Source organism: Triturus cristatus, chromosome 9, assembly GCF_964204655.1.
Source record: "Triturus cristatus chromosome 9, aTriCri1.1, whole genome shotgun sequence".
Classification (NCBI taxonomy): domain Eukaryota; kingdom Metazoa; phylum Chordata; class Amphibia; order Caudata; family Salamandridae; genus Triturus; species Triturus cristatus.
Genome location: NC_140592.1, coordinates 813,557,667 through 813,629,755, shown reverse-complemented (window position 1 = coordinate 813,629,755; position 72,089 = coordinate 813,557,667).

Sequence of the window (72,089 nt, the reverse complement as noted above, 5' to 3'; positions counted from 1 at the left end):
GAGGGGCGCTGACCTCAAGGGGGGACACTGTGTTTACAATAACTTATGATTGGAAAGATGAGGGGCACTTATGCCAGGTGGTAGTGAGAGAATCCAAGGAGGCGGTCATGGGGTCACCAAAAATGACTGTCGCACCAGGCGCCACCAGCGCTAAAGTGGCCCTGTGTGCTTGTGTGTGTGTCTGTGTGTTAGTGTGTGTATGTCCTTCTAAGTGGATATATAAGATGTGCGCCATACTTAGCTCTTCATTTTAAAACAGAATTCCTGATTGATTCAGAAGCCACTTGGCTTAGACTGCCTCACTGGCTACTGAGAAATCCTACACCCAACAGTAGGAGCACAATGATCTGGCTAGCCATACTACAATAACACACAAGACTGGACATTATAAGTGCTTCTCACAGTCATTTCTGTTCTTGGCTAGCCTTTGCCTTTTCACACCAAGACGATAGGTTCCATGAACACTTCCATGCCTTTGATTTTGGGGCACGTCTACTCTCCCACATCTACAAAGGGCAACTGCACACCTTTTTTGGGGTAACAACAATACCAAGTTTGTTGGTGTGAAATGTTCACCCTCCTAGGTCCCTGTCTGTGTCGCAACACATGGTCGCAGAAGCCTAATAACTCTGGTTTCTGTTGTTTCCTATTGTGGTGAGGTTTGGGCAAGGCCCATCGCTTGGCTCACCCACCTGGGAGGGGGGGCCTTGGTTTTTACCTACTATAGCCTTTAAGGATCTTGGTGGATCTCCCCTTGAACTCCAATTCTGTACATTAATGAAGAGAGTGAGAAGCTAGACCATCTAGTTAATCTGCCACCAGTAATTTTTACCCTTACACTATCCAGCACTTTCCCTAGTGTTGCACTCACTGGAGTGGGAATAGTAATTTTTACCACTATACTATCCAACACTTTCCCCACTGTTGCACTCACTGGAGTGGGAATAGTATTTTGTACCCCTACACTATCCAACACTTACCCTACTGTTGCATTCACTGGAGTGGGAATAGTAATTTTTACCCTTACACTATCCAACACTTTACCTACTGTTGCACTCACAGGAGTGGGAATAGTAATTTTTACCCCCACACTATCCAACACTTACCCTACTGTTGCACTGACTGGAGTGGGAATAGTAATTTTTACCCCTACACTATCCAACACTTTACCTACTGTTGCCCTAAAAGTATTATGCATTGTAATGGTATGCGTTGTAATGGTATGCGTTGTAATGGAATGCGTTGTAATGGTAGTTTCTAAAAATGCGTTGCAATGGCATGCAATGTAAAATCCTGCGATGTAATGCTAGTTGCGAGGTAAAAACCGTGTTGTAAAAGTGTGCGTTGTAATTGTTTGCGTTGTAACGTCAGATATTCCCACATGGCACCATGCATAAGTGCTGAAGACATTTGGGCTCATACATATTTTTATACAGTTTCAAGCAGTCTTCTTGATTGGAATTTTAACATGACATTTTAATCTACAAATGTTTAGCTGCATTCAGGGGACATCAGGACAATCTATTACCAAAATAGTTGGTTTATCCAATGTGCTAGACTGTCCCAGTGCTCCTCATCGGCCATTTTTTTCATTTTTGTTGCTCAACTTTTTTAGCCTGCCGGATTTGAGCAAGGAAGTTGAAAGAATGATAAAGTGCGTTATGTGTGTGGTAATACAAAATGATGTTTTTAGCACATGTAATTCAGAGTTGCGTTTGTGGTGCAAACAAATTCGAAGTAATCACCTTCAGCAATCGCAAGATAAATAGATTGAATAAATTCAGGGCAAGAATATATCCCTTCTTCACACTCAAAGCGATATTAACCAAAATAGTGGATGCTTTATAACTGGGCAGGCAAACCCACTACAGTTCCCCTTATAAAGACACTTCAACAGACTAAATAGTAGCTGAGCTAAGCCCCTGGCATCCACATTCAACACAAGGAGCTTTTGTGTATGTTTTACAAGGCCATAGCAAGCCTTAGTGCAACACAGGAGCTTGCTTCCCAGTGACACATCTAGCTACATGGGTTAAGACCTGAAACCTGAGATTAGCAGAGATGCGTTCCTATTAGTGCGTAGGAAATTAGGCCTCTCCATCTTACAAACTGCAGAGGCAATTTAAAATCACCTTTGCAAGGATTTCTCCTGGAGCACTTAGCTTTGTCAGAGGGCTTTTGTAAACTGAAATTAATATGGAGCACTTCCTTGCTGCTGTGGCAAAACAGTACTGTGTAATAACCCGGCACAAACAGAGTCCAACTATGTAGTATTAGCTGAAAATCTAGGGGCATAATTTCAAGAGAATGGTGAAGTATGGTGTTAAGCACAAAATGCTAACTTCACACTTCGCCATTCTGAAAACGCAGGGATGCGCCGTATTTACAAAGATACCGGGCACTCTGGCGTTTTCCCTATCACTGGCGCTAAGTTAAGCTGCCTAGCGCCAATGCAGTCACCCTTGCACCATAGTGCAAGGGTGCCTACTTTGACGGCATGATTGTTTTTGTGTAGGAAGGTGTCCCTTCCTGCACATAAAGAATCACAAATGGCGATTTGTAACATCTATGTGTGCTGCACCTTCCTACACATAAACAATCATTCATGGCGTTTTGCTGTTTCTATGTGTGCTGCACATTGCTGCACACATAGAAACAGCAAAAACAAGAAGAAATAAAGCATTTCTCCTCGTTTTGCCAAGTTAAGACCAGGTTTTCCCAGGTCCTAATTGTGTCCCCACCTCTTATTTACGTCACCCTTGTAAACAGGGGGCAGCATCAAAATCAATGGGTGTTGTGGTGGAACGCCCACCGCAACACCCATTGCCCACCCCTTTCACGATAAGTATAGTCTTATTTACAAGGCGGTGTTCAGCCACTTTGAGTGGCTGAACGCCGCCTTGTAAATAAGGAGAAGTCCCTATCGCCATAGGAACGTCGTTAAAAATTACATTCCTGTTGTAATAGGGGCTTGTAAATATTCCCCTCAGAGTCAACTAGACAGAAGAACCCAGGAGTCAATGTCAGAGGTTTCAGCTCAATCTTATTTCCTGTTAGTTGATAAGTGATATGGTATGGGTCTTATTCCACATTGCTGTGTCTGCCACCAAACAGATCTTTAATATTTTTGGAGCAGATGTAATTTGAAATGGGATTTTTTTAAACTTGCGCATATTATGAGGTAATTCCATCCACAACCAACTTCTAAAATAACCTAGCATATTTGTTCGGAATAACAATTGGGGCTATTCGCAAATGTAACTTACACTTGTGAGTAAATTACATGTGTAACTTTCTCTTTCACCTAAGAGTATCTTTACTACTTTTGGCTATTCACAAAATTCAAGTGTGAAGTTAGTCAAATGTGTATACATACAAGTCTTCACCCCCTGAAAAGGTGGAGCCAAATTTACGATTGTAAGTTACTATTAACAAAAAAGAAATAGTAGTAAGTGCAGCACTGCACATAACAAACCACTGATACTTCATCGCCCTTCCTTAGAAAATAATATTTATAGGGATTAAAAAGCAATCTCATTAGGAAAATAATGGTAAATTAAATTACATTATTTAAAATAGTTACATTTATAAGCAAAATTTCATGTTAAAACAAATATCTATAAAAGTAAAATGTATTTAATTATAAAATATTTTAAATAACCTTTTTGGAATTTATAGCACAATGTTAACTTTTATTAGGATTTAATTAAATTACTTTTAATTAATTCTATACATCACTTTTAATAATTAATAGTGGCATAGTAAAAATAATGTGTAATCGTTAGGTAGAAATGTATTTATTTAAACTTTAACTTAATTAAATATATTGAAATTAATTAAATGTATTAAATTGCGTTAACATTACTATTCAAAATTAAGTTAATATCTTTTCAGCATTTTTTAATTTTGTTCTAAATTAAAAAACATTTACAATTATTTCACAATAATATTTAACTTAAACATAATTTTAATTATTTATCACAAATTTGAATAAACATTTGAGAATTTCTCTATACTTTACCATAGAAAGATTTCCACCCTGAATGTGGAGGGTCACCATGATAGATTATACAAAACAAATATGTTTATTTACCTCAAAATAATAATACATGTTTTATGATGAATATTAATGTAAACTAATTTCTTACATTTATTTTGAAATGTAGAATAAAAAATTGTATACGCTGATTAGCTTCAGTTTGAATTACAATTTTAATTATTTTAATATATTCAATTAAATAAAAATATTTTTTGTGCACTTAAATAAAAAAATAAACATATCTAAAAAATAAATATATTTAAAGTACTAAATTATTCAAAGTAATGTAAACTAATTAAACATACTGAAGAAGGTGGCAACTTCAAATGGATTAAACACTGGGCAAGCCAGCTATTGAGTGTCATCATCTTTCTTTAATACATTTTTGGAAGAATTGTTGTGTGAAAAATTGGCGTATTTTGGTACCCCTGCTGGGAGCCGGCACTGCTGGCAAGGAAGCGTTATCTATTTGGTTGTCCGCAACAACAATTTAGAATTTCATTATATTTAGATAAAAATATGCTACATTCATTTACAAATTTGTTTATAAATTAAATGCATCAATTTATAAACTCAAAAATGTTGTTAAAATATTTTATTTGTATACTGCATCCACCTTTGTGTGAAAATTATTGATTTACTCCTGGTATGCCTATAATATGTGGGCGATACACACATAGTTGCAATTTTAGTTTTGGTTCAGATGAGGGTCTTCCAGAATCAGGGAATGTGGTAAATATTTGCAATGTGTAGGCAATGTTAAGCCATAGGTCTCGGTTATATAAACTGTGTAGATGAAGCACATTAAAGAGCAGTGACTGAAATAAGAATGTTCCTGAGCCCACTTACCCTAATAAAGTGCCTTTCCAAACTGCTACTCTTTATAGTAACACAAGTTGAACCCCTGTCCTGTGATGAAGAGTCAAATGTTCATGGAGCCTTTAACTTAAATTCTGAAGCTATCCAACACCCACTATCACACGTATGCAGATGACACCCAACTGTACCTGAACGTCTCCTCCCCTGAGGACATCAGGTCCCTTAGTTCAACTCTACAGAAAACACAAAGTTGGCTGATTCTTAATCACCTGAAATTAAACGCTTTCAAAAAAGAATTCCTCCTAATTGCCCCACCCAAACAGTCTCCAGACATCGAAGAATGGATGAATCAACTAACAGCTCTCAACTGCATTCCAAACATCATTGATTCCACAAGCTCATTGGGAACAATGCTAGATAAGCGTCTGAACATGCAGAAGCACAGTAGTGCTTGACATTTTTATTGTTGCCTGAAAATTGCTGAAAGCAGGGAACGTGGCAGCCATAATCTACTTGCAAATAGGGTGCGCCCACCCGAAGTCATCACCGGGTGCGGTCGCACCGATGGCACCACTCTAGAGCCGGCCCTGATTGTTGTCATTATAGCATCTCCTCGGAGCTCATTCACAACTTCACAGTTATGCTTCAAAGGGGCCGATTCCGATCCGGGTCGGAAAGCACTTCGACCGAGCCGGATCCGGAGCGTTTTCCGACTGAGCCGTAGTCCTGCAGTCCGACTGAGCGAGTACGATGCGGCCGTATGCTGCCGGACTCAGTTCGGTCAGACTCCCATAGAAGTCAATGGGAGCCGGTCGTACGACGATTCCATGGGCTCCCATTGACTGAATGGGTACATCCCGCACAAGGGCGCCCCCTACAGTGGGTACGCATCGGTGCCATCCGCACCGTACATGCCTGTGTTGGGGGGACCCTTGGATCTCTCCCTGTGTCCGAGTCGTAGGGCTGTGGGTGACAGGGGGTCCGACGCGGACCCCCAAAGGCAACCACCCAGACGGTTTGCGAGCCGGACACTCTGGCTCGCACCGGCTGTCCGACGTGTGCATCGTATTGACTCAGTCGTAAATCGCATCCATTGAATGCCAGGGTCAGCTTACGGCCGAGACGTACGGAGCGGTTCGGACCCGGAAACGACTCGGTCCGTGAATTTCACGTAGCTCGCATCGTACTTGCTCGCTCGTACAGCTGTACGAGTCGGGTGGAAAAACACACGTACGGCTCGTAGTGTTTTCGGCCGGATCGCGTTCGGTGCCCCTTCCGACCCGGATCGGAATCGGCCCCAAAGAGGGAAAAATGTCCTGTTGTTAGGCTACCACGCATTTTTAATCTCCTGGTAAATATTTAGATTTCCTGAAACAACCAAGATCTGTACTGACTATAAAATAAATGGGAATCTCAAATCTCATATGTACGAATGACTTTCATTTCCATATTACAGTAGAATTGAGGTTTCTTTAGATGCCTGAAAAAATTTTGAATTGTAATGACTTATTACATTTTACTTGTGACTTCATAATGCCTTCCGCCAGAGCCAGCACATTACTACGCAGTCATAACTAGACATGACCATTACCATGAATCCTTTACAACGGAAATGCTTTTATCACACATATCCACAACCACAACTCCTTTACCACGATTATGCCTTTACCATGCATGCCTTTACAATGAATTTCATTTTAAAGGCATGAATGGTAAAGGCATATTCGGGGTAAAAGTTTTAAAGGTAAGTATAATACGATTACCTGAACCTGTGAGTTGAGTCGACCCTGACATACACAGAGTATAACCAGCTTCTGTGGTGCCGTCCGTCATGGAAAGCCATCCGGTTTTAATTATGCCAGACATTGTCGTTTCCTGTACCCCACTCTGTCCATTGAGCACCATGGCTCATACAGCAGGGTGACACCTGCTTGCAAGTGCTTAGGCTGCCTTCTGAGCTTTTCTACAGACCATCTTGGGACCACAAAGTGGGTGGTAAGAGTAGGGAAAGAGTCCTACTGTGAGTGGGTTGAAGCGTGGTTGTGTGTGTTCAGCTGTGAGTGATTGCTTGTGCTTATGTTAATCTTATAAGGTGTGTGGTGATGGAAATATTGTAATTAGCATAATCTGTTTGCTATTAGGCAAAGGTATGTGTGTTGACCGGCTGGGCATGTGATTTTGTGGGTTGGTGGGTGTTGTGTTGGTACAAGCATATATGCGCATAGATAGGTGTCTGTGATTTGTTAGTGTAAATAAGAATGTAAGTTAGTATGTGAAGCCGTTGGGTGAGTTTGTGGGTCCGTCTATCGGTGTAGATGTCAGCATATGCATTGTTAATTGTGTATACAAATATTAGGGGGGTATGTATGAAGCAGATATGGGATTTATACATACCTCTTACATTTTTACCACATATATGTCTTTACCAACCATGCCTTTACAGTCGACGTTTTTGTGGTAAAGAAATGTGAGGAAAAGGCATATGTGTTGTAAAACGTTTTGTTGTAAATTCATGGTAATGACGCATGTGGTGTAAATGATGCCATTTAAAAGGCATGCTTGGTAGTTGCATGCGTTGAAAGACAGGTCACAGTGCAAAATTAAACTTGCAGTTTTAAAAAGTTAATGAGAACTGGCTTTTTATTGTTCGGATATGTTTTTCTAAAATGAACAACAATCAGCAGAAAGCAGATATGTATGGAAAATTATTTAGGTTTTTCATACTGAGTCTTTACATGAAAGATAGAATTTTTCTGCATTTTGACCCACAACTTTTTGTCTATCTTAAATCAAACTGATTCTAATATATGTTTGCAGCAAATTACTGGCTGCTTTTTGGTGCATTTTCGCACCAGAGATTCTGCTTTAATTCTTCATGTCTGCAAACATACAATTTCTTTCTATGAAGGAGGAAGGCACCTAGGATTTAAGTGGTTTGTGGGACAAGTCATTGTGTGACCATGCGTTATAAGGAATAAAGTACCTTCTACCACATCTTAAAAGGATGCTGAAGTTCACCTCGGAGTTCCATGACCTAAAAAAGGAACTCAGGCTTTGGTCTCATTCCTCTAAATCATTAAAGAACTCCTGGTGAATTGCAATATCCTCATGATGTATGGAATGGTGACATTATGCAATGTATCACAGCCATACTATTGCTTGTCGGAAATGTTTCCAGGAGCTCAGGCTGCCTTTTGCTGTCCCAAAAGATTTGCAGTAATGTTAGATATTCCCCAAAATGTTTAAAATCTTGCAGTTATGGTTAGGTGTAATGTTAATGCTAGAGTTGCTGTTTGAGTAACATTTCACTGCATGCTATTTGTGGACCATTTCTTTCATTGAAAACAACTTCATTTAGCTATTTAAGTTTATAATGTCACACTTTGCACATATATGAAAGATCTTCTTGATACATAATTGAACGTATCCATTTCCCCTATTCAATTAGATTTACAACAGTAACAATGGTTCCCACTGATTATTTCAACTAAATTAAAATTGGGTGGGGAAACCAGCACAATAACATATGTCTGCATCCAGTAAGAGCATGAAACAGCAGTAGTATGTCAATACGTTTAAGGTAAAGCACAGGTAGTGGTGTTACCAAAGGGAAGTATCCGCACATTTAGTATGACATACAATTATTATTAATGTAAAGCGTGTAGTATCATTGGGTGCTCCACCCTAAAAGAGCCTACCACCAAAGGGCTCTAATAGCACGAAAAAGGAAATTTCCGAGCATCAACTTTTAATAACAATATTAGGGTTTCTATAGCACACCTTCAAATATTTAGTAGATCTATAGATATTAAAGATCGAGTTTATAGAGAATGCAGGGTACAATTTTCCCTCTCCTTTTTCATATCAAACAGAATATAGTGACGGGAATTCAAAACATGAATTCGACATGATCCAATTTTAGTGAACAAGCTGTATTTCTTTATTCTTTCTTTTATTTTTCGTTGTTTGTCATAAAATATTCTCAGCACATTATAGCCAACACGTGTTTCGTCTTGTAGTTAGACTTTCTCAAGGCCTTTGAATATGCAACAGAATGTCAGATGATAATAGTGACCCATGCCCTTTGAAATAAGATGGGCTAAGTAAAATCGACTGATGAATGGGTCTTGATGTAACCTATAGAAAACTCTCGCAAGAACCCACAATTCGTCAAAATAACGCCATTATCAAGCTTCCAACGTTTCTCAAAGTTCCAAGGTGCAGTACTCACAATAAGAAAGTCCAACATTCCAAAGATGGTCCACTCGTAGACCATATGGATCATGAACTGACGTTTTGAACACCTGATCTAAATAGCAGGGTCTTCATAGGGATGGAAAAGTTGTGAGCCACTTGAAATAGCACCTGACAAAGAACAGTCGTCATCAAATATATGTTTGATACTGTAGGCCTAAGAGAGGCAGCAGCCCTTTCTTCTTGTATCAAGACTGAAATCAAAACGTTGTCTGTAGCAAGGAGAGGTAATAAATGTTGGCTTCACATACACATTACCTTTTCTGCACATTTTCTGAACAGATGAAGACTGATGAAGACAACAATATTCATTACTTCAGCTACACTTAAAATGTACATGAATTATGTGTCCTTCAATCTGATTCACCCCTTAAGCAATTGCTTAATGTGCTGTTTTATGCTACATTTAGGGCCACTGGACTTATGCGAGGCAGCAGCCATGACGTCTTTCACATAACTACAGAATTAACCCTCTTGCTACACAATCTATCATCTGCTGTATAACTGTTAGAAATGGGGGTCTCTAATTGACAGTGGTTTTCACCCTGTTCAAGTAGGGACCCTTATTCTAGTCAGGGATGGGGATTACACAGCTAAAATAACCCCTTCTCACCCCCTTGGTAGCTTGATATGAACAGTGAGGATTATTTCAGAGGCAATGTGTAAAACATTTGTACAAAAAACACACAGTAACACAATGAAAACACTACAAATGGACACCACAACAGTTTAGAAAAATAACCAATCTTTATCTGAATAAAACAAGACCAAAATGACAAAAATCCAACATACATAAGTAAAGGTATCACTTTTAAAATGGTTAAAATGATTCAGTCCATAGGAAACTATGGATGTGTCACTTTTATCACAAAGTACCTGGGATGCATCAAAATCAAAAGATGAAAACAGGTGCAGAGGAGATGAGGCACCAGAAAAGCAAAGGAATGCGTCGATTCCTTACTCCCAGGGGAGGTGATGCGTCAGTACCTTGCTGCCAGGTGAGGTGATGCATCAATTCCTTACTGGAGTGCAAGGCAGGTGATGTGATGATTCCTTACTGTCAGGGGAGGCGGTGCATCGATCACTTACTATGAGGGTAGGTGATGGGTAGATCTTCGAACACGTGGCCTCGATTCCTTACTGCTAGGCTTCATCAATGAAGAACTTGGCGCACAGTTGCTGTGTCAGAGGTAGATCGGGTGCCTTGGATAATGGCGACTTGTTGGTAAGGACTCAGGCTGCTGCCATCTTTTTAGCTGCATGGCAGGTGCTGCGTCCATTCTTCGGCTGCACCACAGTGATGTGTTGGTTTTTGGTCAATGCATTAATTTTCGGGCTTCTTTGCGGCAGAGCCACCTCCAAGGGCCCAGAACTGGAATTGGTACCACTTGTCAGGTCAGAACTCCCAGCAGAGGAGTAAAAGGGCTGCAGGTGAAGTCTTTGATGGCTCTGAGACTTCTTAACAGGAGACAAGCACACACAAGCCCTTGGAGAACTTTGGCAGGCAGGATACAGAAAGCAAAGTCCAGTCCTTTCACTCTCAAAGACAGAAGCAGCAAGCAGCAGACCAGCCCAACACAGTAACAAGCATTGTGACAGTTCCCCTCCTACAGTTTCTCCAGCTCTTCTTCTTAGCAAAATCTCCTCTTCAGTCCAGAGGTTTTCGAATGTTTTGGTGTCACAGCTCCAGTACTTATACCAGTTTCTGTCTTTGAAGTAGGCAAACGTCAAAGGAAAGTCTTTAAAGTGCACAGGACCCTGCCTTTCCCATTTTTGGTCCCAGACACACTACAGGGAGGTGGAGACAGCTTTGTGTGAGGACAGGCACATCCCTATTCAGGTGGCAGTGACAACTCCTCCCATCACTCTACCTCAGGAAGACACTTCAGCCTGGTGATGGGCCATCAGGATATGCAGGGCATACCTCAGCTCCCTTTGTGTGACTGTCTAGAGCAGGGGTCTTCAAACTGTGGGGCGCGACCCCCAGGGGGGCCGTGGAGTGATGCAAAGGGGGTCGCGCCTTCCCAGTCACACTTCTGCCCAGGCCCAAGGGCTTCAGCCCCCCCCCCCCACACTTCCCCCGTCCTGTGTCTCAGCCCGGGCTGCTGCAGTGAAACTTGAGCTGCTGGGGGCTCAGCTGGGCAGTGTCTGGATTCCTATCTCCGGCATCCCCGTGTTTTTTCACAGGTCTTTAAAGACCATTTGCATTTTAACATGCCTTTGTAAACTGGTTACAGAGGCTTAGGTTTTTTTGCTGGTTCCAGTACCCCCTGGGTCCCCACTGTGCCTATTCCTTACATTTGGATTTTACGTTCACTGCCGTAGTGTGAGAATGCATTTCATGGAAAGGAATACAAAGTTGGCTTCCTGGGGGCGCCGTGTTTGAAAGTTTATTGTGCTTTTGAAGCACCTGCTGCAGCGTTCCCGGCAAGATAACTTGTGTGATTAATTATCTTCCTGGAGAGAGATCAGAATTTTGTATAGTTGAGGTTTTGACTTAGGTGAAGTTAGTGCAGAGGGTTAATATGCCTGCTGCAAAGAACGTGTACCAAGTAGATTACAGAGTGTGTATGATGTGAAGAGATCAGCAGGTTACTGCTTTCAAAAGAGACATCCTTTTGTTACTTGCAATTTATAACTTAAAGTCCTAATATAGAATAGTGAGCTATTAACTTTCATCCTAGAACAGCATGCACACTACAAAGAATACATTATTAGACCATTGAATAATGTTGCAAAAAGGGTTAATTTGGCTAGAAATCAATTCTTATTATTAAAGGAAACTCCCAACTATGCTGTTTCTTTTTCGACTCTGAGTTTGTGCTTCTCCACACCAAGCACTCTTGAACTATACTGCCTACCAGTATGGATGACATGTGACTCCTATACTTTTAGTCCTTTGGCTTATGTAACATTTCCTATACACTGATTTACACACTTATGATTGATTGTCTCTGTGTAATGTGTGTGTGATGCAAAGTGCTCGGACACCCTACACTGGTATGAGTGGCACTATATAACTAATTCAATGCATCTGAGAGTGTGGGGTTATGGAGACTTGGTCACTGTTAAAGGGTGCTAGTGAGAGAATCCGTGGTGGGGGTGGTCATTGGGGGGGCACCAACAAACATTGTCGCACAGGGCACCACCAGCACTAAAGCCGGCCCTGGGAAGTATGCACAGATAAGCGCTGAAAATACCGCTTTAGGTGACTGCTTTTTTTTGTACCGACTGGGCCATCAAAATAATCTGCTGGTAACCCTAACCATAGGACTGGAAGTTTGTTGCAGGATCAGCACATTATTTATTTCCTTCACCCTCGATCCCCGATTAATGCCGCAATAGTTTAACTTAGATCTTAAAGTCTATGCCCCCGTCAATAACATGCTGAGTTACTTCATGGGTCTGGGAATGCACCCTGCATTCAGACAACTCATTCCTCATTCTCGCCCTTTATTGTCACGCTCACCTTGCACTCACAGTGATCACAATGCACTCACACTGATCACCATGCACTTGCACCATTCACCCGCTCACCTTGCACTCACAGTGATCACTCTGCACTCAAAATGCATTTGTCCTGCTCACACTATACCTCAACCTGCAGTCACACGAGTACACTACTCATCCTGCACTCATGTGACACTTCACTCACCTGTCCCCCTCACTACTCAATATGCAACTCACTCAAACAAGCCCATCAGTAATCATACATTCATTCATCCCATTCTGAACTTGCATCCGCACCCAAAATGAGAGAGGACAGCAAGGGAGTGAGAGAATTTGATTGAAGAGGTCAGGGAAGAGGAGAAATGTGAATTGCCGAAGAGAAGTGTGGACACGCAAGAAGTGAGTGTGATCCAAAGGTGAGGGCTTCTGTTAGAACAAAGGGGAGATGTGAAAGAGGAATGGGGGGACTGGAGAGGTGTAAGATACAAATAGACAAAAATTTGAATGAAGAGACGAGGTGAATGAGAAGTGCTGAGGGGCACGGGAGGTGACAGGGCCAGAGAGGCCATGAGATAAATGTGAGAGACTGTTAGAGATGAGGGCAGTGAAAGGACAGAATGGCAAGAGGTGATTAAAGGTGAAGTGAGAGGTTGAATGGGGAGAGTTCAGAAGTTGTAAAAAGGGGTGAAAGAAAATGACCTGCAAAGTGAGAGAGGGATCCGGGGTTAGGAGAGGAGAGAGGGATGGAAGGGAGGGGGTGAGAGGAAAGCTGCATGGGTAAACGGCTTAACTCTACACAAAACCGCCAGGGTTTTAAGGGACCCCTGCTTCTTCCGGTCAGGGCCAGGTGAGCTTCTAATGTGGCAGCACGTATTGCTGCAGAGTGGAAGGCCCTTCACAAAGGTTGACTTGAAATCTTTCTGATGATAATTGCTGTATTTTGGTTATAAATGGGTACTGATTGGGTGAAATTTTTCCTCAGCGTTACTGTGTGTAACAAATATCAAAATAATGAAGCAATGCTATCCCAAAATACGCGGCATCACATAACCTCATTTACATTTTCAGCCCACGCAATTTAGTCAACAGGTTTAGACATTTTTGTCAGGAGGGGGTCCTTACGCCTCAAAATGTTGACAGGGGGGTCTCGGCATCCAAAAGTTTGAAGACCTCTGGTCTAGAGTGAATTCACAAACAGTCCAACTGTCACCCTCCCTCAGACATGGATTCCACAGGCAGGGAGAGGCACAGAATGGTAAAGCAAGGAAATGCCCACTTTAAAAACCAACTTCACTAAAAGATGCATTTTTAAATTGTTCGTTCAGGGATCTCAAACTCCAATTCTTAATATGTTCCCCATTGAAAGACGTTACAAGGCAGCTCCAATTATAAACTATGGAAGAGATAGTCCTTGCAACGGTGAAAAACAAAATTAGCAGTTTTCACTATCAGGACATGCAAAACACCAGTACATGTTCTTCCTTTCAAATATACTGAACCCTGCCCATGGGGCTAACGTGGGCGTACCTTAGGAGTGACTTATATGTAGTAAAAGGGAAGGTTTGGGCCTGGCAAGTGGGCACACTTGCCAGGTCGACATGGCAGTTTAAAACTGCACACACAGACACTGCAGTGGCAGGTCTGAGACATGGGTGCAAGGCTACTCATGTGGGTGGCTCAATCAGTGCTTCAGGCCCACTAGTAGCATATGCTTTACAGGCCTGGGTCATACCTGGTGCACTTACTACTAGGGATTTACTAGTAAATCAAATATGCCAATCATGGATAACCAATTACAGATACAAGTTACACAAGGAGCACTTGCACTTTAGCACTGGTCGGCAGTGGTAATGTGCCCAGAGTTCTAAAGCCAGCAAAAACTAACTGCTGCACACAGTCAAAATCCGGAACTTAGATGAAAGAAAGACAGGGGAAAAGCACACCAAATATGCCAGATCGAAGATGTGCCCCTCAGCTGAAAGTGGAGAAAACTACCCAACCTCATTAGAGTTCTCTTCACTAAGACAGAGCAACCTGGACAGGCCATAAGAACTGGTGTGTTCTGTGCCAGGGCCGTGTCCCATGGTAAAGTCCATTCGCTACAGGGAGATAGACCACCTCAACAGTTTGGCGTTTTCACCCCTCATTTGCATTAACCATCAGAGGGGCCTGTTGTCTGCCTGAGATGGAAGTGAGTGCCAAACGAGTAGGGCCTTAGCTTCTTTAGGACCTAGACCACAGCAAAAGCTTCACTTTCAATTATACTCCACATCTATTCCCGGGGAAGAAGCCTCTTACTAATAAAAGCTACAGGTTGATTTAGGCTTTCTTCGTTCAGCTGTGAAAGCACAATTCCCACACCATGCTCTGAGGCATCATTCATCACCAGAAACTCCTTGGGGAGTCAGGAGCGCTGAGCATGGGTGCCATTCATATGGCCTCCTTTAGGGTATGAAAAGTGCTCTGGCATTCCTCAGTCCAGATCACCTGGCGTGGCTGCTTCCTTGAAGTCAGCTCAGTCAAGGGGGCAACAACAGTGCCATACCCGTTGACAAAGCTACAGTAGTACTAGGTGAGATCTAAGAAGGCTCCCACCTCTATCTGGGTCTTGGGGGGTGCCCAAGCCAGAATGGTGTCAAACTTTTGTTGTAGGTGTGTCACCTGGCGACTTTCTATCCAAGTACACCACAGACCCTTACCCTATCTGGCACTTTCTGCCTTGATAGTGAGGTATGCCTTCTGTAGGATCTTCACAACTTCCTAGAGGTAGTGCAAGTGGTCCTCCCAATTGGAGGTGAAATCAGCAATGTCGTCAAGGTAGGCGGCGGCACTGAAGTTCTCAAGCGCTGCTAGGAACTGATTGACCAACCTCTGAAAGGTGGAAGGAGTGTTCTTCATCCCAAAAGGCATGATCCAGAACTTGTAATGCCCTTCCTGTGTTGAGAACAATGGCCTCGCCTGTGCCGCCTCAGTCAAGGCAATCTGCCAGTACCCAGACGTTAGATCAAACGTACTGGGGAACTTGGCAGCTCCCAGCTAATCAATGAGCTCATCAGCTCGGGGGATGGGGTGGGTGTCAATCTTTGTGACATCATTGAGCCCATGGTAGTCCATGTAGAACTGCAGTTCTGGGGTGGCACCAGGCGCAGCAGCTTTGGGAACCAAGAACGCCAGGACCAAGGACTGCTCAATCACCACTAAAACTAACATTGTCAATGTCAATGTCAAAGATTTTTGTATAGCGCACAAATCACCAAAGGTCGCGGGGCGCTAGCAACCAAGACAGAGAGACCAGGCGGTGGCATGAAGTTCAAGTACCTAAGCTTTTTGAGAAAAAAGCCAGGTTTTCAGCTTTCTACGAAAAAATAGATGGTCAGTTATGGAAAGTAAATCCAATGGAAGTCTATTCCAAAGCATAGGGGCCAGGTATGAAAAAGAGCGACCTCCATTACGGGCAGTCCGGACACGGGGTTGGACAAGAAGAGGTCTAGAGCTAGACCGCAGCGAGCGTCCTGGGACGTACCTTTGAAGTTTTTTCGCCAGATATAATGGGCCTGTGCCTTGCATTACTTTGTGCGTAAGACAGAGGATTTTAAAACGCCCTCTTTGGCGGATTGACAACCAATGTAGGGTGTTTAAAATGGGAGCAGAAGGAGTACGTGGGGGGAGGTCCAGAACCAGCCTTGCGGCCGTGTTCTGAAGAATCTGAAGTTTAGAAAGAAGATCCTGATTGAGTGCAGTAAACAAGGCATTACCATAGTCTAGTCGACTAATGATTAGACCCTGGACTAAAGGTTTCCTGGCTTCTATGGGTAGCCACTTAAAGATCTTACGTAGCAGACGCATGATGCCGAAACAGGTCCCCAGCACTTGATTTATGTGGGTCTTCAGGGATAGAGAATTATCAATTGGAATACCCAGATTGCGGACTGCGAGCTTGGGCGAAGGACAGGTACCCAGCTCTGGAGGCCACCAGTCACAGGTCCAGAGCTGTTCGGCCTTCCCGAATAGGATGACCTCAGTCTTCCCACCGTTAAGCTGAAGCCTGTTTAAGTGCATCCAGTCATTGATCTTAATCAAACAGCTCTTGAAACGAGTTTGAACATCAGACTGGTCGGGATCACAAGTCACTAACAACTGGGTATCATCGGCATATGATAGTGTGTCAAAACCATAGGACCTGATGATATCAGCCAACGGGGCTAGATAAACATTAAACAGCATTGGACTGAGGATCGAGCCCTGCGGGACCCCGACCGTTACTGGGTATGAACAGGAGGTAATCCCGTCCACAGAAACCATAGTAAAACGATCTGCCAGATAACTCGCAAACCAGTCCAGGGCCCTTCCTCTGACACCAATCTCCCACAGACGATGTTTAAGAATGCTGTGGGAGATTGTGTCGAATGCTGCCGACAGGTCCAGGAGGACCAGAATTGCCGACTCTCGACGATCCAGGGCCAATCTAATATTGTCCACTACTTCAATAACTGCGGTCTCCGTGCTATGAGCCGCACGGAAGCCAGACTGGGTAGGATCGAGGAGCATGTGAGTTTCGAGATGGGTCGTAAGACGTTTATTGACTAAGGACTCCAGGACCTTCCCGAAGTAGGGGAGCAGGGAGATAGGGCGATAATTGGCTGGCACGCTAGGGTCAGCTGAGAGTTTTTTAAGAATGGGCTTAACCTGTACCAGTTTCCAACTTCGGGGGAACGTGGCTTGATTAAGAGACAGATTGAAAACAAAGGTTAAAATATCCACAAATAGTGGTAACATTTTGGCACAGGAACGGGGAGGAAAAGGGTCGGCAGGGGAGCCAGACTTAATCCTTCCTAGGCTCTCACTGACTTCGATGCTTGTTATGGGATCAAACTTAGTTAATAAAGGGGTGTTATTTAGTTGTGGAGAGAGACTAGTTTGGCTTGGTGTTATGGCAGCCGTGATCAGCTACCCGAGAGGAAAATGAGGCATAGATGGTTTTAATCTTGTTATCGAAAAACAAAGCAATAGAGTCGACCCAGTCTTGGGTAGGTATAAAGGAAGATTGCTCAACCTGGGGAGCGGTGAATTCCTACAGTATTATATACAGCTCTTTACTAGAATGGGCTGCTTTGTTAATACGCTGAGTAAGATAGACCCTTTTTGCAGATTTAATGTTATTCATATAGATTGAATGAAAATTTATATAATTTCTGCGGTGTTCGTCAGTCTTAGATTTTCTCCACTGACGTTCAGCGGCCCGACATTTTTGTTTGTCGACTTTTAGTGCCGCAGTGAACCAAGGTGAAGCATTACTTTTTACTTGGACCCTTGTAAGAGGGAGAACTTTATCAAGGGTCTTTGTAATGGAGGATTCTAAATTACTAACAGCGGAATCTACAGCATCCACCTTTACTCCTTGTGAGAGAGGCCCAAAGTGCAATAAAAAGGTATCTGTTGAAAGTTTGCGCCAAGGCCGTATCCAGGTGTTTTTCTTTAAACTATCATTGGTTGGCATAATTAAGGGCATACTAAAGTTAAGAATGAAATGATCGGTCCATATTGTCGGGCGAGGAGAATTGATGGTTAATTTAGGGGAATTAGTGAATATTAAGTCTAAGGTGTGACCCGCAGAGTGAGTTGGTCCAATCACCTTCTGAGTCAAACCCAGTGTTAACATTGCCCCAATAAGGTGGCCTGTATCGGGGTCGAGTGACTGTTCGGCATGATAATTAAAATCACCAAGTAAAATGAAGTTATCTGCCGCAAGTACATGAGGTGCAATAAATTCTAACAGTTGATTGACAAAGTGTGACTTCGAGCATGGAGGTCTATATATCAATGCCCCATTCCATGATTCTGAGCCAGACATGTCTAAGGCAAAGATTAGGATCTCCAATTGTATAGAGGAAAGTGAATCTAATACTCGGATTGTGACCGGGGCTGTCGCTGCTATTGCAATACCACCGCCTCTTCCCGACTCTCTGTCGAGCCGTGTCAAATTTTGAGCACTCCGTGATGCTAGCCTTCACCTGTCAACCTGTAAATCTTGTGCTTCACAGGTGGACTATCCCCAGTGTCAATGTCATGTATGCACCAATGGGTGACTCCTGGGGTGAGTGAGAACAGAGTGGCAAACTGCCCCAGCAACTGGCGACAGTCACTTTGCTGCTCCAGGCTCAGTGTAGGGGAGAGGATCACATCTTTTACTGATCCATCCCGCTCCTTGGCAGACAGTAGGTCAGGGAGAGGTTCACTCTCCTCTTCCTCCCCATCATCAGTAGCCAAGAGCATGGTTAACACAGACCTCTCAAAGTGGGGTTTTAGGCGGTTCACATGCAGGACCCTCAAAGGGTTCCTTGGTGTCTACATGTCCACCAGGCAGGTGAAATCACTCTTGTGCTCCTTTCCTCGTATGGGCCAGACCACGTGTCTTGAAGAGCACAGTGGTCTACTGGCTTCATGACCCATACCTTTTGGCCAGGTTGAAACTCAACCAGAATGGTATTCTGGTTACACCAATTTTTCATGTCCTCCTGGCTAACTTCTAGGTTTGCCTGAGCGGGTTTTCTGAAGTGGGCTGCCTGGTTTCAGAAGGCAGCATGTAGCTAAATACATCCTGAGGTGGCTCCCTAGGAGCTTCCTCCAAGCCTTTCTTGACTAAACTGGGAGTTCTTCTCACAGGGTGCCCGTACAATAACCCCCTTCTGTGGTACCTCCCTGTAAGCATGGAGAAGGCATGGCAAGAGGACGTCCCAATTATGCCTCAAGGGTTCTGGCAGACCCCAATCATGCCTTTCAGGGTACGGTTAAATCTCTCAACCAACTCATTACTCTGGGGGGAGGGTGAATTTGTAGTTTACTCCACACTCCTTCCACGTGGCCTTCATATAGAGCAACATGAAGTTGGTACCCCAGTCAGATACCACCTCCTTGGGGAAACCTACATGGGCTGAGACAGGCCACGACAGGCACCATCACAGTCCTCAGAGGAATCGCTTCCAGGTACCGGGTGGCATGGTCCACCAAGACCAGGATGAACCTGTTGCCCATGGCTGTCTTAGGATCCAGAGTTGCGCAATGTCAATGCCCACCCACTCAAAAGCGGTGCTCATGACAGGGAACTGTTGGAGGGGAGCCTTACATCTTCCCCCACACTTGCCACTTGCCTGGAAATTTCGACAAGACCTACAAAAAGCATCTGATTGCCTTTACATTTGGGGCCAGTAAAAATGGGTGAGAAGCTTGTCAAAGGTCTTGCCATGCCCCAATTGTCCTGCCAGAGGCACATCATGATCCGAACCCAGTCGGAAGTTTCTGAAGCGCAGGGGTACCACCAGCACAGGGGCTGCCCCAGGCTTAGCAACTTTAGGCTCACTGTAAAGGAGACAATTCTCCAAGTAAATCAAATGTGATTTGGACTCTTTACTAGCTGCCTAGACATCACCTGCTGTCTAAGACCCACAAGAGTAGGGCATGTCTTCTGCTTCATGCAGAACTCTTCCACTGTGGGTCAGTTCAGGCAAGTCTCCCAGTTCAGCTACCTCTTCCCCTGTAGGTTCCGGGGGTCCCCCTCAGGTTCAGCCTCCTCACGAACTGTGGGGATTCCAAGGGTGGATTTCCCTTGGCCATTGCCATTCCTCTTCCCTGTATCCTGGGCCACTATTTCAGACTCCAGATCCTTCTGATTACCATGGGCTGCCATGCATCGTGTAGTCAGGCTCACCCACTCAGTCAATCCCAACATTTTCAAGTGCGACCTGAAGTCCGCCTCCTTCCAGGCAGTATGTTCCAGGTTGTTTCCCAGCAGACAATCCACAGGCAGGGGTGTTCTCACAGCTACCCTCAAGGAACCTGAGGCCCCTCACTCAAAGGGAACCTGTGCCACATTATAAAAGTGCTCACTGTTGTCTGCTGCCAAAACTTGTTGAAGTACATCAGGGACTACTTGCTCTTCATATACCAAGTGACAACTGACAGAAGTCACACCTGCTCTTGTTTCTCTCTGAGCCTCAACTCTCTGCCCATTGATGGTCCTCCACTGCCTGTATTTCTTAGTACAAGAATGGGTGTGGTTCCAGTCAGCAAGGCTGAGCCAATAAAGTAGAACAAACGAAAGTGCCAATGCTGACAAGAAATTGAGCTCTTTAACCGTAGGAGAAAAGAGAAACAACTACGGACGTACTAATTAATAGTGTTTAATCGCAAAAGATCTGTTTTTTACACAATGAATTAATTTATCACAAGAATATAATCTGGACACACGAACGTAATGAAAACTGATATACACATGAGAAAAAAGATTTAAGGGCAACAATTAGTACATTCAAAACAATCCTGGAACTCTACTGACCTAATGTCAAAGGTACAAATCTAACAGACAATCTTACACCACTCCTCATTCACACACACCACTCATACACACAGTTAAATTTAATAACCCTTTGGTTCTAATTGAAAACACCAAAGGTGTCTCCGTCCATACCAACATAAATTAAGTCACGCTTACTGAGGTGTACACAAAAGTGAATTCAATTTGTTAAGTTTAACATTATTTTGAGACTGCAAAAAATCAGAACACCAGAAGCGGACTCTAAGTACATATGACTGGAGAACACAAGAAAGAAGGTCTACGCGTTTCGAACCCCGTTGGTTTTAAAATGGGGTTCTCATCAGGACCAGAGTACTGAAAAAGGAAGTGAGAGACATAGGTAAGTGGATTACTAGAGAATGCGAGTGCAAATAACCCCAACCGCCTAGTCTCTACGACTGGACTTACCCGGCAAGAAATGTAAGGCAAAGGCCCTTTCAGAATTTTGAAAAGGAGGATACACTGGAAGAAAAAAGGCAACATGAAAAATCTGGTATTAATCAGAAGTGCTTATGTCAAAAATTGATAAGCTAAAAGTTGATTGTAGATGGAAGTAAAGAAGTTACCAATGGCGAAAATTACCTCGTTGTTAGATGAGGCCCAGGAGAAGAAATAGATTGGAAACAGGTGGAATCAATCCTTGGCGATGGAAGTCACAAGATGTGGTCCAACCCGTGCTAGAACAAAGAAGGATTGAGTGCAAACTGGTGGGGTGGTCCACCAATTTGCACTCAATCCTTCTTTGGAAGGATTGATTCCACCCGTTTCCAATCTATTTCTTCTCCTGGGCCTCATCTAACAACGAGGTAATTTTCGCCATTGGTAACTTCTTTACTTCCATCTACAATCAACTTTTAGCTTATCAATTTTTGACATAAGCACTTCTGATTAATACCAGATTTTTCATGTTGCCTTTTTTCTTCCAGTGTATCCTCCTTTTCAAAATTCTGAAAGGGCCTTTGCCTTACATTTCTTGCCGGGTAAGTCCAGTCGTAGAGACTAGGTGGTTGGGGTTATTTGCACTCGCATTCTCTAGTAATCCACTTACCTATGTCTCTCTCTTCCTTTTTCAGTACTCTGGTCCTGATGAGAACCCCATTTTAAAACCAACGGGGTTCGAAACGCGTAGACCTTCTTTCTTGTGTTCTCCAGTCATATGTACTTAGAGTCCGCTTCTGGTGTTCTGATTTTTTGCAGTCTCAAAATGATGTTAAACTTAACAAATTGAATTCACTTTTGTGTACACCTCAGTAAGCGTGACTTACTTTATGTTGGTATGGACGGAGACACCTTTCGTGTTTTCAATTAGAACCAAAGGGTTATTAAATTTAACTGTGTGTATGAGTGGTGTGTGTGAATGAGGAGTGGTGTAAGATTGTCTGTTAGATTTGTACCTTTGCCATTAGGTCAGTAGAGTTCCAGGATTGTTTTGAATGTACTAATTGTTGCCCTTAAATCTTTTTTCTCATGTGTATATCAGTTTTCATTACGTTCGTGTGTCCAGATTATATTCTTGTGATAAATTAATTCATTGTGTAAAAAACAGATCTTTTGCGATTAAACACTATTAATTAGTACGTCCGTAGTTGTTTCTCTTTTCTCCTACGGTTAAAGAGCTCAATTTCTTGTCAGCATTGGCACTTTCGTTTGTTCTACTTGTATTTCTTAGTGTCATCAGGCATTAGGTTTCTTTGGAACATTTCACTGTCCCCTAGTGATGCAAGGATCATCTTAGCTGGGTCCCTACAACCTCCTGGGACCAACTCCTCCCCAAGCGCAACACTAGCCATAACCTGTGACTGCCACCGGTGGGGGGCTGTGCCCACTTGAGACACTTGGGTCCCATCTCCTGGTCACAAGCATAACATTTACTGAGACCCCTCTCTCAAGGCTTCCCAGAAGCAATACATGGTTTCTTATCAACTGAGGGGGGGGGGGCAGGAATTCTTACCTTGTGAAATATATTGGGGCCCTTTAAAGACCTCCTGTTGTTTACCCTTGTCTCCCCCAATCTTCTTTTTTTTTGTAATTTCTTTTTATTGATTTTCTCATAACAAACAAAGATGAGACTTAGTGTGACAGGTTGACATGATACATTCCACACAAAATCCAGAAGGGTAAAATATACAGGGCATGACTCTTACAGCATGAAAATCGGCACAGTACCTTGACCTAGACAGAGACTACCCCTGGTGGCACTCCCATATCCCCTGTGTGCTGGCCCATTAAGTCGTCATGTGATATCTGCTTCAAGGTGGTGGTGACATGTCTGCTGCCGCGGTGTGGCCATCAGTAGTTGCGAGCGGCAGATTAGTCGTATCCTGTGTTCCGTCTTGTGCCTCACTCCGCCACTGGTCAAGGTGACTAGATATGTTTTGTACATCTCCCCAAAAATTTTGGTCTGCTACGGGGGGCAATAGGTAACTAAAAAGTTCCGTCTGTGTGCTACAATATGTCATGTCTCTTGTAAATTGGTGTATTGTGGGAATCGGTCCATGAATCCAGTCTATCGCTACTCTGCGTTTAGCTAACAGCACTCCCATATCCACTAGTCTACGGACCCCTTGGGGTATCGACTTTGAATATCCTAGCAGGGCCAATGCAGGGTCCGGAATCAGTGCAAACTTCGTAATCCGACCAAGTTCTTTAAAAACAGAGTCTCAAAAAGCTAAGATTCCGGGGCAGGACCAAGCCACGTAGGAAATCTGCTGATGGAGCTGCGCAGTGGTCGCACCCTGGGTCATCCCGTGTACCATACCTGTCCATTCTCTCTGGGGTGTTATATACCCTATTGAGGTATTTAAAGTGTATCAAGATACACCGGGTGCTAGTGTAACAGTAGGTCCACACATCGTCCGTGATGTCTGTACACAAGTCACGTTGCCATGCTAATCGGGCCTTGGTGTAATAGTTTTCTCTGTATGAAATGGATAGTTTATAAATTATTGACACTGTACGCCTCGGGGATTGCACCTTTATGATATGCGTTAAGGCTAGTAGTTCTGGGGGTTCGAGGTAGTCTTCCCCAGCAGGTTTCAAAGCGCATGTCGTATTCTGTGATATTGGAATTGTGTTGGTTGTGTGGGTTTCGGTTCAATAGTGGTGAAATCCTCCCATGCCCTGATCACCCCGTCATCAAATAGCTCTCCCACCGTCTGTATGCCTAGCGTGCTGAGTGCACCCGTGACCCCTTTTTCTCTACAGGGAGGTAGCCATAAGCACCAATCAATTGAGGTGGATGGTGAGTAGAGTATCGAGCCCGCTTGCAAGTGAAGAAGGTGATGCCAGGCATGTGTCGTTGCATTGATCGAGTCAAGGATCCCGGTCCTGCGATCTACAGCCTAAAACAGTAGCGCAGGCAATGGGAGTGGTGACGCCACTTCGGCTTCTATGCGAAGGTGCAGGATATCCAGAGAACCATGCATCCAGTTGTAAGCATGTGCACCCTGCGCAGCTCTAAAATATAAATCGAAATCCGGTGCTCCCAGCCCGCCCATGTGATAAGGTAAGACCAGTATTTGCCACTTAACCCTCAACTGTTTACCTGCGCAAGCTAGTTTCACCATCAGGGTGGTCAGGCGATTGAAAAAGGAGCGCGGGCGGACCATGGGGATATTGGTGAATAAAAACAGCAACCGCGGTAATACCACCATTTTCATAATGGAGATCCTTCTGAGTAGTGACGGGGAGCCGAATCCACTTCTCTACATCATCTTCAAGCTTGCTGATGGCTACGCCGTAGTTTTCTCTGAGCACTATCTCAGAATCAGAGTGTACTTTTATGCCCAGATATCGCACCGCATCTGTGGACCATTGCAAAGGGTACTCGGAGTCGACCCTGGATGTGTTCGGTTGAGTGGAAAAATAATGGATTTCGGCCAGTTGACTAGGAGGCCTGAGGTGCCGAATCGCACCACCTCCCGGAGGACCGGAGAGAGGTTGGAGTCCGGCTTCCTAACATATAGGAGAGTGTCATCAGCATAGGTAGAGACAATAAGATGGTAGTGCGGAAACGTAGGCCCCGATGCTGATGATATTCCCTTAGCGCGCACGCTAGCGGTTCCACCACTAACGCGTAAAGCAGCGGAGATAATGGGCAGCCTTGACGTGTGCCCTGTGAGATGCGAATGGGGCCTGTCACTGTGTTGCCTATTTTAACCCTGGCAGTGGGTCTATTATAGAGAACGCCTATTAATTGCAGGAGAATGGGACCGACGCCCATTCTCGTCAGGACATGCATCATAAAGGGCCATTCTACGGAGTCGAAGGCCTTCTCTATGTCTAGAAAGACCGTGTTGGAGCGCCCCGAAAACTGTCTGTAGATTACAAGTTAAGTTTCTGCCCGGAACAAAGCCCGCCTGCTCCACTGCCACTAGAATAGAGGAACCAAACGGTTTGCCAGGATTTTTGCGAATATCTCAGTATCCACATTAAGCAATGATAACGGGCGGTAAGAGGCGCAGTCATCTGGGGTTTACCCGGTTTTAGGAGCACCACAATCACAGCTTCCATCATGGAGGGTGGCATAGTTCCCGTAACACACATATCGTCGAATAGCGCAGTCAACTGTGGGAGTAATAGATCGAGAAAGGCCCTATAAAAGGAAACCGTGAGGCCATCGGACCCTGGGGCACTCCCTGCCCTCATACTGGACAGAGCTAGGAGAATCTCATCCTTTTCGATTGGCCTCATTAGGCACTCCCGATGCGTGTTTGTGAGCCATGGAAGATTTATATGTGCTAAATAACCTACAATCTCTGCTTCTGAGGCATTACCACGGGAAGAGTATAGGTCCGCATAATATTGGCAGAACCTCTCTGCCACGTCTGGGACTTCGGTTAAGATCTCGCCCTCAGCTGACCTAATTTCGGCCACAGGCTTTTTTTCCCTGCGTTGCTTGAGGAGTTGGGCCATTACTGACCCAGGTCAATCACTCTCGCCATACGCCCTCGCTGTGGTGTATTTACCTAGATCTTTAATTTCGCCGTCTGCTGCTTCGTGATATGACGCAAGCACATTAGAGAGTTCCGTACTGTCATCATCCCCCGGATCCAGTATTTGCCTCTGTTCGAGGTTTTTTATTTTACCCTCTAAGTCCGTTGGACGTGTCCGGACAGCTCTAAGGACCCTCGAGTGTTTTGACATTGTAATCCATCTGATGTAGACTTTAAAAGCCTCCCAAACTACTTGATAGTCTGCCACGGAGCCTACATTCTTTTCGAAGAACGTTTCAGTAGCCTCTGCCAATTGTTCTTTAAATACTGCATCTAGTAAGGAGTAGGGCGGAAATCGCCATGTGAATGGCGGGATGAGACTGCATGGGGTATCCACCACAAGTAGGATCGGAGAATGATCTGAAAAAGTACGAGGTAATACCTGGTAAGGCGGACTCCGTCGCAGAGTATCCGAGCTGCAAGCCAATAATCGATACAGGTGTGCAGGTTGTGATATGCTGAATAGTGCGTAAAGCCTCCGCTGTTTGGGTATTTAAGGCACCAAATGTAATTCAGGTCAAACCTGACTATTGTACTCTCCACAGCCCAAGCAGCAGCTGAGGTGGATCTCTCCGGCCCCCCTGATCGATCTAGTCTTGGGTCCATAACCAGGTTAAAATCCCCCCCCCCAAAGTTGTGCCCCTGCGCCAGCGCAGCTCAATCTGTCTGCCAGTGTAGTGAAAAATGTCGGGTTATCAAAGTTGGGACCGTAAATATTGACTATGAGTAGGTCCATGCCTTTACCCCGGCACCTCGAGATCGTATATCGACCCTCTTTGTCTGTGGCCACTGAGTTAAGGGGAGAGGGTCTACTGCGGGTTAACTCAAGTAAGCACCCCCTGCGCGTGTGTGGTAAACCCGGCCTTGTGAATATTGCCATACAAACCTTTGCAGCATAGCATAGGGGAGTTAGGCGGAAGGTGTGTCACTTGCAGCTGGGCGACATCAATCTTATGTCTCGTCAAGTAAGAGAGGATTTTGCGCACCTTTCTGTAATCATTCAACCCCCTAACGTTCCAAGTGAGTGCCCTGAGGGTGTCCAATTTTGTCTCTTGCTCATGTGCGGTCACATGTATTTGGGGAATAGTCACTGTAGTCATAATGCAGTCATGCACGATGCATTTGTAAAATGAAGTAGGTGAGAATGCCAGAAATCAATAAACTTATGTCGTCTGAGTCTCATGAACCCTCCGACTCCCACCCACATCAGGTCTCCCCCAACTCTGGCCTGACAAAAAATACCCATAAACCCCCTAGTGCAGAACCACCCAACTGCCCCCTACCCACCCTCCCAAAAAAATGACAATAACAACACCCCAAGCGCGTGTTTCACTCGTAGGCGGAGGTTGCCAACAAAGCTTAGTCAAGCAAGAATGTGCAATTACAAACCCCCCGTAAACCATCAACGGTGAATACGCATTAGCAAAACGGAGATCGTGCCCCCCGCCCGATGTACCCGTGTCGCGTGTGTTACAACTCCTGTCCGATTCACGGCGCTGTTCTCTGGCCCAGTCTTTCATGGCTTTCTGTAGGGCCCTGGGGTCTGTGAAAATTTGTGATTGTCCCTGACGGTTGACACAAAGGCGAGCCAGGTACAGCATTGCATAGTCTATGTTGTATTCCTTTAATTGTCTCTTGAGTGGTATAAACTGTAGACGCGCCTCCTGGACCTTTGCCGGGAAATCCGGAAACAGGGAGAGTGCAGAGCCCTCATAATGCAGAGTTTGTTTCCCCCTGGCTACTCTTTGTGCTGCATCTCTATCGCGATAGTTCAACAATTTCACAATTATCTGCCTCGGAGGAGCACCGGGCGATGGACGCGGACCCAAGGTGCGGTGTTCCCTCTATACTACAAACGTGGGAGAGAAGGCGTCGCTGTCCAGGAGCGTGAACAGCAGTTTTCCAATAAATTGCTCCTTGTTGCCCTGTCTGCGTTGACTCCGGAAAGCCCGTGATCCTCAGGTTGCATCTTCGAGACCTCGCTTCCAGGTCTTCAGCCTTATCCTGCAGTATCTGTATCACCTTGCCTAATTGTTTGTGGCCTGAGTCCAATATCGTTTGCGATTCTTCCACCTCCGTGATTCAGCGCTCGGCCATGTTGATTCGCTCAGCGTGTTTGTCAAGCCTCTCAGACTTCCTGTCCATACGGTACGAGAGAGAGTCTATATTAGTGCCCAGGGTAGCTAGTGAGTTCTGTAGGCCCTTCTCCATCAAGGCAAGCATCGCCTTGATGTCGCCATCTGCTGTCCCCCGTCCTTGGTCTCTACCAATCTCGCTCTCATCGGCAGACGTTGCGCGCTCCCTAGGCGCTGATCAAACAACAATTTCGGCTGTGACCTATCCGTCCTGCCCATCGTCTACAGCCATTGTAAGTTCCAACTGCGCTACATGCACCACCGCTATAGAATCAGTTACAGTCCAGAAACGCAGCAGTGTTGGGTTAAGGTCAATACTCTCTGAGTGCGAGCAGCCTGCTATGATACACTCAGGTACACTGACGCAGCAAACCCGGTCTCACCAATTACAGCAGCCTATCATGCAGCAGGAGTTGGCCGCCACAGCAGCTCCACAGCGTCGGTCATTAATATCAATGAGCGTCTCCGTCTGTCTCCCCTGAACGCGGGACAGCTTCCAGCCTCCGCAATACCTTGACCGGCGGACAGCCGTAGCCAGGGGTGCCCACAGCACCTGTGTTATTTGAACAGGTTCCTAGGATGTGAGGACACTCAGGGACTGCTTGTACAGTTGTGGCCTTAACTCCTGGGAAAGTCTTGCGAGGGCCAGGCCTATACCATGCACAGAGTCAAGCCCACTTGGTTGCACAGTATCGCCACACTGTCTCCCCAGCTCCCACCGGCACAAAATGGCAGGCCATGCCTCTCACCATACACCACCTCCAGCATCCGGCCTCACTTATACTTGGTACCATCCAATTGCAGGTGCTTCCAGGTTCCGAGGCATCAGGGGAGGTCTGTCCGGTGTCCCTGCCACCGGTGCCGCCCATCTCCCAACTCCGCGAATTCACCAGACTCAAAGCGCCCACCGGACGCGGCCCCGCTGGAAATGCCCTCACCATCCAGTTGCAGCCCGCAGGGGGCTGTGGGGGCACCTTGATATTGACCAGTGCCAGGGTCGATCGCCGTACTTCGGGAGCGTGTCTATCTTCCGCCGGCCTCGGGGAGGTCCGCGATCCGGCCAGGTCACACTTCCGGCGGGCGTAGAGAAATGCGGGAGGCCGGTGATTCAAGGCCTCGGTCGTGCACCGTACAACCAACGGCGACAGCGTCGAGTCAGCGCCGTTTCCAGGTAATATGATTATATCAGATTATAGCAGGGCGCCTCCGGAGTTGACGGCACCCTGCTAACGCGATGGCGTTGGTAGCTAATGCCGGATTATTGTCAGATCGGCAGATGGTTATACGGAGCCCGGTTCACCGGCGCTGGCAAGCTCTGCCCCCTGTCTCTCCCAGTCTTCTTATAGGGACCCTGCCCACCCTTGGTGGAGTCTCCCATGGACAACTTCTTTTGGACCCTGGTGCTGAGCCATTGGTCCGCCTCCCTAGCAAGCTGCCTGAGGTCAGTCAGATTGCTGTCAATCAAGTGCTGGCACAGCTCTGGAAAACAAAGATTGGGCAAGTGCTCCCATGAAATCAAATTGTAGAGCCCCTGATAATTTGTTACCCCAATGTCCTTCCCCCAATCATCCAGTGCTCTGCAGTAGAAATCAGCATAATCAACCCAAGTTTGTGAACCAAGTTAAGCAGTCTCCCTAAATTAAACTAACTCTCTGGAGTGTGACCATACCCCCCAGACCAGTGCTTCCTTCATCTTAGGGTAATCCATCTGACCCTCTCTGGGTAGGGGCAGTAAGGTGACTCTCCCCTCTACAGTAAAGCGGTTACATAGACCTGCCCCCACTCTCTCTTAGGGACCCTGTGTGCCCTTAAAACCCTAAACCACTGGTCAATGTCATCCCCCACAACATAATCCTTCACTACATCTTTGCATATGTGTCTCTTTCCCTCTAAGTCCACTGAAGAAATTGTGCCACCATCCGTACTGGACTAGGAGAAATATAGCTCCTTTAAATTCAATTCCTGATCCAAGACCATCTTTTTCTCTTCTATCTATTTTGAGCCTGGCCACCTCCAACTGGACCATCTCCTGATACTGCATTTTGAGCTTTTTAAGCTCTATACCATGCCTCCTGGCCTAACGACTGTCTTCCAGCTCCTCTGGGAACAGAAATTTAAATGAGAACCTGCTACCTGCCCTGGAGGACACCTTCCCCCAGGCAGATCATGGACCATCAGTACATCCTCATGCAAGTTTTGCTCCTCAGTCTTCCCAACCGGATCTTCAGAGTGCCCACTGGCATTCCCGGCAGCAACCCAGGACCTCAGCGCCTTTTGTAGCTTCTCATTTTTGGTGAGGCCTGTCCTCCTCAAAAATGTAATCTGCAGGGGCAACTGATGATTCTTTAGACTAAGTCATGCTTGTAGCAGGAAGCTCAAAATATCCAAACTCAAGAAGGTAAAAAGAAGAATAGTATGTGGTTGGGTAGACATCTGCGATCCGGTAGTACTGTACAAATCCTATCCCACCAATGCCACCAATGTTAGAAATGGGGGTCTCTAGTTGGCAGTGGCGTGCACCCTGTCCAAGTAGGGAACCATACTATAGTCAGGGTAAGTGAATAACACAGCTAAGATAACCCCTGCTCACCTTCTTGGTAGCTTGGCACAAGCAGTCAGGCTTCTCTCAGAGGCAATGTGTAAAGCATTTTTTCCAAACACACACAGTAACACAGTGAAAACACTACAAATGGACACCACGCCATTTTAGACAAATAACCAATCTTTATCTGAATAAAACAAGACCAAAACGACTAACATACAACATACACAAGTAAAGATATCACTTTTAAAAGGTTTAAAATAGTCAGTCCATAGGAAACTATGGATACATCATTTTTATCACAAAGTATCTGTGATGCATCAAAATCAAAAGATGAAAACAGGCACAGGGGAGATGAGGCTCCGGAAAAGCAAAAAAATGTGTTCATTCCTTACTGCCACGGGAGGTGATGCGTCGATTCCTTACTGCCTGGGGAGGTGTTGCGTTGATTCCCTAATGCAGCGCAGGAAAGGTGATGCATCTATTCCTTACTGTCAGGGGAGGTGGTGCATCGATTCTTTACTGTGGGGGGAGGTAATGAATCGATCTCCGGACATGCAGCCTTGGTTCTTTACTGTTGGGCTATGTTGATGAAGCACTTGGTGCACAGGTGCGATGCGTTGAAAATCCAGACGCAATGGGTCGGTGCGGCAAAACAGGAGACACTGCGTCGATTTTCCAGGCGCATGGCAGGTGATGCGTCAATTTGTTCTGCCGCAAAGCAGGACCTGCGTCGGAGTCGGATGTCATAGACTGGTGCTCATGACTCTAGCTGTGGCGATCTTTATAGCTGCATGGCAGGTGCTGCATAGCTTTTTGGGCCGCACCGCAGCGATGTGTTGATATTTCAATGGCACTGTAAGACTGTGATGGTAAAAACAGGTGCTGAAGTTCGTTTTGTGGATTTTCAGGGTTCTTTACAGCAGAACAACCGCCAAGGGCCCAGAACTGGAATTGGTACCACTTGGCTGGTCAGAACTCCCAGCAGAGAAGTTCAGGGGCTGCAGGTGAAGTCTTTGATGGCCCTGAGACTTCTTAACAGGAGGCAAGCACACACAAGCCCTTGGAGAACCTTGGCAAGCAGGATACAGAAAGCAAAGTCCAGTCCTTTTACTCTCTAAAACAGAAGCAGCAAGCAGCAGGCCAGCCCAACACAGCAACAAGCAGAGTGGCAGTTTCCCTCCTACAGTTTCTCCTGCTCTTCTTCTTGGCAGAATCTCCTCTTCAGTCAAGAAGTGTTCTGAAGTTATGGTGTCGCAGCTCTAATACTTATACCAGTTTCTGCCTTTGAAGTAGGCAAACTTCAAAGGAAAGTCTTTGTAGTGCACAAGACCCTGCCTTTTTCTGACCGGGCTCCAAACACACTACAGGGGGTAGGAACAGTGCTGTGTGAGGACAGGCACAGCCCTATTCATCCCACCACTCTAGCTTAGGAAGATCCATCAGCCTGGTGATGGGTTATCAAGATATGCAGCGCACACCTCAGCTCGCTTTGTGTGACTGTCTAGAATGAATGCACAAACAGCCCAAATGTCACCCTCCCTCAGACATGGATTACACAGGCAGGCAGAGGCACAGAATGGCAAAGCAAGAAAAGGCCCACCTTGTAAAAATAGCATTTTCAAAACTCAATTTAAAAACCAACTTCACTAAAAGATGTATTTTTAAATTTTGAGTTCAGGGACACTTGCCAGGTCGACATGGCAGTTTAAAACTGCACACACACTGCAGTGGCAGGTCTGAGACATAGTTGCAAGGCTACTCATGTGGGTGACACAATCAGTGCTGCAGGCCCACTAGTAGCATTTGAAGTATAGGCCTGAGGCACACCTGGTGCACTTTACTAGAAACATACTAGTGAACCAAATATGCCAATCATTGATAACCAATTACAGATCAAAATTACACAGGGAGCACTTGCACATTAGCCCTGGTCAGAAGTGGTAAAGTGGCCAAAGTTCTAAAACCAGCATAAACAAAAATGCAGCACACAGTTTAAAACAGGATCTCAGAAGCAAAAAATACAGCGGAAAAACACTTCAAATAATACAGGTCTAACAATAACAAAAACATGTTTATTTCTAGCTCAAATAGATCAAAAGTTATTTGAAAAGTGCTGACTGTGCTGCCACACACTGGCAGATCCTTTGCAAGGTGAAGTTACCATTCCACTGTTGATTTCTGTATTCAGGTGTTACACTGATACTATTGAGGTGAAACGTTTGTCTAAACAGTGTACATTTGTGTTTACGTGTCAATGTCTCGAAATAATGCAGCCACTGAATGTGCCACATTACTCTGAATGATTTGACTTTTCTTGTTGTATAATTTAGTCAACTCTGCTGCATAATTAGATTTTCCATTGTTGCATAACTCTTATAGATCTGACAGTAATCTATTATGCCACTATACTAGTTGAGTTTATGTGTCGTATTTTTCACACCTCTGTTCAGTACCGTAAAACCCGGATGGACATTGCTCTATATAAGACAAAGAGTGAAAAATGTTTTTAAAAACTGCAATCTGGGCAAAGCTTTATACTGCTGGATGTGCAAAAAACGTATGCCTATGTTTCCCCAATTTTCGGAGGTTAATTGACGCCTAGTGAAATGAAGTAAACACAATGAGGGGAATAGCTACCATTGGTGCAGCAGGTGCAGTGCACCGGATCCCAGAGTCCTGAGAGGCCCTTTGAACCCTGATAATGACTGCATTTTACTATCCCACCAGCAGTCAAAGGGACCAGTTTACTAGCTTGCACCAGAGCCCAGGGCATCCGTGCTGCGTTACTGCACACAATCTTCACTGCTATGTAAAAAACAGAAAAATCCTTCATTTTAAAAAACACAATAAATGAATTAACCTAAGAATTCATGCAGTAGCGTGGCAGATAAGTTAAATGGCTATTATGGAAGGTCCCTAATGGCCAAACATTGATGCATTGAATCTTAAAAGTGCCTATCTATCGCTTCACCACAACCAATTCTACAAATAGCCAGTAATGATTGATTTTCCCATGTCATACAAGCAACACAGGTATGCGACTGCCTTAGAAAAGAAGACATATCTGCCCGTGGAGGGGTTTCTATATAACTAGCAGTTAATTGGTCTTAGATTAAAGTAGAAGTGTTTAAGTTTTTCCACTTCATTACCCACAAATTGGTGCCAGTAGAATGAGGCATTTTCTATAATTAACAGTGTAATGATTGTTCTGCTGATAGTAAGCTGTCTTAATAAGCCCTGTCTAAAAACAGGCCCCCTCGAAACTACTCTGGACTTGGCTTGGCTGTTGGACAGTCACGTATTGCTGCACAACTTGACCTCAAAATAACGAAGTTATTACGTTTTTCTGAAATATTCAGCGTTAGAGGTTTTCAACCCAAATGTTCTATTGAATTATTCTTAAACACTTAAAAACATCTTTCTTAAAACAATAATGTTGTTCATAATTTAATCAAACGTGGATCAAAGAAAATTAACACTGAGCATTAAATTAGAAGCGGGACTGTGTTATGTTCACAATATAAATGACACTTCCATCTATGGTCTATGGAGAGTCATTTCCTGTCACCTATTATGTATACCGGAATCACTGCAAATTGGGCATGAAACTGTAATGTAACTAAAAGACGAGCATTTGCTTTGTTTGGGGTAAATCTGTCCAGGAGTTTTTGAGAAAAATGTGTTACATGAAGGTGTTGGGTAGGCTTTGCAGCAGCAGCGGCTCCTCTGCTATGGCGGAGGAGTGCCCCCCTGCTGAGAGCCAGCTGAGGGAAACGGAAAAATAAAATGAGGATAAAACCAAGTTATTATCATTTTATTTTTATTTTCCTGCTAGAGCCAGCCAGTTCTGGGCTGGGCGCGGCCATGATTACAGCAGGAGAGGAGTAGTGCATACTGTAAATGTGCATGACGGTTTGGCCGGCCATCTTAGCGCAGTTAGGTTTTTCCAACCCAGTTGTGTTGCACTGCCTGGTTCGAAGAACAGCAAAGACTCCCAGGACTGTCTGAGCGGCAAACCAAGCCACTCAGACCAATCCTGGCACTGCTCTCAAGCAATGGAGGGCAGCACCAGGATTGGGTGGTGAGGCTGTGCTTGTGCCCTAGTCACTACTGGGACATTATCAGGAGAGAAGAGGAGCACCGAGGCGGCTAACAGCGTCGGCGGCCAGTGCTTTGAAGAGTTAATACGAAAAATACTTCTACATGTCTTGATGGTGATCTGCATTCAAATTGTCGAATCCACTGAGGATAATTGTGTAAGTTTGATAAATAAACAAGTGCCATTTTTTCCCTTTGCTCACAGTAGATGGTTCCTTTGAGGATTGGAGAATCGAGCAATGCGATTGGCTGCCAGCAACTGAAAGTTTTTGCTTTCCAATTTCTAGTACACGATGATTGACACTGAAGCCTGATGCCTAATAATAGTTAAAGTGGTTTTATAAAGGATCTGGGAGAGATTCCTCTGACCACAGGAAGGATTTTGTCTTGCAGCCAACCACTACTGGCTACAGCTAGAGGCTAAGCACAGTGAAGCTGTTCACCCACAGAAAGTTGGGTTCATGGGCTGGCCACATGCCAGGTCTTCCGACTAACCTCTGCTGTATTTTCTGTTTATTGAGGGTAGATGTAGTATATCCTAAAAAAAAAATAAGTTATAGTTTCTTCGACTTGTAACGCCCTGACATATATTTTAAAAAACTCATAAATGTCCTTAAAAACACTGTTAAAGCAAACTTATGGTTAAGAAACATATCTGAAGACAAATCCCTGGAACTGACCAGTTATGGATAACATCATAATTCACATCCTTAAATAACAAGTGATAAACAAGGAAATTGATACTGTATCCATAATGATCTCGCCCATAATGACAATGGCAAGGCGATGTGTGATGTTATCAATGTTATCATTAATGTCCTTTGTAATGTCATCTCTCACATCAAGTGTTAGGTTGTGAGTAATGCATTTGGTGGGTTATTATTGGCCTCCATACCATGACACTTGGATCTGCCTGAAGGGGCTCTGTCGCAACACCTTCGGGTCCGATCTAGGGTTCTGTGTTGGGTTCAGTAGATTCTTCACCTCTTGGAACAAGGCTATTTTTTACTATTTCAAGGATTTATACTATTTCTCCGCCTGATTTTCTGGTGATACAATATACCCTTCTGAAAGAATCCAGTTCTTGCTAATCAAGAATGGTTCTAGTGGAGGCGCAGGAAAGACTCTGTACACCAAACTTTTTCTACAGAAACCAAAATTAGATTTCAGACCAATTCTTGATCTAGAATTCATTAAAAGGTTCTGCTGTTTTGGCCTTTCCAGATGATCTTCTTTCAGATAAATCTGATGTTTCCTGGGGTCTCTCTGGTTTTGTTACATCTAAAAGTGGAATGCGTACTCATCCATAGTCATTCCATTCATCAGCAGTGCCTGCACTTAAACAGTGGCCTCTTACCACTTCACGTGTAACTGTCTTTTGGGTTGATCTCTGCTTCCAGGTAGTTTACTAAAGTTCTCACCCTTCTGGTATCACTGTTGTATGTTCAAGGGTTTTCGCTAGTTACACGATTGACTAATTGCAGCATCTTAGCTAGAGTTGAACACAATTTTAATTACACCTGTGAATTTTCATATTTTAGGGATTTTCATGTTATGCAAAATTCTCAAAATAATAATTTTGCCACAGCACATAATTATGCCACAGTTTGTCGCAAAATTAAAGTGGGGGTGCAGGAACAGTTGTATGACGGTATGCCAAAGGCAAAGATATCAAAATCCAAAATTGTCGGAACAAATATTCAGGTCTATAATTTATATGTAAGGACAAAATAAAAATTGCAAAAAAATGGAAGGCCAAAATATCACCACAAAACAGGGATGTATATATAAATGTTAATTTTAATATATTAGCTTAAAAAAATAAATGTACTTGCAAAAATAATTAAATAAAAACATGAAATACAAAACAATTTTGAACTTACAAAAATAAAATAAAAATTGCCTTAAATTGAATGTAAAATAAGAATAAACAATATACAAATACTTACAATTCTTTAATAACTATTAATACTAAAATAAAAAATGAAACCAATAATTGTCTATGAATAAAACACAATATGTCAAATATTAAATATATATCTATAAATGTGCATGTGCACAAACCTACTAAAGGAAATAAATGACTGTCTTAATTTCAAACGAACATTTGAACTTACTTAAAGTTAATTTTTACGCTCGCATTTGAGACTCTGTGTCCCATCAGGCATTAGGAAAAACATTGCACTGAGCACACGCCCACTGGGGGCAGAATTGCAAATAAAATGTGCCGGAAATGAGTAATGCGAGCTATCAGATGTGGTTTGTGACATGCCCAGCAAGAAGAGGTTTCTGACCTTGAAACGCATAGGCAAAACAAAATGTAATGTGGAGCAGGAGAGCAGGTTGGAATGCGAGGCCGGATGGCAGAGCACTGTTGAGTGCTCTCCCAGTGTTTCACGGCACTTTGTTGGACAATATATATATATATGTATATATATATTACCTACTGGCGGTCGCCAGTAGGTAGTTATAGTTAGGACCCTGTTTCCATAGGAAATCCGCAACATTCTATTTGGAATAACTTTGGCGCCGGTCGACGAATCCTCGCGAAATTTACAAAATAGGTGGGGCGCTACGCTCCGCTCCTACCCTGAAAGTCTCGGGGGGATTCGTCAAGCGGGGGCTGAGAAAAAAGGGGGGTCCCAAAACGCGTTTTTCCCATGCATTTTTCCATAGGACCTTTAGACACAGCTACAGCCCGAACGGCCGAACAGAGTTACTTGAAATTTGGCAGAGAGGTAGTCTACAGGTCAAGGAAGTGCCTTTTGTAGGTCTGGTGTAAATCTGTTCAGTAGATCCTGAGAAAATAGCATTTAAATCAATATATATATCTGAGCCAGCTTACGGTGCGCTTACCGTGCGCTTACGGTAAGCGCACCGTAAGCGTAGCGCACCGCGTGCCCACCGTGCGTGCACGGCACTAACCGTGTAAAGTGGGCGCGCGGAGCGCGAAGCGCACCGCGTGCACACTGTGCGCGCACGGTGCGCGAAGCACACCGTGCGCGCACGGAACGAACTGCGTTAAGTGGGCGCGCACGCCACGAATGGCGTAAAGTAACTTAGCATTTAAAAAAACGTACAAATTCACTGAAAAAACCATAGGTTTCACACACGTTATAGTTAGGAATTAGCATTTAAAAAACCTTGCAAATTCACTGAAAAAACCATAGGTTTCACACATGTTATAGTTAGCTGGACATTTTACTGATAAAAAACCAATGAAATTCCCCCGTTATAGTTAGTGCAGGCAACTATAACTCACGCGACCGCAATCCTCTGCTGATGACATATGTGTCTTTATGAAAAAAAAATATTTGTAATATATGTATAGCTAAAATTTAATGGAAGAAGACATGGGCAAATAAGTGTCTAAATACAGTATTAGCATCAACAGAGGATTGCGGTCGCGTGAGTTATAGTTGCCTGCACTAACTATAACGGGGGAATTTCATTGGTTTTTTATCAGTAAAATGTCCAGCTAACTATAACATGTGTGAAACCTATGGTTTTTTCAGTCAATATTACCTACTGGCGGTCGCCAGTAGGTAGTTATAGTTAGGACCACGTTTCCATAGGAAATCCGCAACATTCTATTTTGAATAACTTTGGCGCCGGTCGACGAATCCTCGCGAATTTCTCAAAATAGGTGGGGCGCTACGCTCCGCTCCTACCCTGAAAGTCTCGGGGGGATTCGTCAAGCGGGGGCTGAGATAAAAGGGGGGGTCCCAAAACGCGTTTTTCCCATGCATTTTTCCATAGGACCTTTAGACAGGGCTACAGCCCGAACGGCTGAACAGAATTACTAGAAATTTGGCAGAGAGGTAGTCCTCAGGTCAAGGAAGTGCCTTTTGTAGGTTTGGTGTAAATCTGTTCAGTAGATTCTGAGAAAATAGCCTTTAAATCAATATATATATCTGAGCCAGCTTACGGTACGCTTACGGTACGCTTACCGTACGCGTACGGTGGCGTGCGCGAGCGCGATTCTGATTGGCTCTTAGATCTTAGTAAACATTCGAATCGGCCGAAACCAGGAAGCGGCGGCCGCCATTTCGTGTGTTTCACTCAGAAAAAAAAGAGTGATAACAAGAAAAGGGGGCAAGGAGGAGAGTTACAGACCCCCTTACATTTGTGAGGGGGTCAAAGAAGGACAGAAAAGTACAAAGAAAACATTTATTGATTTTAAAAAAAATCACGGGGTACGCGTACGGTAAGCGTACGGTAACAAAAAAAAAAAAAAAGAAATGAAATGCAGATTTAAGAGTTTAGATATTAGGGGGCTCTAAAAAGAGCCGTTGTGTTTATGAAGTTATTTTTTAGTGGTACCTACAAGTAAGTACCGATGCAGAGTCTAAGGTTCAAGAGGAAGACTCTGTTCCCTTCATCATTGAAGTGCACACCATCTCCTCTATAAATGTCTTGCATGTCGTAACGCAAGTTGTTGTGGTAAATGGAACCCATACCATAGTCACGGAGGAAAGCAGAAACAGATTTGTTGACGTGCTTTCTTGCTTTGTCAATCTGCGGACAGAAATGATTGGACCAGTTCCATTTTTGCCTTTGGCATATGTTGGAAAACACAAAGGCAGTTTTAGGGAAAAGTGAAAACAGTTGTGCAAAGGTGTCCTTCATAAGCATTTCCAGACCTACCCCAGTCAAAGTGCCTAGGTCATTGCCACCACAGTGCACTATTATGAGGTCAGGGTGTTGGATTTGCATGAAGGATTTCACCAATGGCATCAATTGGTGCCACTTTAACCCTCTCTGACCAATCCATTTAATGTCTACATTTGGCAAAGCAAGGTCTCTCACCATACCTGTTTTCTCTGCAAACTTTTCACTCCAGAAGACATAGCTGTGTCCTACAATCCACACTGTGAACATCTTCAAAGGAGATCTGGATGCACTCAGGAGGTGTAATTCAGTAGAATGGTAAAAAGAAATGAAAGACAGTTTGGAAATGGAGGCATACATATTTTTTTATAAAAAAAAAGAACTGATTGGCTGTTTCATACCATTCTACACTAAAAACTAGGCTGTATGTGTAAATTTATAGAAGCATGTTTTGTATTGGTACAGAAAAATGTGTTACCAAAGAACAGTACTATGGATTTGCTGTTAGGTTTGAAAAGTCAAGCACTCTTGCTCTGTGGAATTGAAACATTGTTTGGCGAACTTCTGACCTAACTCCACACAGCAGTGTTCCATGAGCTGTTGCTATGGTAGCAGGCAGAAGTCAAGTTGGGGGAAGGGTACTAGGCAGAAGTCAAGTTGGGGGAAGGGTACTTTTGGGAAAGGGTTGTTTTCAACCAATAGAAATGTGTGATTACATTTGAAAAAAAGGGGGAAGCACTGAGATTTAAAACTTACATGTATATGTGTGGAAAAATAGAGGGAAACTTTGCCATTATCTGGTTCTGCTGAGAGGAGAGAGGTGTAGAGAACAGAGATCCTGGCTCTGATAATCTGCTGTTTGAGTGCCACATTTCTTTCACAACTAACTAATTTTAAAGGTGAGTTTAGAGTTTGAGAGGAGATGTATATGGTAAATTAAGAAATGAATAATAGAAATGTAATTCTTTTTGTTGAAGTTGTGTTTATTATTTTCTGTTTTGGGAGAAATTTAAATGTGAGGAACATGTAAAATAATATGGACTATGTTTTCACGATAAATTAAGGTGTATTGGTATAAAAAAAGAATAGTTTAAGGGTTTGAGGTTGGACTCAGTAATGCAAATACATTAAGCATCACTAAGGCTGGTTGCCCTTGCTGGAATGTAGGCAGTCACCCAGGTTACACATGTTGGGTAATATAGGCAGAGATTTATTGTGTACAACTCTGGTGATTTCACAGTTGCATTAGTAGGAAAAAGGGGGAGCCATTTTTTGGTGCAGAAGCAGACTCTTAGCACACACCCAGCTGCTTTCCATGTATAATCATGCACAGTATTTACAAGCGAGTGGGGTTTGAGGTTTCAGTCTGTAATGCAAATACATTCAGCATCACTAAGGCTGGTTGCCCTTGCTGGTATGTAGGCAGTCACCCAGGATACACATGGTGGTGGTCTGAAAAAGCAGTCTGGACATGGGCTTTTTAAAAAATCTGAAAAGTGGATTCATAATGTGTCAGTCTGTAAAAGTGATTATCACTTGCCAAAAAAAAAGAGCAGTAAGTGTGCTTTCAAATTGGCAAATAAATTTCGTTTTGTGACTAATGTGAAAACATGACTCTGTGTGCAAATAGGAATTACAGGCAGAGATTTATTGCGTTTTGCTCTGGTGATTTCACAGTTGCATTAGTAGGAAAAAGGGGGAGCCATTTTTTGGTGCAGAAGCAGACTCTTAGCACACACCCAGCTGCTTTCCATGTATAATCATGCACAGTATTTACAAGCGAGTGGGGTTTGAGGTTTCAGTCTGTAATGCAAATACATTCAGCATCACTAAGGCTGGTTGCCCTTGCTGGTATGTAGGCAGTCACCCAGGATACACATGGTGGTGGTCTGAAAAAGCAGTCTGGACATGGGCTTTTTAAAAAATCTGAAAAGTGGATTCATAATGTGTCAGTCTGTAAAAGTGATTATCACTTGCCAAAAAAAAAGAGCAGTAAGTGTGCTTTCAAATTGGCAAAGAAATTTCGTTTTGTGACTAATGTGAAAACATGACTCTGTGTGCAAATAGGAATTACAGGCAGAGATTTATTGCGTTTTGCTCTGGTGATTTCACAGTTGCATTAGTAGGAAAAAGGGGGAGCCATTTTTTGGTGCAGAAGCAGACTCTTAGCACACACCCAGCTGCTTTCCATGTATAATCATGCACAGTATTTACAAGCGAGTGGGGTTTGAGGTTTCAGTCTGTAATGCAAATACATTCAGCATCACTAAGGCTGGTTGCCCTTGCTGGTATGTAGGCAGTCACCCAGGATACACATGGTGGTGGTCTGAAAAAGCAGTCTGGACATGGGCTTTTTAAAAAATCTGAAAAGTGGATTCATAATGTGTCAGTCTGTAAAAGTGATTATCACTTGCCAAAAAAAAAGAGCAGTAAGTGTGCTTTCAAATTGGCAAAGAAATTTCGTTTTGTGACTAATGTGAAAACATGACTCTGTGTGCAAATAGGAATTACAGGCAGAGATTTATTGCGTTTTGCTCTGGTGATTTCACAGTTGCATTAGTAGGAAAAAAGGGGAGCCATTTTTTGGTGCAGAAGCAGACTCTTAGCACACACCCAGCTGCTTTCCATGTATAATCATGCACAGTATTTACAAGCGAGTGGGGTTTGAGGTTTCAGTCTGTAATGCAAATACATTCAGCATCACTAAGGCTGGTTGCCCTTGCTGGTATGTAGGCAGTCACCCAGGATACACATGGTGGTGGTCTGAAAAAGCAGTCTGGACATGGGCTTTTTAAAAAATCTGAAAAGTGGATTCATAGGTGCCGATCACAATCCGGTAAAAACCGGGTACGAACCGTCGGACGGAGCATATTCTCCGTCCGACGCGTACCCGGTCGTCAAAATATACAAACATGGAATTACGATTCGCACGGGTACACCATTACCGTACGAATCGTAAAAAAGACCGACCGAACAAAAAACACCTACCAATGCGATCCGGGAAAGCGCCGACCTGACGTCGGGACGCACGCAGCCAGCCATTCACGACCCAGGAATCACGATTCGCACCGACGTCACCCCGCACGGTGAATATTTTGCGGCACCCAAAAACTGCCGGAAAATCAGGACGACGCGAACAAGGACCACCAGTACGCGACGGACAGACGGCGACGCGAACAAGGAGGACCAGTACGTGACGGACACACAGGACGACGCCACCAAGGAGGACCCGTACGCGACAGGACGACGCGATCAAGGAGGACCCGTACGCGACAGGACGACGCGAGCAAGGAGTACCAGTACGCGACGGACAGACATGGACCCGAACCTACGAGTCATCCCTGCCCTCATAGCAGTACACCTCCTCTACAGGTTACGACGCAGACGCCGCAGAAGGTCAGAATAACTAAGGGAGGGGGGAAAGTGGGGTGGGGTGGGGGTGGCACTACCAGGGCAGGCCACAAAACAACCACATGAGTGACACACTACACATGGCCTGGACATACCTGACTCCCATGCCCTGGTCACCACGAGGGGGTGGGGGCGTGTCCTGATAATCCAGCGACCGCCACAACGGAAGTCCGTCACCACGCGAACCGGCAACACAACCAGACAGGTACGTCCCGTACCCACGCCTGAAGAGCGTGGGTACGAGTCGGACCACGCCCACACACGTCACCCCAACAATGGCGGGACGGATCGCACCCACGTGGCAAAGGCCTGGGTACGGGCCGCACAAACATCACATAGCGTGGGGACGGATATGTACGGACCCTACCCCCACCCCGTATGCAAGGAGCGTACCCCCCAGCCCAACAGTGCAAGTACGACCCGTACCCCCACCCGCGGACGTACGGAGCGTACCCCCAGCCCAACAGTGTAAGTACGACCCGTACCCCCACCCGCGTATGCATGGAGCGTACCCCCCATGCCAACAGTGTAAGTACGACTCGAACCCCCACCCACGAATGCAAGGAGCGTACCCCCCTGCCCAACAGTGTAAGTACGACCCGTACCCACACCCGCGGACGTACGGAGCGTACCCCCAGCCCAACAGTGTAAGTACGACCCGTACCCCCACCCGCGGACGTACGGAGCGTACCCCCAGCCCAACAGTGTAAGTACGACCCGTACCCCCACCCGCGAATGCAAGGAGCGTACCCCCCTGCCCAACAGTGTAAGTACGACCCGTACCCCCACCCGCGTATGCATGGAGCGTACCCCCCATGCCAACAGTGTAAGTACGACTCGAACCCCCACCCACGAATGCAAGGAGCGTACCCCCCTGCCCAACAGTGTAAGTACGACCCGTACCCACACCCGCGGACGTACGGAGCGTACCCCCAGCCCAACAGTGTAAGTACGACCCGTACCCCCACCCGCGGACGTACGGAGCGTACCCCCAGCCCAACAGTGTAAGTACGACCCGTACCCCCACCCGCGAATGCAAGGAGCGTACCCCCCTGCCCAACAGTGTAAGTACGACCCGTACCCCCACCCGCGTATGCATGGAGCGTACCCCCCATGCCAACAGTGTAAGTACGACTCGAACCCCCACCCACGAATGCAAGGAGCGTACCCCCCTGCCCAACAGTGTAAGTACGACCCGTACCCACACCCGCGGACGTACGGAGCGTACCCCCAGCCCAACAGTGTAAGTACGACCCGTACCCCCACCCGCGGACGTACGGAGCGTACCCCCAGCCCAACAGTGTAAGTACGACCCGTACCCCCACCCGCGAATGCAAGGAGCGTACCCCCCTGCCCAACAGTGTAAGTACGACCCGTACCCCCACCCGCGTATGCATGGAGCGTACCCCCCATGCCAACAGTGTAAGTACGACTCGAACCCCCACCCACGAATGCAAGGAGCGTACCCCCCTGCCCAACAGTGTAAGTACGACCCGTACCCACACCCGCGGACGTACGGAGCGTACCCCCAGCCCAACAGTGTAAGTACGACCCGTACCCCCACCCGCGGACGTACAGAGCGTACCCCCAGCCCAACAGTGTAAGTACGACCCGTACCCCCACCCGCGGACGCACGGAGCGTACCCCCAGCCCAACAGTGTAAGTACGACCCGTACCCCCACCCGCGGACGTACGGAGCGTACCCCCCATGCCAACAGTGTAAGTACGACTCGAACCCCCACCCACGAATGCAAGGAGCGTACCCCCCTGCCCAACAGTGTAAGTACGACCCGTACCCACACCCGCGGACGTACGAGCGTACCCCCACCACACCAGTGTCAGTAGACACGTACCCTCACCTCTAATGCAGTGTGCGTAACCCCACCGTGTATGTGCCAAGCGCACATATCCAGAAATCGGAGGTGTGTGTGCAGAGTCCACCCAGCAGTGCCCTGAGACAGGAGGGGTGGGTGCAGAGTCCTCCCAGCAGTGTCCAGACCCAGGAGGGGTGGGTGGTGAGTCCTCCCAGCAGTGCCCAGAGACAGGAGGGGTGGGTGCAGAGACCTCCCAGCAGTGCCCTGAGACAGGAGGGGTGTGTGCAGAGTCCTCCCAGCAGTGTCCAGACCCAGGAGGGGTGGGTGGTGAGTCCTCCCAGCAGTGCCCAGAGACAGGAGGGGTGGGTGCAGAGTCCTCCCAGCAGTGTCCAGACCCAGGAGGGGTGGGTGCAGACACCTCCCAGCAGTGCCCAGAGACAGGAGGGGTGTGTGCAGAGTCCTCCCAGCAGTGTCCAGACCCAGGAGGGGTGGGTGCAGAGTCCTCCCAGCAGTGTCCACACCCAGGAGGGGTGTAACACATGTGTGTGATGCCACAATTACCCACATCCATACTGCCTACAAGGGAACATGTCCCCATGAACTCATGTCAACTGACTCCACACACAAGTACAGTGATCACCAAGGATGCCACGATTGTTGCAGGTGGAGACATGGCCATGCATGCATGGCCAAAGTAGAAGGGCTCCGTCACACACACAGCTCATGTACACACAGCTCTGCGCTAAACATTGGGAACACCCTGCAGGGAAGAAACTGGGTACACAGAGGAAGGAATACACCCTGGGACAATTGAACCATGCAGTAACTGCTGACATGACCTAAGGAAGTTAGCCAACACCTTGTGATGGCACACAGATCCTAGGGTGGCCCCAAAGAGCAGAACACTACTACAAATCCCACACACCCAAAGCCTTAAACACCACCCAAAACAATGTAGCAGCCCCACCAACACCAATACCACCATAGCAGGAGTGTGATGATGAAAAAAAAAATAAGCTTTAATCAGCATGAGCACAATGTCCGTGGATCAACGGCAGTTCAAAGTCAACAAAGGCCATAGGGCAGTCAATTATTCCCAGCTGCATGGGGGACACAGTGGGATGTGTGTCCCCTACCTTGCCTGCACAGTCAAATGCCATCGTCTTCCATACTGGTGAGGGCATCAGGGGGGGGGGAAGCAACAGGCACCGCAGGGACATCAGGGCAAAGGGGCGGCGTTGTGGGTGCAGGGATGGAGGACTCAACCACAGGGGGTGTGTCATGGCCAAAGGCGGAGGCCAGGATGGCACTACACACCTTAGCAAGGTCCTCCAGGGAGTCCCGTGCACCCGAAGTGACCTCAGGCCCCAAGGAGGGGGGGGGTTCAGAGGGATGGGTTGCAGCGCCACCGGGGGAGGGTGGAGACAGGGGGGGAGACTCAACCACCCTGACCGAGGACTTCCTTGACCGCTTGCGTGGTGGCGTAACTGTGGGGCTCAGGGACAGAGCGGCCATGAAGGAGTCCTTGGGGGAGATGTGGCCAGGAGAGCTGAGGGGAGGGGATTTGGAGGGAGTGGATTGTGTGGAATGCGGACTCCCACTCTGGCTGCGTGTCACACGTTTGCCCCCCGACCCAGTGGGTGTGCCTATCTCACCCTGTGTGTGCGTGTCAGGAGGAGTGCGGTGGACCTTCCCTGCTGGTGTGGTGCCTGTGTCTGTTGTGGTGGGTGCATGCCGACGTCTGGGTGTACGTGGGACAGGCATGGAAGTGGGAAGTGTGGATGGGGCAGGGGTAGGTGGGGGGAGGTCGCGCTGCAGGAGACCCACTGCTGCAGTCAGTGTGGAGTCTAGGGACCTCAGCAAGTTGCGTTGGTCAGCCTGCAAAGAATGAATGCCCTCCAAGAATGCCTCGATGTTGGTGAGGGTTTTCCCGTGGGAATGGAGGACATTCAGGATCGCAGCCTGACCAACCTGCATTTGCCGCTGGATGTCCATAGACTCAGCATTGGCGGCAGCAGTGGAGACAGGGGCAGGGGGTGCGGTGCCTGGCAGGAATGAGACATGCGGTGACCGGGCACGCTGGGAAGGGACACGAGCAAGTGGGAGGCGGTTGGTGGGAACTGAGGGGGCGGTGGCAGGTGTTGTTCCACTGTCAGCTGCTGGTGCAGCCTCCGCCAACCCTGAGACATCCTCCTCGGACCTGTCAGCTTCGTAGTCTGATGTGCCAGTCGACAGGTCCTCGGCCACACTATCCTCCGCCTCTGTCCCACTCGATGTGCCAGCCCCGATGTCACGGCTGCCACTGGTGCTCGGTCCCTCCGCCTGGTCCGTGTCCATGTCTCCCTCTGTGTCCCCCGACGATGCTGTGGGCAGGGTGGAGAGACAGAAATTAATCAGACACCTGTACACATCTGTCACATGAGTCCAATCTACATAGTCAACATTGCATAGCCTGAAGAGGCAGATCCCTAACATCTGCAAAACAAGGTACCGATGTAGGGCATGAAACACAGTTGGTTGAGCCACCATGCCACTGAAATACCATGGAGAGCATGAGACAATAGCTGATGACAGGAAACGGAGTCTGCCATAGCACCCAGGCCCTGGGGACAATCCTGCACTGCCTCTGCACCACACAGCGTTTGTGAAAATACCTATGACCAGGGACAATATCCATGAACTTGAGACACATGCTGCATAGGTAATGCTGCAAACATGCCCAACATAACTCGGTCACTGCACCTTGCGTGTGTGTCCAGTAACATCACACACTGTCCAGACCCAGCAATTAGGAATCAGGATTTGACACATAGGCATTGCCCGCCCCAAGCAACCCCCACACGATGCTAATTGCTGAGACACAGGTGGCACCAACATCTCATAGTCTGGGTGATAAACACAGTGGCAGGCAAAAGGCTAGATTGGACGCAAAACAGCAAAGGTGCGCCTGTACAAATAATGAGGTACCAGTGCCCATCCTCAGATGAGTATAACAAGACACACAGGCACTGGCAACTGTGAGTATGAAGAGGGACAATCAGGTCAGGCTGCACAGTGGACACCTGTACATAATAGCACGTCTATATACATGGTGACAGGGGACAATGGCACAGAGCACAACCTACGCTGTAGACAGTGAGAGTGTCCACGTTGATGATGACACAAACAACACTGAGGATAAGGTGCCCCAGGGGACAGTATTGGGCACGCAACTACATGCTACTGAATGGCTGAATGGGAATGACTGCTACACACGTCACCATCCCTGCACTATGCGTAGCGCACACTCATGCACATCATGTCACAGGCCACTACATAGGACATGCGCGCTGTAAGGCATGACACATGAGAGACCAACTCCCATGTCTGGAGCCAGCATCAGTGCCAACTGACATGGAACCCACATGCAGTGAACTTGACAGTTCACAGGCAAGGTCCCACAACCTGTTACCCACCACCACCACCCATGATGCTACAGTCATTGTTCTCGTGGACAAAGCGCCAGCCTACATTACCTTGTGAAGGAGTGACTACACACAGACCAGGGAACACATTGCAAGGAGGGGAAGGGTGGCAGGGGCGCAGCGCTACACTTGGGCAAACTGGATGGGCACAGCACCTTTAAACCCTGCCAGTGAATTAATGCCACTGTGCCCTTACAAATGCCGGTGACACACAACAAACGCACATGTACCTACCCCCTTCCGCCTGCTGCATCGCCTGTAAGCGCCTCTCCAGGTCTGGAAAGACCACCGGCAGCACACGCCTGTGGAGGTGGGTCAGACGGCGGCGGCCGCGGTTCTTGTGGCTCTCAGGTGAGTCCCCCAGCAGGAGCCGTGCAATCCTCCGCGTCCAGCACCGGATATCCTGCCAGCGTTTCCTCACCTGGGACAGGCTCCGCCTCCGACCATCCACACGCCTCACGGCACTGACGGCGGTCAGCCAGATCTGCTCCTTGGCAGAGGCGCCTACCTGTGAGGAAGTACAAGTGACACCACATCAATACACCAGCCACATGTCACAGAGAGACATATGTGAACATAATAGCTGGTTACTACATGGCATGTAATGCAGACAACGCATTGCACCTCTGTCATAGGGACATCATCCTCTGGTGAGGGAAAAGGCAGTACGTGCCATAGTGGGTACTCAGGTGGAATGATGGCAATGTCACAATCAATGATCAAGGCTCACACTGTGCATCACACCCACCCCTCCTGTCTCAGGGCACTGCTGGGAGGACTCCACACCCACCCCTCCTGTCTCAGGGCACTGCTGGGAGGACTCCACACCCACCCCTCCTGTCTCAGGGCACTGCTGGGAGACATCAGGCACCCCCCCCCTGGTACCCCCCCGACAGTACATGGCATGTGTGTCACACCGGGTCACAATGCCTGAAGACACAGTCACAACATAGGGACAGTCTGTGGCAGTGGCCTATGCACTCACCTGATACCCTGGTCGCCCATACAGCATGGGGTACTGTGGGAGGATCACATCCAGCAGAGCCATGTTCTCCTCCAGGGTGAATGGCTGTGTCCTCTCCACAGCCCTTGACATGGTTCCAGGGAATCAGTAGCAGCAGCTTGGTCGACAAATGCAAAGATGTGCAGGCAAGTAATCCCTCATGGGACCTGGCTGCCTTATATGTGGCCTTCTGCCCAGTCTCATGCACAGGAGTACAGAGTGATTGGTCACTCACATTTGCATCCTATGTTTCCACCAATCCCTTCAAACCTAGCAGTCTGTGGGTTCTCTATCGGTTTCATTCTCCTGCATGATGTCAGCCCCACAAACACATTGCAACAAAGTAGAAGAATTCCAACTGACTTCTGCTGTGCACCTTCCAGAACAAAATCGAAATTTGAACCTGGTCGCCATGACAACCAGCATGCATGTAGGCCTTAATACTTGTCCCCTATGTAATTAGGAGAATCACACACAGGTACGGTGCGTTTCCGGGCCCTAGGGCACCCCAAATGCATGGCAACGGCCCGTACATGCATGCCGACGTTCAAAATCACTATGGGTCTGCACGCGTATGCGTACACGTAGTGGTACGGACCGTACACACGCATGTACGCTCACTATCACTATGGGTCTGCACGCGTATGCGTACACGTAGTGGTACGGACCGTACAAATGCCTGTACGCTCACTATCACTATGGTTCTGCACGCGTATGCGTACTCGTCGTGGTACGGACCGTACAAATGCCTGTACGCTCACTATCACTATGGGTCTGTGTACCCGTAGTGATAGTGAGCGTACATGCGAGTGTACGGTCCGTACCACTACGTGTACGCATACGCGTGCAGACCCATAGTGATAGTGAGCGTAGATGCGAGTGTACGGTCCGTACCACAACGAGTACGCATACGCGTGCAGAACCATAGTGATAGTGAGCGTAGATGCGAGTGTACGGTCCGTACCACTACGTGTACGCATACGCGTGCAGAACCATAGTGATAGTGAGCGTACAGGCATTTGTACGGTCCGTACCACTACGTGTACGCATACGCGTGCAGACCCATAGTGATAGTGAGCGTAGATGCGAGTGTACGGTCCGTACCACAACGAGTACGCATACGCGTGCAGACCCATAGTGATAGTGAGCGTACAGGCATTTGTACGGTCCGTACCACAACGAGTACGCATACGCGTGCAGACCCATAGTGAGAGGGCCGTACACTCGCATGTACGCTCACTATCACTATGGGTCTGCACGCGTATGCGTACTCGTTGTGGTACGGACCGTACAAATGCCTGTACGCTCGCCATCACGATGGGTACACATACGGCAGCACTCCCACAGTGATTGGGGAACATACACAGGCCCTCTTAGCAGCAGTACGCCGGTTTGTACACATCACTGTGGTGATAGTCGACACACAGGTAGGAATAGGGCGGACATACTTGTCCATGGATGGACATACTTGTCCAGGAATGGACATCAAGGCATCGTCTGTGCATTACTACATGTGTGGGGCACAGGTGTGACAGGCTGTGATGTGGAACATGCCTCCTGAGTGGAGGAGGCACCAGATGTATGATGAGATGTGTACAGGTGTACTGTGTGAGGGTGCAATGTGTGCCAGGCATGCCCTTGACTCCTTTGACATGTGTGCATGTCGTACTGCGCACTTGGGGTGAGCGTCACTGGCATGGCACAGACACCAACACACGGAAGTGTCCCATGATGCCCGGTACAGGGGTCATGACACCTGACTTGTCACTACCCACAGTGCACAATGTGACTATGTCATTTATGTGTCCGGGATTTACATCAGGTTGATGTTGTAGCACCCTCAAAAGCTGCAGCCGTTGCAGCAACCAACATGTGTCTGTGTGTAGATTGTCATTGCACACTGTTCCGCACACCATGCCACATGTGGTATCTGATGTGAGGTGCACATGTATGCATGGGACACGGAGTAGCGTGACAAGGCCATGTCAGCATCCTCACAAGGAATGTGTGGTGAGTCATGACATGTGCACCTTCATGGCAAGGTGTGTGGGCAGGCCTAGTGTAATGTCATGTGACCTGTGGCTCCGGTGTTCCGCTACCAGTCTCTACAATCGGCATCCTACTTCTGCTGATGTGTGTGTGTATGTCACTTCTGTCTTGCGTCGGGCTGTTCACTTGCACTGGGACACAGCTATTCCCATGGCGTGGCATGGGGAGGTTCTCAATCACCGTGTGTAGCTGGGTCTTGGAAGGAGTGTCACCTTGCATCCATACGTGTCCTGGGCATGTAGCACATGCCTGACTCCCTATGTGGCATGTGTGTATTGGCAGATTTACATGTGCTCAGTAGACATGAGTTGTTCTCGTAGTGCACTCACTCTTCCTTGTCACTTCCAAATTACTGCAGAGCGCCTCCTGTTGCCCGAAGAATTCCAGACTTGGCCACCATGCAGGAGAATGACAGGATCCGGCTCTACCGCTTCACCCAACCGTTGATTCTGGAGCTGACGGCGAGACTGGCACCACACCTGCAACCGCAGCACAGGTATCCTACGGCACTGACACCCCAGCTGAAGGTAATGGCTGCCCTACATTTCCTAGCCACGGGTACCTTCCAATATACCATAGCCCATGTTGGTGGCATGTCCCAGAGCATGTTCAGCGGTGTGCTGCATGATTTCTTGGAGGCCATGTTGATTCACCTGGATGACTTCATCAAGTTCCCAACCCCTGAACAGATGACTGAGGTCAAACGTGGTTTCTATGCCCTGGGAGGGATGCCCCATGTCATTGGGTCCATAGATGGGACACATGTAGGTTTGGTACCACCACACGCACGGGAGGTGGCGTACCGCAATCGGAAGCACTACCACTCCATCAATGCCCTTGTGGTGTGTCTGTCCAACATGGTGATTTCACATGTCTGTGCTCGTTTTCCAGGATCAGCACACGATGCCTACATCATGAGGCGTAGCGGGATGCCTGATATGATGATGCAGCTGCGCAACGAACGTGCATGTGTTGTTGGTGGGTACAGTCTGTCTGTCCTGTATTCTGTTTGGCCGAGCAGCACTACCGCTTCGCCAGTTCTAACGATATCCATGTGCTTTCCATTTAGGGGACGCTGGCTATCCCAACATGCCTTGGCTGCTGACACCTCTCCGCAACCCCATCACGCCGGCCCAGCTCCGCTACAACACCGCCCATGGCCGGACAAGGCGAGTGATAGAGAGGACGTTTGGCATGCTGAAGAGCCGATTCCGGTGCCTCCACAAGACCGGCGGCGCACTCCCATATGCCCCGGCGAAGGTCTGCAAGATCTTCATGGTCTGCTGCATGCTGCACAACATGGCAGTTGAAAGAGCTGTGCCCCTCATCCTGGATCAAGATGACGAGGACCATCCACCCGTGGAGGACGAAGGGCTTGGCAATGGGGCTAGTGATGTGGAGGATGTGGAGCCTCAAGAGGACATCCGGACTCGGCTCATACGCGACTTCTTTGCTTAGTGGTGAGTACCAGGGTCTGAGTGTGCACGCATTGGTCCACGTGTGGCATGCGTTGTGATGTGTGTCTCCACCTGCATGTATGGCACGTGGGTCAGAGGTGTGTGTGGGTGTGTCACTGGAGTGATGGTGGCAGTGATGGTAGTATTTCCCCAGACATAATTGTGACCTAGCATGTTGTCATACATACATGTGTCGAGTACATGCACATGCAAGTGGCTGTGCTTCTTGTGGCTGACTTCTTGTGTGTCTCTCTTCCCCAGGTACCTGCGCATGCCGTTTGCTGGTTGCATTGTTGTGGCACTGCTATTCCTCATGGACATGGCATCGTGGGCTGACTCAGCGTTACAGGCACGGACACGTTTGGAAGTCTCCATGGGGTAAGGGATGCATCTGGGGTGTATTGGGTGTGGCAGTTGTTCACGATGTGTGCACACTGCCCCGGTCGGGGTTTGGGTCCTCTGCAGACATGTGGCATCCCCATGGGACACGACATGCAGCTGGGTACACCTGAATAGATGGGCTGCCTGGTTGTCAGTCATCAGTGATGGGATGGTGGATTGTGATGAAGGCATCAATGTGTGTGACACTGCCCTCGGACACATACGGTTAACATTGTCTTGACATGGCGTGGGACTTCCACATCAGCGGATGTATGGTGTATGGCAGGCTCTCCGTGAGCAGCTGTGGGTATTTAGCTATTATCCGACACTTGTGTGCCAGTTCCATGGCTATCACGCATTTGTGCTGCAGAGTGGGGTGCCAGTGTTGGAGCCACATGTTACTCCACATGATGTGTTCATGTGTACTTCAAGTTGCCTCTGCAATCCCAAACACATGACTATTAAAGATGTCCCTATGCCTCCAAGGTGCCTCTTCTCAGTCAATGCTGGTGTGTTGGCACGGTGCATCCTGCATGTCTGGCATGGTATTCCCTGATTGTGGCTATGTGTCAATGTGTCGAGTGGCAAGATGCAAGCTGTGTGTGTGTGCTGAGACTGTGTAATGGGCATGATGTCCATGACTGTGTGGGTATTGTGACATGTGCCATCCCCATGCATCCAACGTTGTCCATGACCCCATTCTCTGCATCCACCGGACTCAAGCTTGCAGGACATGGTTCTGCCACCTGTCTACACGTACCTGGGTGCCCCCCAGGACACGGGCCAGGATCCCTGACCTCTGCGCATGACTGTTGCTGTACTCAATGTGTCTGTCAGCACGGTTGTTCGGCCACCCCCTCAGCTGGTTCTGACCATCACGGGTGTGTATGGTGCTCCATGTCTGTCTTGCCTAGAAAACTGTGACCCATGTGTCCTGTGCCAGACTCAGGCCCCAGGGTGTGGATGGTTGAAGTGAACAGATGACTCAGGCATGTTTAGACTGTACAAGACACATGTTAGGTAATAATGCTACCAGCAGGCATCAACTCATAATAGTGTGATTTATTATTGGGGGGGGGGCCAAGTGAGGGCCTTTCCGGGATTAGGGAATCCAAAGTTCAGTAGGGGAGTTGGTGTCCTTGCCATTGGAAATCCTCAGAGTCCATGCCACAGTCTTTGTCAACATTGGTCAGCCAGTGACCAGCAGGGCCATGTGGCAGAGAATGTCTCTTGATGCTGTGATGCTGTTGCTCCAGTGGGCCAGGTGCCAGGCCAGGTGTCCTGGGAGATGGTGATGTAGCAGCCACCCTCACGGTCCTTTCCGTGGACGACCCGGCTTCCTGCGGGGAACCTCAGCAGCAGGCCGTGACGACGTCTGGGATGCTCCGTCGGATGTTTCCTCCTCCTCCTCATGATCCCTCCCTGTGGGTGGTGATGTTCTCCGCCTTCTGGCACAGGGAGGGTCGGCCATGGTGTCGGCCATCCGACGGAGTTCAGCGTGAATCCCCTGGGACGCCGTCACTTGCTCAGCCTGTCTGTCCTCCATCCTCCGTTGGTGTAGCTGTAGACAGGCTATTAGCTCCGCATGTTGCTGGGCCTGCTGGACCTTGATCCCCTCGAGGACGGACACAACCTGGGCCATGCCCGTGGTGTCCTGCCGGTATGAGTCCAGGATGTTACGGACATGTGAAAATACCGGATCCCCAGCCAACTGGTCAGGCTCGCGCCTCCGCCGCTCTCCACTCCCACCACCCCTGCCCACTTGCGTCTGGCCTGCACTTGTGGGCACATGGGGTCTCCGGGACCCCTGAGGGGTGGCATTGGCGTTGTCGCCTGCCTCCTCCTGGGTGCCCGGGACACCGTGTCCCTCCTGGCGAGCCTGGCTGCATTGTGGTGTTGGGGCAGGGATCCTGGGTGTCTCCTGGGATGTGGCAGGAGTGGGGGTGGTGGTTGGCACGGTTGTACCTGACGCAGGTGCTGCAGGTGGTTGGACACCAGAGGGGCCAGGTCGGTCGGGGTCGTCCGCAGAGTGGTGAGAGTGGTCGCTGCCGGTGGGATCGGTCTCCTGCAGATCCGGGTCCTGTGAGTGTTCCCCCCCAGTGTTGGGGGGTGCAGCACGACGTTGACCTGTGTGTGAGAGAGACAATGTTACTTTTGATCCATGCAACATCCATGTTGCATCCGTTACAAAGTTGGCACATTTCCTCTTGGAATTAGGATCTGTCTTGCATTCCACTCACAGTGCACTTGTGCATGTGTGTGTCCCTTGGGCACCAATTTGGCCCCTTTAACTATGTGTGGCACTGTCTTACTTGCTGCGTCAAGTGTGACTGCAGTCAGCAGTGGAGTGTGCATGTGTGCCGAGCTATGCGTTTGCGCCTTCCTTGTAGCACTGTACATGTGCACATGGAGTGGATCCACACACTCATATGATGCAGGTGGCTGTCCTTGTGCTCGTGTACAGGTTGTGACATGGCCCTGCGTTTTGCCATGATGAAGAGGGGGGGTTCTGGCACTGGGCACCCTTGTCTACATGCACGCAGTCCACCTGCTGACGAGCAGACATTCCCACACACCAAAGGACTGATTTGCTCTCCCTGTGTCTCCCTCCTTCTCTGTCCCCCTCTCCCTCCCTCTCTGTCCCCCTCTCCCTCCCTCTGTGTCCCCCTCTCCCTCCCTCTGTGTCCCCCTCTCCCTCCCTCTGTGTCCCCCTCTCCCTCCCTCTGTGTGTCAGCCTCCTCCCTCTGTCCATCTTCCTGTGTCTCCCTCCCTCTCTGTCCCCCTCTCCCTCCCTCTCTGTCCCCCTCTCCCTCCCTCTCTGTCCCCCTCTCCCTCCCTCTCTGTCCCCCTCTCCCTCCCTCTCTGTCCCCCTCTCCCTCCCTCTGTGTGTCAGCCTCCTCCCTCTGTCCATCTCCCTGTGTCCCCCTCCCTCTCTGTCCCCCTCTCCCTCCCTCTGTGTCCCCCTCTCCCTCCCTCTGTGTGTCAGCCTCCTCCCTCTGTCCATCTTCCTGTGTCTCCCTCCCTCTGTGTCCCCCTCTCCCTCCCTCTGTGTGTCAGCCTCCTCCCTCTGTCCATCTTCCTGTGTCTCCCTCCCTCTCTGTCCCCCTCTCCCTCCCTCTCTGTCCCCCTCTCCCTCCCTCTGTGTGTCAGCCTCCTCCCTCTGTCCATCTTCCTGTGTCTCCCTCCCTCTCTGTCCCCCTCTCCCTCCCTCTGTGTCCCCCTCTCCCTCCCTCCGTGTGTCACCCTCTGTCACCTTGGCCCAGCTTCCTGGGCACACACTGTTAGCAGATCTTTGAGTGGCCCTTGGCCTGTTGATGTGAGTTTGTTTCTGATCTCCAGGCACCCATTTTGTCTGCTGTGTGTCTGTGCGCTGCTGCTGTGGTGGTGTGTGCTGCCACTCTTTCACACTGTTGGCTGTTCATTAGCTGCTGGCATGTGCAAAACAGTGCCTTCACCCCCATGTGTTGATGCAAGGCATCCGCCATTTGCTGGCAAGTCATTCCTGTGTTGGGACACAGTGTTTGTCTGGCTGTGACCTAGGCCATATGGGCAGAGGGCATTGTTGTCTGCTTTGGAGTCGCACTATGTGATTCTTGGTGCCCACACTCCCGCCATCCGGGTTACCGTGTCATGTGTTGTTGTCTTCTGTGGCCTGTGACTTGACATTGTCCAGCTGGGTGCATGGGGCATGGTGGCAGCAGTGGCATGTGCCTGCTCATGGAGTGTGGTTGAGTAATGCGATGGCTTGTGGTGTTTGCGTGCCTGTTATTAATTTTGGTTGTGGTTGCAGTTCCCCCCATGTGAGGTGCGTTGTTTGTGTACTCACCCGGGTCTCGGAGTCCTTCTACTCCTTCAACTGCCTCCACCGGCAGTATGGCCATCACCCTCTCCTCCCAGGGATGGTACTGTACGGGTCTGCGGGAGGGCCCTCCTCCGGTGGCGTTGGCCTGGTCGTGTTCCTCCTGTCTCTTGGCTCTGACCCTCCTCCGCAGATCGTACCACCTGTTCTGGCAATCCTGCTTGGTCCTCCTGGTGTCCGCAACAGCATTCACAGCATCGACGATGGTCTGCCACATGGCTGTTTTGGCTGCCTGGCTGGTGCTTCTGACCAATGTTCCAAAGATCTGTGGCTCGACTCTGAGGATTTGATCAACAAGGACCTCCAACTCTCGGTGACTGAACTTTGGATTCTTGGTAGTGGGCATGGTGAGGGGTGTGGGTGGGGATGGTGTGGGTGTGGGGGGTGTGTGGATGTTGGGGGGGGTGTGGATGGTTGTGTGTGTGTGTGAATGTGATGAGAGGGTGTTTGTGAGGGTGGTCGTGTGAAGGTGTGCAAGTGTAAGATGTGGTGTCGCTTGTAGTCTGGTTCTGTGGTGTCTGGCAGCAGTGGGTCTGTTGCAAAGGCTCATGGTTTGTGTGTGTGGGCCCTTTTTATTGGTCCATGGGTGGGTGTGGCAGTGTTTGAATTTTGGGTGGGTGTGTTATAAGGAGTGGTGGTGTATTGGGCCTCTGTTTGTTTTTGACAGTTGCAGGTCAGTGATTGTGTTATTTTAGTGGTTGTTGGCCATGTTTAGTTGCTGTGTGCCTTTCGAATGGTGTATTGTTGAGTTGTTTTGTTTTGTCCTTGTTGTGTACGTGCGTTTTGAGCGTGTGTACGGTGTGTACATGGGCCATTTGGTTGTACGATTTGGTCCTTGTGTGTGGCTTTGTACGACTCGTACATGCGGTTGTGATGTTGGGGCATGGGGTGCGCTCCGTACTTAGAAGGTTGTGTTGGGGGTGCGCCAGGAACGTACTGGGGTGGGGGTACGACTGGAACGTACTGGGGTGTTCATAGACGGTGGTACGACACGTACAGGGGTGGGGGGGTGTACATAGACGGTGGTACGACACGTACTGGGGTGGGGGTACGACTGGAACGTACTGGGGTGTACATGGGCGGTGGTACGACACGTACAGGGGTGGGGGGGTGTACATAGACGGTGGTACGACACGTACAGGGGTGGGGGGGTGTACATAGACGGTGGTACGACACGTACAGGGGTGGGGGGTGTACATTGACGGTGGTACGACACGTACTGGGGTGGGGGTACGACTGGAACGTACTGGGGTGTACATGGGCGGTGGTACGACACGTACAGGGGTGGGGGGGTGTACATAGACGGTGGTACGACACGTACAGGGGTGGGGGGTGTACATTGACGGTGGTACGACACGTACTGGGGTGGGGGTACGACTGGAACGTACTGGGGTGTACATGGGCGGTGGTACGACACGTACAGGGGTGGGGGTACGACTGGAACGTACTGGGGTGTTCATAGACGGTGGTACGACACGTACAGGGGTGGGGGGGTGTACATAGACGGTGGTACGACACGTACTGGGGTGGGGGTACGACTGGAACGTACTGGGGTGTACATGGGCGGTGGTACGACACGTACAGGGGTGGGGGGGTGTACATAGACGGTGGTACGACACGTACAGGGGTGGGGGGGTGTACATAGACGGTGGTACGACACGTACAGGGGTGGGGGGTGTACATTGACGGTGGTACGACACGTACTGGGGTGGGGGTACGACTGGAACGTACTGGGGTGTACATGGGCGGTGGTACGACACGTACAGGGGTGGGGGGGTGTACATAGACAGTGGTACGACACGTACAGGGGTGGGGGGTGTACATTGACGGTGGTACGACACGTACTGGGGTGGGGGTACGACTGGAACGTACTGGGGTGTACATAGACGGGTGGGGGTATACATATACGGGGGGTACGTGTCGGACGTACGGGGGCTGGGGGGAGTGTTGGGCGCGTATGCGGGCACATGTCTCCATGGTTGCTATTGGTGTTCGGTGCGGACGGTGTTTTTTCCATACGGTTGTAGGCTCGGACGCACGGGATGGATCGTGATTCCTCGGTCGGACTTGGATTTTTACGTTTGTAAGGTAAATCGTCCGAGGACGTGTCGGACACATTTTCCGACCCGAGGACGTGTGGGGAATGATTCCCGGTGCGGGTCGTATGGACTTTTTACCATGCGAATCGTGATTGCCAGTTCGTACGGCACTTGGACGATTCGTACGGTAAAAAGACCCGATACGAGTCGCACGGGGGAATTTTTTACCGGATCGTGATCGGCACCATAATGTGTCAGTCTGTAAAAGTGATTATCACTTGCCAAAAAAAAGAGCAGTAAGTGTGCTTTCAAATTGGCAAAGAAATTTCGTTTTGTGACTAATGTGAAAACATGACTCTGTGTGCAAATAGGAATTACAGGCAGAGATTTATTGCGTATTGCTCTGGTGATTTCACAGTTGCATTAGATGGAAAAAGGGGGAGCCATTTTTTGGTGCAGAAGCAGACTCTTAGCACACACCCAGCTGCTTTCCATGTATAATCATGCACAGTATTTACAAGCGAGTGGGGTTTGAGGTTTCAGTCTGTAATGCAAATACATTCAGCATCACTAAGGCTGGTTGCCCTTGCTGGTATGTAGGCAGTCACCCAGGATACACATGGTGGTGGTCTGAAAAAGCAGTCTGGACATGGGCTTTTTAAAAAATCTGAAAAGTGGATTCATAATGTGTCAGTCTGTAAAAGTGATTATCACTTGCCAAAAAAAAAGAGCAGTAAGTGTGCTTTCAAATTGGCAAAGAAATTTCGTTTTGTGACTAATGTGAAAACATGACTCTGTGTGCAAATAGGAATTACAGGCAGAGATTTATTGCGTTTTGCTCTGGTGATTTCACAGTTGCATTAGTAGGAAAATGGGGGAGCCATTTTTTGGTGCAGAAGCAGACTCTTAGCACACACCCAGCTGCTTACCATGTGGAATCATGCACAGTATTTACAAGTGAGTGGGGTTTGAGGTTTCAGTCAGTAATGCAAATACATTCAGCATCACTAAGGCTGATTGCCCTTGCTGGAGTGTAGGCAGTCACCCAGGTTACACATGGTGGTGGTCTGAAAAAGCAGTTTGGACATGTGCTTTTAAAAAAATCTGAATAGTGGATTTATAATGTGTCAGTCTGTAAAAGTGATTATCACTTGCCAAAAAAAAGAGTAATAAGTGTGTTTTCAAATTGGCAAAGAAATTACGTTTTGTGACTATTGTGAAAAGAAATGTAGTAATATATTTAAATAAAATAAAGGATTTTTTTTTTTGTTTTTTTCAGGTATTGCTGAAGAGCAGTGAACAAAATTTAAGATGCCTACAAAATCCAGAGTTAAAAAAAACCACAAAAAAAACCTATATTTGAAGACAACTGGAGGACCAAAGTTAGTAGAAGATGCTCATGTTGGGAAAAAGAAAAAATCTTCTGGTAAGCAGACAAAACAATTTCTAAAAAACATATTCAAAAAAAGGAAAAATGTACAAAATGTCTGTACTGGAAAGAATGTTTTGAAAAGAAAAGGACAGGAAAAAATTGAGAATTTAGTTAATGCAAATATACCTTCTGCAACTGAAAAGATTTACATAAACAGAAAAACAGCGTTTAAAGAGATACGTAGAAAAATGTTTCAGAGAAGAGTTATGTCCAATTTGATAAAGGATGTGAAGAAATATAAGCAAAAGGCTAAGTTTTATAAGAGAAAAAAAGAAATTGAAGCCATTGCAGCAAAGGCATTAGAATTAAAAAGGAAACTATTCATTTTAATTTTGAATAGGATGCGTACATTAGACAAAATGGTTAATGTACTGAAATCACATAGCAAAAGGAAAAGAGTAGTGAACAGAACAAACTTTTGTAAAGTGTTTTTAGGAAAGTGGATGCATAGTTCAAGTAGTGAACCTTTTTTTAATGAAGAGAGCTATTTTCAAAGTAATAGTTTGCTGCATGCAGTTGACACCAGAGGTCGTGCTTACGAAGTGAAAAATGGTTGCATAATGGAGAAGGAGATAATGGTTCCAAGAGATGAGGTACAAGTGATGGCGGATGAGGCTATGGGGAGACGTCCTAAAGCCCCAGTGTACACTTGGAATTGTAGTAGTATTTGCACTGTGCGTCAGGAATCTATTGACAAATTTCGTGAGTTTCTAAGAGAATATAGTAAAAAAAAGTATAAAACAGAAGATTAAGGTGCTTCAAAGTCTGGATCCATGCAGAGTGAGAGAGAATACTGGTTTGCAGGGTCATTCTCTGGCTTGTCTATCTAGAAAAGTGTGTAATAGTGTTTTCCATCATTTTAGGATGCTGGCTGTTCATCATACTGAAATGAGAAAGTTTGTGAGACGGTTGTATTTTGCTAAAAGTCCAGCAATAAAGTTAAATGAATTGAATAGGGCTCTGTTCCGAGGAACGGTATCAGATGTAGAGAAGGTTGTTGATGAAATTCAGTTTTGTTACTTTGGTCCTGAACAAAACAGTGCAGAGAAGGACACAGTAAATGAGGAAGAAGTGGAAGAGAATGTAGAACCCTCTGTAAGTAAGACATTTAATGATCACATAACAAAATTTGCAATAATCTCTAATGAAAGACCAAATTTTACTTGTATTTGTTGCCGCAGAACTCATTATAGAAAACAAACTAGGAATGTTGATCTCTACAGAAAGAGTGAAAATGAAGATAATTATAAGTGGAAGGATTTTGCCACATATATATTTCTTGAAAATTGTTTTGAATTGGGTGAAGATCAGCGTATTTGTAAATACTGTTACAACAAGTTAGAGGAAAATAGAATGCCGACCAGAGCTGTACATAATAATTTAGAATTGGATGCTATTCCTGCTGAACTTTCTGAATTAAATACATATGAGTCTATACTCATTCAATGTGTTCATCCGTTCCAGACCATAGTACGTATGGAGCCCAAAACTGGTAAATTACCTCCTTCAGATTTACTGAGAGGTTTAAAAGGTAGAGTGGTGTATTTGCCCTTGGATTTGAAAAAAAATATGGAAACTATTGATGCGGATACTTTGGAAACTGAACCATTAATTATTCTGGTTAATGGTGTACCTACAAAGAATAAGAAGATTTGGCAGGAGCTGGTAGATGTGCGGAAAGTACAAAGAGCAAATTTGTATTTGAAAAGGAATAACAAATGGTATGAATCAATTTATATAGAAGAAGAAGAAGAAGAAGATTTACAAGAAGACACAGAAACACCAACTGGACAAATTGAAAAAGTGGACAAGTCAAAGGAAGAAGAAATTTATGAACATTTTAGCATACATCCTCTTCATTCAAAAGAAGTTATGGGAGACAATATTGATCTCTTTCAGATGAAGAAAGCAAAAGGAACTCCCGTGAGTGTATGGGAGGAGAGCTTGGAAGCTCGATGTTTTCCCCAGCTGTTTCCTAAAGGAAAAGGAGGACGATACGATGAACGTCCGGAACAGATTCCAGCTTCTGAGTATCGGACTACAAGACTATATGCTGAAGATCCCAGATTTCGACAAAGTATTCCTTATTTGTTCCATCTTTTATTTGAAAGTGATTTGTCTGCACTGTCTTATGCAGTAAATCACATTTTAAAAAGTGGAGTACATTTACAAAATGTGTCTGCTAAGGATTTTATGGAGAAAGTGCAGCACCGAGATGATCATTTGGAAACACAACTGATCAATCTGATGGCTTGTCAGCGTGGGACAAATGAATATTGGTACCGACGCCATGGTGAATTAAAATGCATGTTACGGAATTTAGGAACACCAACATGGTTCGTTACCCTAAGCTGTGCCGAGTACGCTTGGGATGATTTACTGGATTTTCTACGAGAGGCAAATTCAAACATTAAAAACATCGAATACAAGACAGCAGGAGAACTGTGCTCATTGGATCCGGTTAATGTTTGCAGATATTTCAATCATAGATTTGAGGCTATGATGTCCTTCATCTGCAATAAAAAAAAATCCACCTCTAGGAGAAGTAGTGGATTTCTTTTGGAGAAAAGAGTACCAGGCAAGAGGTGCTCCTCATATTCATATGCTGTTGTGGATCAAGGATGCCCCAAAGTTTGGAACAGATACTGATGAAGCAGTGTTATCTTACATTGAAGAATATGCAACATGTGCTATACCAAAAAGCACAGAAGAGAAAAAGTTAAAGGAGCAAGTTTTACGTTTCCAAAGTCATCGGTGTGGAAAATACTGTCGACGGAAATACAAGAGCAAAGATAAATACTACACTAAATGTCGATTTGGATTTCCTAGACCTGTTCTTTCAAATGGAAGAGTAAACAGTTTTATGTCAGCTGTGAGACATACTATCACAAGAAAATCACCTAAGAATACCTACAACCTAAAAAGAAAAGAAGAATCAAAAAATATAAATGACTACAACCCAGTCATTTTATCCATGTGGAACGCTAACATGGATATACAGTATGTAGCTGACAATTCCATTGCTGTTGCTCGATATGTAACGTCTTACATTACGAAATCAGAAAAAACAGAATTGAAGGAAATGTGGGAAGAGATTTCTCACGAGAAGACTGTCAGTAAGAAGCTGTACAGTTTCAGTTTGAAGATGTTATCGCATCGAGAAATTGGATCCTACGAATGTTCAGATAGGTTATCTTCTGCAAGTCTCTACTCGAAATCAAGAAGAATAATTTGGGCAAGTTTAGGCCTTGCAGCAATGAGAAATCGGGTACTGAAATCTGTTGGAGAAATTGAATATTTGGCCGAGAATGACCCAGAAAGTACAGATATTTTGAAATCAAACATGTTGGACACATATTATCCCAAGAGAAGTCAACATCTGGAGAACATGTGTTTCTATGAAGTGCTGCAGAACTACATTTATTCACGGAAAGCCGCAGAAGACATCAACAATGGAAAATATAAAGTCATTGGTGAGGAAGGATGTTTGGTGAAGCAAACAAAAGGAAGTTTGATAAATCACAGGAAGCTGAGTTGCGACACTACTGACAAGAAGGAATTTTACTACTTGGCTCTTTTACAGTTGTTTAAACCATGGCGTACAGAGGATGAACTACTGGGAGAATTTCAAAGCTATGAAGATTCTTTTAATGCTTGCAAAGACAGCATACAATGCAGTACATTCTCAAGTTATCTGCAAATGTTAAATGAAGAAATTGAACAGGAAACTACAATTGCAGCAGAAATAGCTAGAGACAGTTCTCAGGACAGCCAAAGTTCAGGAACACTCAGTCAAGATCCCCTAAGACAACCAATCGTTGAAAATGAAGCATCAATAGCCATGAATGAAGTGGAAACGGCTATGAATCAAGCTCAAGAAGAATTTATAGACTTACAAAATTTGGAAAGACAACTGAATGAAGAGCAGCAACAAATTTATGAAGAGATCAGAAACAAAATTGATCACGGATTTCTACATGAAAAAAAAGAGTGCTCATGCACATCATTTTATCCAATCAGGATGTATGTAAGCGGACAAGCTGGAACTGGAAAAAGTTTCCTAATTAAAGTCATCAGAAGCTACCTACAGCAAAAAACGGATTCTACTTTGTCTTGTGTGGTTACTGCTCCAACTGGGTTAGCAGCATATAACATAAAAGGAATCACTTTACATCGTTTGCTAATGTTACCAGTGGAGCATGAGAACAAAATACAATACAACAAGCTAACTGGAGAAGCATCCTTGGAAGTTTCAAGAGTATTGAAGAAGATGCAAGTTCTCATTATTGATGAGGTGAGCATGGTTTCAAACTTAATGCTTGCCTTTGTGCATTTAAGAATGCAGCAAATTCTGAAGACAGACTATGACATGTTATTTGGTGGAAAACACGTCATAGTTTTTGGAGATCTTTTGCAACTTACTCCAGTTAAAGGACAACCAGTGTTTAATACTGTCACACATGAAGACACGAAGAAGTCATTGGGAAGCATCGGAAATACAAATATTTGGTCCTTCTTTGAGTACAAGGAACTTACTACTAATATGAGGCAAGCAAGCGATGAAGAATATGGAAGTATTCTGAAAGATATCAGAATTGGACTACTCACTGAAGTTGGCAAAAAAGCATTACAGAGTCGGCTGCTACATAATTTATTTCCAAAGGAAGAAATAGTTGCAGAGAAGATATACAAGAACATTGCAGAAAACAAAAGTGTCATCTGCTTAATGCCAACTCTACGTGAATGCTCAATATTCAATGAGGAGCTTTTGAAATTGGAAAAGGAAGAGATCAGGAAATTGGAAGCAGTGGACAAAATTGAGGATGGAAGAATTACTATCACATTAACAGGCACACTGAAAAATAAATTGGATTCACTAGAGAAGAACATTTCCAAAACAGCTGGATTAGAAAAAAATCTATATGTTTGCATGAACTGTAGAGTATTTTTAAGGAGAAATTTGGATGTTGAAAAAGGTTTAGTTAATGGAGCTATGGGAAGAGTTGTGGGTTTTATTAATTATCAGAAAAAAGATGGAATTGAATGTTTAAAAATAAAATTTGATCAGATAGAAGAAGTTAAAGACATTTGTCGTTGTACAGTTCGTTTCATGCTTGTGAAAGACTTATATGTACGTAGGAAGCAGTTTCCGTTTTCGCTAGCATATGCTGTAACTATTCACAAGTCTCAAGGATTGACTGTAGATTGTGCATTTGTGAACATTGGTTCAACTGTGTTCAAAGAAGGTATGGCATATGTTGCTTTGTCACGAGTGAAAACATTATCAGGTTTATTCATGATAGACTTTGATGACTCAAAAGTTAGTGCTGATATAAATTGTGTAAAGGAGTATAATAGATTAAGAAGAAGCTATGCTCCTCATTTAGGTCAGTATCCTGTGTTGGAGAAACGTGTAGTTTCTCGTAAAAGGAGAAATGAGAATATCTGTAATGAAGATGTAGAGAGGAGGAAAAAAAAGAGGAGTGATGTAATTGCAAGCAAAAAGAGTAAGGAAAAAGAAGAACAGGTTGTAGGATGTCATTTTGAAAATAGCTCTGGTGTCAACTGCTACGCTAATGTAGTGCTGAATGTTGCATTTTATCTGGAAAGTTTGCAAGAGCAGATAATAGTAAATCAGGGAAAAAGATTCTGTTCTGAGCTGAGTCTCCTTTTTGAAAAGCTGAGTATTGATAAAACTAAAATAGAAAGTGCTACTGAAATTAGAAAACTTTTAGATGTATGTTCAGGACGAACACAGTTTTCTCAAAATGAACAGCAAGACGCACAAGAATTTTTGATGTATTTTCTTCAGGTACTGGAAGAAGAAGAAGTTGCAATTGATAATTTATTTGGTCTCTCTTATAAATGGGAACATAGTTGTGAAAACTGTTATAATATATGTGGCTCTAATGTTGATAATGAAAGGTTTATTTATTTGACATTGCCAGAGAGTAAAACAGTCACTTTTGCTAAATTAGTTAAAGATGCTAATCATAGCATGCAATGCGGTGAGTGTCAATCTGACATGTTTTCAACGTTAATTTTAAAGTTATACGGACAGTATGTAATTTTAATGATGCAACGATGTAGAGCTGATGGTTCAAAATTGGATACTTTAATAAAGAAGTTTACAGGACAGCAATTATCAATTTCAGGAAAAACTTTTGTAACTGTTGCAATAATTTTCCATGAAGGACCTACTGTTACTTCTGGACATTACACAGTTTATCTTAAATGTGAAAAAGGCTGGACACTGTGTAATGATTCCCAATTGGTTTTTAAGCAACGTTTGCCTTTTGATTTAGCAAATTCCTATCTAATCTTCCTGAAACCTAAATTTTAGAGAGACTTGGCAAGATCTGGACAAAACAATTTTACCATTTTATTGGATTACCATTGGAATTTTCAAAAAAAAAGATTTTTTAAATTATCATTTGGCCTAATGGAAAGATAACCAATTGTAATGTGGACTTTTTTTAATTTTTAATGAAACTTTCGAAAACCAAAAATTTAGAGAAAATCGGTAACATCTGCACAATTTAAATTTTGGAATGTTATTGGAGTGCCATTGGAAATTTTTTCAAAAAAGATTTTTTAAATTACTATTTGGCCATGCGGAAAGGTAACCAATTCTATTGTGGACTTAATAAATTATTAATAAATCTTTCGGGAACCAATATGTTACAGAGAATCGGTGAGATCTGTACAAATTAAACTTTAGAATTTTATTGGATTACCATTGGAAATTTAATCAAAAAAGAATTTTAAAATTACTATTTGGCCTAAAGAAAATGGAACCAGATGTATTGTGGAGTTATTTGAGATATAATATTGTGATTATACTTCTGAAACAAAAATATCAGACGGTATTTTAAAGAAATAAGTATTGATATTAGATGATATTTTTTAGAATATTATGCATTTCTATATTGTTAAGTTTAAGTAAAAAGAGATTCTGGGCTTTTTTAATACAATCTTTGAGATTGTTATTTTTTTTTTGCCCGCTGTTAAATGATGAATGCAATTGCTTTCACAATTTATAGTGAAATGCAATATATTCTGAAAACAGCAAAAATAAGGCAAAAATATTTTTTGATAAATATGTAAATATGTGTACTGTATTATAAAATGTTTTAAAAAATATTAATACTTTTTTCTTTTTTTTCAGATTGATATAGAAAATTTTCAAAACCTAGAACCATTTTTAAAGCAATTTTTAAAAAAAACAAATGAATAAATATTTTTTTGAGCGGGTATGGTAAGTCAATAGTATCATGGTTCCTTTTTTTCTACTTCTCTACAATCACATTTTCAGTTTTTAATTGTAGTCTCTCAAGGACCTTGTAATGTGATAATTGATTTTTAGTGTTTTAAAAAAAAAAAAAAAAAATTACGCGCACCGTACGCGTACGGTAAAAAAAAAAAAAAAAAAGTTTTTAAAAACATATATAAAAAAAAGATGAAAGATAAGGTTGGCTCTTAAAAGAGCCGTTGTGTTTATGCAGGGACAGAGGAAAGAAAGATTGGGAAAATTAGTCTCTGCGACAAGTGTGCTGATCTATTTTGTTGTTCACTAGGGAAACACTGGTCTCCCTATGACAAATTAGATCATGACAAGAGGCGCATCGAATATCAACCCTCAGAAACCGAGGGTTAATTTCCAGAGGGCCAGCAAAAGGAGATGCTCCCCCCACAGATGAAGGGCTCACCTGACCTGCAGAAAAAGGACTCGGCCCTGCAGATGATGGTCCAGGCTGAGCTGCTGTGGATGTGCTTGGTTGACTTACTGAAGGGTTACCTCCAGTAAGTCGAGCATGTGTCCTTTTGTGTACATCCTTAAGGTGTCTCATCATGGTATGATTCCCAAAGGAATACTTCCTGTCAGGATTCCCTCTAGAAAGTACACGACCACACAGCTTACAAGTCACTAAGGGTGCATTTACCTTTTGCTGGCCTTCTGGAAAAGTAAAATAATCCCATACATAAGAGGTCTTTTGTTTCCTCGCTCTCTGCCTCAAGGTAGTGCTGCTAGCCTCACTCTCAGAAGGGCTCTGCTGTTCTGCCATCGTATCACAAAAACAACCCAGCTCCTTCTCCTAAGGGATCACAAGCAGAAATGAGGGGAATGGGTGTGGTGTAGGAGAGTTCTAGAACTGAAAGTAGTTTCAACCAATCAAAAGTTGTGTTTCATGATCACATGACCTACCGTACGCTTACGGTACGCTTACGGTACGCTTACGGCAAAAGTACGCATGCGCGTAAAAAAGACACGCGCTTGCGCGCATGCGCTTAACAGTCACTCCCCGACACTTCTGCGTAACGTGCGCGTGTAGCGTACACGCGTACGCGTCCCACGCAGAGTACGCGCGGCTACGCAAATTGCGTAAATATACGCAAACAGCGTAGATAAATTACGGACGTTGCGTAAACCGTACGCTTACCGTAAGCTTACGGTACGCGTACTAAAAAAAAAATAAAAAAAAGGAAAAAATGTATTGCAAATAAATTTTACATGTTTATTTTATAAAATATATTAAAAAAAACATATTATAGAATTTTAAAAATTTAACCATAGTCTTTAAAAAAGGATAGAAAATTAAAATAGAAATATGTAAAAAAAATAGAAGAAAAAAAAAAAAATTAGCATTTAAAAAACCTTGCAAATTCACTGAAAAAACCATGGGTTTCACACACTTTATAGTTAGGAATTAGCATTTAAAAAACCTTTGAAATTCACTGAAAAAACCATGGGTTTCACACACGTTATAGTTAGGAATTAGCATTTAAAAAACCTTAGAAATTCAATGAAAAAACCAAAGGTTTCACACATGTTATAGTTAGCTGGACATTTCACTCGTAAAAAACCAATGAAATTCCCCCGTTATAGTTAGTTCAGCTAACTATAACTCGCGCGCCCGCAATGCACTACTGATGACGTCACATATTACATCACTCATGACATGGTCAGTGACATCACTCATGACATCACTGATGACATCTCAAATGACATCACTAATGACATCACTGATGACATCATCCTTGTGATAGAGTGGCAGACCTCCTCTTCCCCTAATATAACCTTTGATACACACATTCAAAAATAGAAATTAAAATTTTCAAAACAATGGACATACCAATACCAGTTACAACAACCTATACAGTAATTCTAAGATCCACATACACATCCACTCATCCACCAACAATCCTATACAGTCACTCATACATGTACTCACACATCATATGTACTCATACACCTAAACAACCTGTAACACAATCCCACTCATCCATAGAGTTACTCACACACATAGTCACTCATGCTAATAAAGAAACAAACATCCATTTACTTGCATATACAGTTATACACACACCAGCACACTTACTTTAACAGAAACTTACACATACTTAGTCTTTTTAACAATCACTTATAGAAACACATACTTATTCATACAGGAACTCTTCCAATCTCTCACTCTCACATATACTCACTTATAAACAACAATAGTCACATATACTAGTTTAAAACATATGTAGTTACTTATGAAGACACTATTGAGACAGTCATTCACTCACTAACACACCCATGCACACACTCATCCACCCATACAGTCCTGCACACATGCTGTCTTCAACACATACAAACAGTGAGTCACTCATTCATGCATCTATGCACTACGTAATACCCCCCACCGCACCATGAAGACACTCAGACACTCATACTGATACTCAAAAAACCAACTATTAACCTATATAGACACTCATGTAGCTACTCACCAACCCATGCAGCCACTTATATACAAAGTGAGAGACTGATACAGGTATTTACACATTTAAACATTACTCACTAAGCCATGTATTCAAAAAGATACACTTAATCAGTCAGTTATACAATCAATTTTTCAGAAACAAATCATCAATTTAGACACTTATATAGTCATTTCTTCTTCCATCGACCTTGAGATATACATATATAAAACATATTTAATTTTTAGAAAAACACACATTCACTGGATGATGTCATCAGGGATGTCATCAGTGATGTCACTGACCATGTCATGAGTGATGTAATATGTGACGTCATCAGTAGTGCATTGCGGGCGCGCGAGTTATAGTTAGCTGAACTAACTATAACGGGGGAATTTCATTGTTTTTTTACGAGTGAAATGTCCAGCTAACTATAACATGTGTGAAACCTTTGGTTTTTTCATTGAATATATATATATATATTATCTACTGGCGGTCGCCAGTAGATAGTTATAGTTAGGACCCTGTTTCCATAGGAAAACCGCAACATTCTATTTGGAATAACTTTGGCGCCGGTCGACGAATCCTCGCGAAATTTTCAAAATAGGTGGGGCGCTACGCTCCGCTCCTACCCTGAAAGTCTCGGGGGGATTCGTCAAGCGGGGGCTGAGAAAAAAGGGGGGTCCCAAAACACGTTTTTCCCATGCATTTTTCCATAGGACCTTTAGACACAGCTACAGCCCGAACGGCTGAACAGAGTTACTTGAAATTTGGCAGAGAGGTAGTCTACAGGTCAAGGAAGTGCCTTTTGTAGGTTTGGTGTAAATCTGTTCAGTACATCCTGAGAAAATAGCATTTAAATCAATATATATATCTGTGGCAGCTTACTGTGCGCTTACCGTGCGCTTACGGTAAGCTTACCGTACGCGTACGGTGACGTGCGCGAGCGCGTTTCTGATTGGCTGTTAGATCTTAGTAAACATTCGAATCGGTCGAAACCAGGAAGCGGTGGCCGCCATTTTCTCTCTCGCACTCTGAGGGGGGGAGGAAAAACAAAGGCAAAAAACATGTAAAGGGGCTGTTTAGACAGCTCCTAACCACCTAGCCTTGATGAAGGTGTCCCCAACGAACCCCCAAGGCCAAAAATTTAATTTTTTTTTTTTTTTGAAAAATCGCCGATTACGCTTACCTTACGCGTACGGTAAAAATTATTTAAAAAAAAATAATTATCTACACTTTCCTCACCCCATGTGCAAATGGTGCCCGCAGTGCACCATTTGTGCATGGCATAGTTAAAACTCGAAATTTGTAAAAGAATTGCCTTTCTGAACGCAGCGCATAATATGTCCTCCATGTGCGCACGGTGCGCGAAGCGCATCGTGCGTACATGGCCCATCCAGCGTAACGTGGGCACGCGATGCGTGTAGTGCACCGCGTGCCCACCGTGCGTGCACGGCACTAACTGCGTAAAGTGGGCGCGCGGTGCGCGAAGCGCACCGCGTGCTCACTGTGCGCGCACGGTGCGCGAAGCGCACCGTGCGCGCACGGAACGAACTGCGTTAAGTGGGCGCGCACGCCACGAATGGCGTAAAGTAACTTAGCATTTAAAAAACCGTACAAATTCACTGAAAAAACCATAGGTTTCACACACGTTATAGTTAGGAATTAGCATTTAAAAAACCTTGCAAATTCACTGAAAAAACCATAGGTTTCACACATGTTATAGTTAGCTGGACATTTTACTGATAAAAAACCAATGAAATTCCCCCGTTATAGTTAGTGCAGGCAACTATAACTCACGCGACCGCAATCCTCTGCTGATGACATATGTGTCTTTATGAAAAAAAAATATTTGTAATATATGTATAGCTAAAATTTAATGGAAGAAGACATGGGCAAATAAGTGTCTAAATACAGTATTAGCATCAGCAGAGGATTGCGGTCGCGTGAGTTATAGTTGCCTGCACTAACTATAACGGGGGAATTTCATTGGTTTTTTATCAGTAAAATGTCCAGCTAACTATAACATGTGTGAAACCTATGGTTTTTTCAGTGAATATATATATACATATATACATACCGTGAAACGCAAGGTAGGCGAGACTGCAAGCGGAACGTGAATAAGGGGTTAGCGGTTTTGCCAT